This window comes from Saccostrea echinata, unplaced genomic scaffold, assembly GCF_033153115.1.
Source record: "Saccostrea echinata isolate AGI-Se365-2 ecotype Australia unplaced genomic scaffold, CSIRO_AGI_Sech_v1 ptg000057l, whole genome shotgun sequence".
Classification (NCBI taxonomy): Eukaryota; Metazoa; Mollusca; class Bivalvia; order Ostreida; family Ostreidae; genus Saccostrea; species Saccostrea echinata.
Genome location: NW_026889806.1, coordinates 5,526,972 through 5,593,582, shown reverse-complemented (window position 1 = coordinate 5,593,582; position 66,611 = coordinate 5,526,972). Strand labels below are relative to the sequence as shown.

The 66,611-nt window shown below is 33.7% G+C and overlaps 1 protein-coding gene across 5 annotated transcripts; it reads left to right on the top strand.

The window, feature by feature from the left end:
- Nucleotides 1-6,252: 6,252 nt before the first annotated feature.
- On the top strand, nucleotides 6,253-37,467 carry LOC133174296 (CD109 antigen-like). Of its 5 annotated transcripts, none has more exons than XM_061309386.1 (37): nucleotides 6,253-6,313; nucleotides 10,221-10,287; nucleotides 10,504-10,661; nucleotides 11,203-11,240; nucleotides 11,703-11,859; nucleotides 12,029-12,099; nucleotides 12,214-12,339; nucleotides 12,644-12,683; nucleotides 12,823-12,907; nucleotides 13,097-13,229; nucleotides 13,372-13,596; nucleotides 13,765-14,085; nucleotides 14,186-14,290; nucleotides 16,524-16,586; nucleotides 17,018-17,209; nucleotides 17,358-17,507; nucleotides 17,654-17,776; nucleotides 18,034-18,088; nucleotides 28,979-29,135; nucleotides 30,723-30,840; nucleotides 31,168-31,281; nucleotides 31,422-31,532; nucleotides 32,180-32,308; nucleotides 32,431-32,569; nucleotides 32,798-32,974; nucleotides 33,087-33,168; nucleotides 33,264-33,420; nucleotides 33,695-33,772; nucleotides 34,034-34,208; nucleotides 34,301-34,509; nucleotides 35,244-35,405; nucleotides 35,631-35,693; nucleotides 35,792-35,901; nucleotides 36,000-36,153; nucleotides 36,258-36,360; nucleotides 36,900-36,991; nucleotides 37,201-37,467. In XM_061309386.1, the coding sequence occupies exons 2-37, from the start codon at nucleotides 10,223-10,225 to the stop codon at nucleotides 37,204-37,206; spliced, it is 4,443 nt and encodes a 1,480-aa protein (XP_061165370.1). In that variant the 5' UTR covers nucleotides 6,253-6,313; nucleotides 10,221-10,222; the 3' UTR covers nucleotides 37,207-37,467. The 5 variants fall into 5 exon arrangements, with proteins under 5 accessions (XP_061165370.1, XP_061165368.1, XP_061165369.1 ...); XM_061309384.1 differs by lacking the exon at nucleotides 28,979-29,135 and adding an exon at nucleotides 28,035-28,227; XM_061309385.1 differs by lacking the exon at nucleotides 28,979-29,135 and adding an exon at nucleotides 30,134-30,314 and having other exon boundaries at nucleotides 6,254-6,313.
- The last annotated feature ends 29,144 nt before the right edge of the window (nucleotides 37,468-66,611 follow it).

The window sequence follows — 66,611 nt, the reverse complement described above, 5'->3', positions numbered from 1 at the left end:
TCCTATCAGCAAAAAAAAAAAAAAAAAAAAAAAAAAAAAACATATTGTGCATAATATAACATTTTGAATAGAGTTAACAATCCCTGTAACGTTGGCGTCTCTTGGTCTTTGAATAACAATTTGCAAACAAATACAAGGTATTTTTGTCTCATTTTTATTTATATCTATTCATAAATCTACCCGAACCTAAAACTATAATTATAGTATATTTTGTATTGAATCTTAATTATTCTTGTATATTTTATATCAATGGACTAGTCAATTGAACAGTGATGTACTGTAGTTGTACAGTGACTAATTATCATAGCTGAATATCAAGGGGAATAACTTCTCTCAAAGTGGAGAACAAATTCCCCTTGAAGATCAATAGAGCCTCGTCCAGTGGTCAAGAATTGTATGAATCAGGTGAAAACAACTTTGCTCATTACAAATTAAACTCTACCTCCTAGATGCCCAGAGTCCCACCTAACAACAGAACCCCTGACCCAGTGGTCACGAATTTCACAATTTTGGTAGATGGCTTAATGCTTGTTATGATCATGCCAACAGCTGTCCAGAAGTAAAGAAGATTTTTGAAGATTGCATTAATTTTGATGGTTTAGGCCCTATCACTCAAGTCCCAGGGGAACAAATACCATGAAATTCATAATTTGTTTCCTCTTTAGCATAGATACTATGTACCTGAATTGGTTGAATTAGGTTCAGCAGTTCGGGAGAAGAAAATGAAAATGTTCAAATGATAACGCACGACGGACAACGCAAGACGACGGACTTAAATATTTAGCAATAGTTTATCTAAAAATCTATATAGGCAATGTACGACGATTGTTAAAACAAAACATAGTTAAAGAAAATATCCATTTAACAGCCATACTATCGTATACTGAACATATATAAATTAGCGCACTCAAAATTTAGTACAATCGTACTCTTCAACTGATTAGCGCAAACGACATGTAACAGTTTTATTCATGTATTTGCGTGTACATGAATTAGTGGACAAGAAGCTTCACAAAAGGCGCTACAGTTAAAATAAGGACTTTAACAGTATATTCAGACATGTATTGATTAAAAGTATTTTCATACTTAGTACTCGACAAAAGCATCACTGATTGTGTAACTTCAGAAATGTCTTCTTTACGATGGACATCTACCCTACTTTGAAGTAAAGACTAAATTTACTGGTTCAAAAACACAGAACTTAATTTACTCCAAGGTTTTTTTCCCCAGTAGAATTAGACGGGAGGTAAAAGAATGCTCAGCATTTCCAAAATAAAACCCCCTTCTCGTTTACAACATAGGAAAACATGAACGTTAATTATTATGCTGTTTGATTGAACAAGCCTTCCATCTTCGAAACCATTTATCTTGCGTGTACTTTTGTCAGGTTCTTCACACAACATACAAACATTCCACACCAAATCCTGTAATTAATTTTAAATCGTGATTTATACAACAATTCACTACAAATGCACGCATACATGTATTTTATGACTGTTTTAGGAAAAATAAAAGAATGAGTCGTGAGTCTATATGATATATACATCGAATTTTTTTTTTATCTTGAGACCTCAACAGGGGAAAGTTATCAATGTGACAGCAAATCGGATTTTCTTTTGTGAGAACAATATTGTTATTTCTCACATAATTATAAAAACTATCTATTCTGAATACCACATAGAAACAATTGGTTGGGGGTGGGGCTTAATAAAGCTTAATATTAAGCTTGAAGCTTAATAATAAATAGAATCCTGTGTGCATGTTAAGAATAATAATGCAAAAAAGATCAAATTTTATAGAAACATGAAAACTGTAGCCAACTTTAAAATAATGTTTATTTGTCCTCTCCCGACCCCTGGATGAAAAATTTGGGTCGGTAGGTAGGTGAGAAAATTTTTTTCACAGAAAATGTTCAAATCAATGCTGAATTTTCAAGGTATTATTTTCTGGAATGCATAACAAAATAATTGTTTCCTGGAGGTTAAAAGGTTTTGAGTCGGGCCATTTTACAACCAGTCGGTCGGGAGAGGGCAACCAAACAAATTTTTAAAGATGGCCTAAAATAATTATTAATTACCATAGATATATAAACATATAATAATAGTATAAAACATAGAAATTTTAACTGTATAAATACACAGCATAGAGACGAATAGACAGTTACAATTACCATAATTTTAGTTCAAAATGAAAAAGATATCCCGTGTTGGTTTCCTACAAGGGATCCCCCCTTTGAGATTCTGTATTTGGCACAGCTGTAAACTGCGAATCGAGAAAATATAGGTTTGGGACACTCGCTACTATTGGGTTTTCTCAGTAGCATATGTCAATTAAACATTCCGACATGGAAGTACATGTATTTTTTATTAAGAGGTATTAACATTAATGTTTGTAATGTTTTTAATCCATTAGAAATGCTTGTTAGTTGAACACATATGAAGAGCAAACCAATAACTACTTTAGTTACACGTGCCTTATGTATGTTAACTCTTCCCAATAAAATACCGTGGTTGTATTTATGTAGGAGGGGGCAACATACTGTTACAAGTATCCGTTCTTCGAAATGGCGACCAGTTCCATTGAAACATACTATCCTTTCTGACATATTTTATTTCATCAAATAAATTCTGCAATATGACTACTTAAAGTAGTCATATTGCAGAATTTATTTGATAAAATAAATAAAATATGTCTGAAAGGATAATACGATTTGAAAATTTTAGATCTCATTTTTTTTCAGTAACTGTCCAACCAAACAACAAAATCTTATTCTTTTCATCTGGTCAAACTGGTTTTTCAAAACAAAAAAAAATGGAACAATTTAATCGGTTGGACAAATTTTTAACTGTACATGTATCCAAAGAAACAAAAATGGTTTTTTAAATGGATTTTTTCTCCAATTGTATTTTAGACCACATGTACATAATGTTGATGTGTAAGTGTCTCTACAAGATTCTGGTGTTTAAATATCAAGAATAGCTGCCGTTGCCATGGAACTAAAAATGGGTCATTTATTTCTAAAAGTTTGAAATTTTGCAAATCTTTAAGAGAGTATATGCTCTCTGCTTTTAAATTCTATATTACTCCGCAGGCTTCGAGGGGACAGATTATCTTTCGGCCAGAAGAAGGTGTTTCTTGTATTATTTTGCTTTTGGTTTTGTTTTGTTTTGTTTTTTCCATCGAAGAACTATTCGATTGAAATGTTCACAAAATGGTATGTGGAACCTACAATAAAATAAATGAAGAATTTGTAAAAATGATCGATTCATAGATAAAGCACATTAAAATATCAATCACTAAAGGTGGCCTGTTATACATTTTAGAATTCGTGAGCAAACAGGTACCGCTGCTCCGACAGATGTGTTCAGACATCGATTCTTACGATTTTTGAGGAACTACTTTTACAATTTCCTATGAGTTTAAGTTTTGGGTTGAGACTCAATGACTTGAACCATATATTTTAAGATTTCATACTAAATTCGACTATTCATGAGTAGAAAATACTCATATTTCCATTAAAAAATCAGTTGACTTTCATATACACTTTCAGCCGAGATATTGTCGATATGAATTAAGCATTGATAAAAGAGGGGAAATCCTACTCTGAGAAAGAAAGAGGGGAAATCTGGCTCTAGTGTGAGATTTCGCCTCGGGGGAAAATCTTACTCTATAGTACAGATTTCGAGGGGAAAGCTGGCTATGAGGGAAATCCTACTGTACAACACCGGTGGTAATTGCTACTTTTGACATGTGTTTTCAAAGAATGGTATAGTACTAGTGACATACTGTAAAATCAGTTATTTTCGCTGGGTCAAATTGTCGTCTTTGAGGAAATAATATTAGTTCCTATTTGAAGACATGAACATTACACTGTGGTTTAAAATATTAAAACGTTTTGTGAATGAATTCACGGATCATGCACTTCATACCACAGAAACAACGGAAATAACATCCACCCAACGTCACCCCCCCCCCCCCCCCCCCCCGAAAATTAAGAATTTCTTAACTTGGTTGTTACTGGTTAATTTGCTTCATAAAAACCGATTTTTATTCTGTAATTTCAAACAAAAAAAATAGCTTATAGCAGGTGTCCGAAACCAGTATTTTCTCGATTCGCTCTTTACCAGCGGGATAAGTAGAGTGTTGTTGGACTTTTATCATTTAAAATAATTGTTGCACAAAAATAATGTATAACCCCCAACCAACCCAAACCCCCAAGTTAAAAAGCAAAATGAATATTGGTCATATTAGTAGCCTTTTGAGTCATTTTACTTCATCCAATATTCATTAATGATAATAATCGGCTACAACACCACTTTTAAAAATCCAGACAAGTTGAAGCCTACATTCTCTATAATTCTGTACACGTATAATAATAGATTCATTCAAAATCTGTGCAGTACGTTGTTTTCTATAGATCTTTCATTCTTTTTCTAAAGCATAAGATTTTAATTTTTTGTTCCTATTTATTCATTTAACCATTCAATTTTATTTATCTTTTTTTTTTTAATTTTTAATTTTTATTTGATTTTATTTTGTATTTTACTTAGATTTTTTTTTATTTTTTATATTAAATTCATTTTTCTTATTTATTTATTTATTTATTTATTTTGCTATAAGGATTTATAGCTGTGAGGGCCTATTGCCCCCCTCTCTTTCCCCTCTCTCTTTCTTCTATGGTGATCCTTGGCTCGCTATATTTTGTCAATAAACACTTTCAATTAATGCTTTTTCAGAATGAGTAGGATATTTACGCTAAACCCTTCTAAAGTCATCAATATTTAAGATTTTGTTCAAATTTTTCTGATTATCATTCTTTTTATATAATGATTTGGCATCATTTTTTCTACTTTTTCATTCCATTAAATTCTAGGATGGCAAACGTAACGTAACTTATTACCAAATTGACAGATTTTATCCACGATCTTTGCCTGCAAGTTCTAATCTCGGAATCTCTTATTCTTATAGTATTTCTTAGAAAAACACTTAAATTGTGATTTTTTTTTTTCACGTGAAATGTAGTATATTTTAACGGTAATAAATCAAAAACGAAGTTTGACAAGAACCTCGTATTTGAAACTTGATTTGAAAAATATCAAAACATAGACATATACATGTAATATATCTTTAATTTGAAATTATCAAAAAAAAAAAAAAACATTCAATTTCAATCGAATTTAAAGATAATTCGAGAATAGCCGTGAAAACAAAAATTTAAGAAAGAGATATTTTACGCACAAGTTATAGGGAGTGTCATTTATTTAAAAAAAAAAAAAAAAGGGAAACAAATTGGAAGCTTATGGGCGATTTATACCAACCAAGGTCAAACATTCTATGCTGCTACAGAGGCTGTTTACAAACAGATTATGTGGGACACGTGCAAGGGGATTTCCCGTAGATCTTGTACAGAATAAAAAACGGAGAAAATCCAGCTGAAGTTCTGGAATTGTTAACAAAACATGATAAGAATGACAAACAAACATGTAGCTGGGTTTTGCAAATATATATACATGGGGTTTTTTCCTCCATATTATAATTTAAAAAAAGAAATTTTTATTGGTCAATTAACTAATGCCTTTTAATTCTACATCTATATCATAATTTGTTACTTTTATTTTCATCTTCACATAAACATGCGAAAATGATGTTCAAGTGTCCGAAAGAAAAACAAATAACTATATTTCCCAAAACTCATTCTTGACCTATTGACTTAATATAAATAACTTCTCCTTTTTTATATTCCTTCAGCTATATTTTCTATTGCAACAGATTTTTAGATATCAATATCTGACTTCGACAGCATATATTAAGGTTTGGAACTTATCGTGGATTCCACACTGTGAAATTTATGTGGATGAATGTGTGAAGATTTTTTTTACACGTGTATTGGTTGCGATTTTCATAATCCGTGATAACATTAACGAGATCATCTGCACACCTCTAGAAATTCTGCGTTTTGTTTACAACCTCCATGTAAACAGTGTGCAGCTTAAAATGACGTAGCGTGGAAAATCAGCCAATGAAGGGCCTGATTACAACTCATGGGAAGACCCTTCTGGAAGAGCGTGACGACGTGACGTATGATGAAGAGCTTTGACTATTAATCAACAAAATCAGCCAGGTGTGTCGAGATAAACCTGACCCATTGCTAACGGTATATATACTTGTTTTCTGTTTTAAGTGAGACAGAAATTTTATCATTGCAATATAGCACAAATATGCAATAGTAAAGGATACATACGAGTTGAATTTAGAATCATTGTTTGAAATTGTTTTATGTTATAGTATAGTGGATATCGTCTCATATAGGTAGGTAAGTGCTTAGAAATTATTTTATCGATTTGAATTTCTGCTGCATGTATGACCAGAATTCATGAACTTATAATTCATATTTGCACAATATTTGCATTTTACTTTTTAGATAAGAAAAAAATTGTAGAGAATGTTAATGACAAATTCAAATAGAGATTGCATTTCATTACTCAATATGGACGGAAAAGGGAAAAAATGGAATAATACATGCATTTAATATAAAAAAAATAAATCAAAGTGATAATCGCTATTATTGCAAAAAATATTATACTAACCGTAATTTTGTTTAAATGTTTTAAGAAGTCAACTTGAACGTTTTGCAAAAGATTACTTGTTAATTATTCGCTAATCCCTTGACTGTTTAGTGTAACACGATGATAAAAGAGATGGACGGTGTCCCGTCTCTATAAAACACTTGTTAGTGGACAATCAAGGACAGGGTTTTCTAGGTGGGTCATTATGTTTGAGAGGGATGTGCAGACGGGTGACATCTTGTACAGGAGTAAATAATCACACACGCCCGCGGTAATTAGCAGACCTAATTCATCAAGTGAAGATTTACAAGCAAACATGATGTATGAACCCATTAAAAATAAGAATGTCGAAAGATTACGAAACAATGAACATATTTGTACACAATAGCAAAATATAGCGTCATAGAATGTGAGTCGTTAGTTTTAAGTACGATAGCAACATTCTAGCTGGTGTCTCGATTTCAATTGAACATCTTGATAGTAATTCTAAATCTTAACGACACGTTTCAAAGAGTGTATAATGTTAACATTTAATTCATAAGTTGTGCGTAATCGATTTTCTGACATACAAAAAATGGACTCAAGAAAAAGCTTGTAATAAAGCAATAATTTAAATGCTTATGTAACACCTTTGTTTTATCACAACTTAGCTGAAATCTTCAAAATCTTTATCTGAAATAATTAATTATATTATTATCAATATCATTTATTATAAAATAATATATTTTAACCCCTCTGTCGAGATTTATTAATCTGTTTTATATAAAGCTTGATGATATTTGGAAGAAAAATATAGGAATCCGAGATGGAAACGTTAAAACCTAAACTGGACGAGCGTCTCCGAGAATGCACTAAATACTAAATGCCAATAAAATGGCGTATTATGCTCACAGTATAAACTTTCTGTCTAGACTTTATATCTGTAGTTTCTTCTTTTAATAATTTAGGATATCACTAGTATTTTGTTTAGTTTTTCTCTCATCAAAAAAATAACAAGTGCATGATTCCCTTCATACTTAGGCCATAATTTTCACTTTATGTTCTTCAATTGTTAGCCACCCAAACATTTAACTTGCATAGGTATACAAAATTAATATAAGGTTCGACATAGCTCCTAGCTTTTATACATATTTACATAGGAAAAGAAAATGTTATAATATTGATGAAAACTTTCATTGTTTCAGAGAGAATCTATCATGAATGTATTTATTTTTCTTCAAAAGTAGAATGCGTACAAATATTTAGCAAAACAAAATCATCATTTAAAAAATCATATTGCAGAGCTAAAGTAAAACATATTCTATATGTATCCAAAGTCTTCCATTGTATTAGTGACATTCGTAGCAACACAACCTCAACCCATCCCAATACTTTGGTAGAATTTTAATGCTAAGTCACACCGGGATTTGTACTTTGCACACCTGACAAACATAAGTATGAGTTGGCATGACTAATTAATTATCATTACTGTATTTTACCTATGTCTGAATAACTTATTTTTAATATTTTACACATGATAAAAGGCGTCAGAAATGTTCTGTTATTTTGTCACCTTTTCCTTTGTTCTTAATAACCTTAAGTCCTACCAAACAAACTCTCCAATGCTTACAAATACATTCATAAAGTTCAAAATCTAATTTGCATAATTTTATTCTGCGGCTTACACAAATTAATTGTTCAACAGCATGTAAACTTCGATAAAATATTTTCTTTCTAAAACATGTTCATAGAATTTACTTGTTTATATCGATAAAACGCTCTTTCATAAATAACTGTAATCAGCATTCGTATTTATATTTCCTCGGTTTTCAACTGTATAAAATTAAAAGGAAAATGCTGTCAATGTTTAATAATTGAAGGGATTTGATAGGTATGATTAGATTTATCACCGTTATCACTGATACAGTGACCCCCCCCCCCCCCCACGACTTTATACGAATCCAGTTCTATGCTAAAACAAGAATGCCAAGGTTTTTAATTGAACTATTCATAAACAAAAAATTCATTACACTTTTGAAATATTTTGTGAAAAATAACTAATTGATGAGGTAAACCTGAAATAATTTTTTTTAAATAATTAACACAGATACACATGTTACGATTTAGTATATTTTGTAAGAGATTACTCAGATATGATAATTTCTACACTCACGATTACAACACCGTCATTTCCATCATTTATGCAAATTTTCTAACTCTTTCACCAGCAGATTCGTAAAATTGAAAAAAAAGTAATACGTTTATCATGTTTTGAAGAAACAAACTTAACGAACAAATAAGCACTCTAAGTGCGATAGAATATGACATTCGTTAATTTATAATGGAGTTTTCTATGGGGTTTTCTATCTAAAGCATTTTATAATTTGGCCAATAAGTGACGTATTCCATTTGTTTAAATAATTCAGTAATATATCAATGAAATAATGTTTGTTTTTTTTAAACCAAACGTTAAAAAGGAGTGCGAACATTGAGCCCTTAAGATGATAAAAAAAAAATGTGAAAACACTTCGGATACATTAACATATTCGCCCATTCTTGACACAACAGTTAATTCTGAATAGAGCGCTATGTACAGGTTTGGCCGTCAAACGAATAGATATATATTCATTAATTCTACACCTTTCACTATATCATTTCACCCAAAAGGCGTCTACGGCCTAAACTTTTGACCTCTGTTAATTAATTAATGTTTGGTTGTGCTATTAAGAAACAGCTTGTACGTAAAATTCTTTAACACAGAAATAGTGCTGTGTAAAAATGTAGAAAACGTATCTCGTTCTGCGATAATATGCTCAAAGATTCATTGTGTTGTTTATTAGCGCAAAAATGATTTAAAAATATATGACAATGTATTTTAGTACACGTATATGCAAAAATATATCGAACCATAATTAGTGCAAATTGTATACAAATGAGGATTAATGAACATTTCTACAAAATGTTTGGAATGGAATATGAAGATTACGAACAGTAATATCATGCTGAAAAGTCTATTTAAAACAATATGCAAATTATGAGCAGAGAAAACACGGACCTCTAAAAATATCAGAGGTGGGATCAGGTGCCATGGAGGAGTAAGCATCCCCAGTCAACCGGAAACACTCGCCAGGTGCTCTTCAAAAATAATGGCCTAACATTTTGTATGAAATACGTACATGCAAGTCAACATTCGACCTAACAACAAAATTGTATTTGCAAATATGATCAATTGTATCGACCAAAGAAATTGCGAAACTTAGACTTTAAATGATTGTAGATACTCTTTTATAATCAACTTGTTTGTCAGTAGCCTGCCTTGTTTAGAAATTATTCGTATGGAGAGCGTTGCATTGCGTGCTGAAACTACTGTGAGACATAAGCTCCATATTTAAATGATAATGGTATATTGCTACATAATTACGGAAAGTTGACGATAAAAAAAAGTTAATCATGAGGTTTAGTTGTCAGTTTGTCAACAATATCTTTGGTAAAATATCAAAATATGAAGTTGTTTTAGACTCTCTGGTGTCTTTTATTTCGATTTCATTGGGATATAAGGAAATGAACAGTTTTTCAAATGTGTACAAAATCTAAGTTCTGTTTGTCTAGTTGTCATATTCTGTGCCCTTATGTCCAATAACTCTGCTTTATTGTCATTTGTTTTATTTTTTACAGATATGGAAGGAAGACAAGTTTTCCTGTTCATCCTATTGTCTGTGATATCATGTTCTCTTGCCAAGAAGTAAGAACCGCCATATTTTCATCTAATAAAGATTTTTACATTACTTGAATTTTAAATCTACCAATTGAAGAAAAACTCTACATTTTTTCGGGTTGAATACATTTTATTATATCAAATTCGATGAAAAACAGATTAAAACACATTTTTAACTTAAGTGGTTTATCCTCTCTATGTATCCCATTCAGATGCTCTGTCTAAAAATATCGTATCTTTCAGCTCCTACATTGTTATGTTCCCAAAAACCATTCGTCCTAACCTGGAAACAAATGTGAAAGTCCAGCTTCTGAATGCATCCCGTGCCCCGGGGACGACGGTAGTGGTCAGTCTGCTGGACAGTAATAATAGTACTGTCGTCTCCGAAATGAGGACCACAGGTAACTATCAGAATAAGCACGCTTTACGTTAATTCGGAAATACTTGATTTACTACCAGTTGTTTGAATTCGATAAATTTACATCCATTTCAGTGTTACAAATATTTAACTTGTATAGAAAGCATTTTCATTGTATCAGGTTTATGGATAATATTGACTTCTTAAATTTTCTTAAAAACCTTACATCGTTTTCTCTTCAGAATTCTGTTTATTGTTATAAATACCTGTACATTTAAAATTCATTGAGGAATCAAGATAAACCAAAGAATTCTTCGACGAAACATAGAGCAAACTAAATATATATTTTTCCTGTTTATTACAAAACATATAAGAAACATAGAGCAAACTACATACATGTTGTACATGTTTATTGCAAAATATATCAGAAATATAGAGCAAACAAAATATGCTTTGCATGTTTATGATAAAAACATATCAGAAACATAGAGCAAACTAAATCCATGTTTTACAGGTTTATTACATAAACATATCAGAATTTGTAACATTTATCATAAATGACTCCTTTCTCTTTTTTCTTTTAGATCCTGCAAATCCAACAATGCTTACAATTCCTTTAATGGTAAGTTTAGTTTTTCTCTGCATGATATAGAATACATTACCAGCTGTACATTTCAGAAAAATCAAGAATTCATACATAAAACATAAATATCATAAAGTTATTGAAAATGAAACATATTAAAGATCATTGTTGTTTATTTTCAAAAGCTTTATACATTGAACATATATATATATATATATATATATATATATATATATATATATATATATATATATATATATATATATATTTAGCTTGGTAACCTTTTATAAAATATTCTTTGCTGACAGTTGGTTTAGGTTTTTCGATGAAATAACTAGATGTTGATCCTCCCTTTTTTTTATTTCTCTAAAATTATATGCCAAATTTCTTATATTGCTCCAGACTAAAACAATATTTTCCCGTTTAAGAAACATTTAACGTAACGTTAAATAAGTCAATTGAAATTTTAATTTCTCAAATGTGATTTTTCATAATGAACAGATGCCCTCCACTTTAAGCCCTGGGGAAGAGTACGCCATAAGTATTCAAGGAGAGGGAGGCGTTAACTTCAGTAATTACACAAAAGTAGAATTCAATCCTAAATACTCCTCCGTAATGATCCAAACTGACAAAGCCATCTACAAACCTGGACAAACAAGTGAGCATTTCATTATTCCCAAAGTTCTTCTCACAACAGAACCAATTATGAAAGCTATTTCATATCTGTTTTTGTGTTTTATCGAATTGTATGCACGTTGAAAATCACATCTATGATAAAACTTGAGCTCTCCTTATGTGTTTACTTTCTGTCTCGTTTCGTTTTTCAGTACATTTCCGTGTCTTCGGAATATACCCAGACTTATCCATTGTAAATCAGAACATCGATGTTGAAATATATGTAGGTAGCTTGTTCTGACCTTTATGCCTTTATTACATTAGTGTTTAAATCGAAATTTTGAATAAGAGAAAAGAACATTATGGATCTATGGAATCATTTTTCTTATTTTTCAAGGACCCTCTTGGAAATAAAATCGCCCAGTGGAAGAATAAAGTTCCTGATAATGGTGTGTTTACAGACAGTTTAGTCATGTCGGACCATCCCGTACTCGGAGAATGGAAGATAAAGGCTGTACAAGGGGTAAGGGTGATTTCCAAGTTTATCCATTTTTCCTTTGTTTTATTTTTTGGCTTCTTCTTCTATTTAATGTTATTTTATCTTAAATAACTTTTTTAACTTTAACTGTACAATTAATTTAAAACAAATACAAAATAGAACTTTAAGTTAAAGAAAATTGCTACAAAATAAGGATGTATTATTAATAAATCTGTAAACGGTATAGAATTATTTATGAATAATTCATTTGTTGCATTTTTACCTTTAAACTTTAGGCCTTCTTATTTGTATGATAGAAATATTTTGACATTATTTTCTTTCACTTCAGAATGAAGCCCATACGAAGACAGTGACTGTAGATGAATATGGTAAAGTATTTTTCTGACCATTGCTATACATGCTTTGTCAAGTTTAGTTTTCAATGTTATGTCATCCAAGGTTATTGATCAAGAACCCTTATATGCCGATTTTATAACAGTCAATTACATTGAATGATTTCAATTTTAGTATTGCCAAAGTTTGATGTAACCCTGGACCTTCCTCCATTCGGACTTAGCAACAGAAACTTAACTGGCATTAAAGTCATATCCAAGTAAGTGTACTTAGCGGAGCGGGACAGGGTAACCTAGGACATTGTATATTCAATACAGATTTTGAACAATTTTATTTCAACAAGATCTAGGTTTAAATAATAGTAAATAATTTCCTAAGCATCATAATATATTAAAGTTTATTTCATCATAACAGGAAAGGGGTGATATTTTTCGTTTTTACATTACAGATACACATTTGGTAAGCCAGTGAAAGGAATAGTTGACATACGAATCCGACCTCCTTACCTCAGCACCAGTCCGTGGTCTATCGAAAACAGGAAGAAACAGGGTCTTGTGAACGAGATTTCTCATACTGCACCGGTAAATTTATATCCATAACAAAACTCTTACATATACTCTTACGTAAAGCATGATAATGTAATTAAAAAATCAAAACCATTTCGTAAATCCTTTATACATCCTGTAAGTTATATTTCGATGTCTATATTTTTCATTTCTACAGATAAATGGTGAATATAAGTTTGACGTAGAGAATTCAAAGCTTAAGAGTCTTGATAAATGGCTGGACTACAGTGAGTTGTTATTTGAAGTGAATGTAACAGAGGCTATAACTGGGCTTAGACAGAACGCTTCCGGCACTGTCAGATTCTATCCGTTTGAAAACAAAGTGGAATTCCTCGAATCTCTACCAAAGACGTTCAAACCTGGTCTTCAATACACAGTCTTGGTAGGTTAATTAAAAACATGAATGAATAGAAACGCAGATCATATCTGTATATATGTATGAAACTTCTATTCTACACTTGGCTTCCAATAACTAAGTTTAATGTGCTCAAGTTGTTCATGTCATCATACTGATGTGTTTTATGATGTATTTCGTTCCATTCTTGAATAGGGAAGAGTAACACGTCAGGACGATTCACCAATTTCCCTCCCAACGGCCTCTAGGGTCAAACTGACCGTGACCCACACCCTCCCTCTCCCTTCGACCACGACCTCCACCACCACAACTACAGAAATGCCACCATTAGAACCAGGAATGAGGCCCGGCCGCTTACCAGTAGACGAACCAATGATCTCCCCCATCAGAGGACGTTTCTGGCAACCAGTGTCCAAAGACGAAAGGCTGGAACCTGTCTTCCTTGATGTTGATGCCGATGGAGTGTTTAAATATGAAATGACAATACCAGAGAATGTCAAACGTGCATCGGTGGAGGTAAGTGAATGGTGTCTGAGTAAACATAAAAATCTCATCCGTTTTTAGATTAAAGTTGATACAAATTTATTAACCTAATTTTTCCGTTTACTACTTGTAGGCAGTATATGAAAAGGGCTCTTCTTACCTCAGTCTCAATCCAAGTAAATCACCCAGTAATAGCTTCATGCAGGTGTCACTACTTAATCCAGATGTCAAACCAAAGGTAAATCTCTCTCTCTCTCTCTCTCTCTCTCTCTCTCTACTTTTTAGCTCACCTGAGCTGAAAGCTCAAGTGAGCTTTTCTGATCACCCGTTGTCCGTCCGTCTGTCCGTCCGTCTGTAAACTTGACACATTTTCAACTTCTTCTCAAGAACCACTGGGCCAATTTTAACCAAACTTGGTACAAAGTATCCTTGGGTTAAGGGGAGTGTAAATTGTTAAAATAAAGGGCCAAGTCCTCTTACAAGGGGAGATAATAAAGAAAAGACAAAAATAGGGTGGGGTCATTAAAAAATCTTCTTCTCAAGAACCACTGGGCCAGAAAAGCTGAAACTTATGTGGAAGCATCCTGGGATAGTGTAGATTCTTAATATTTGTAAAAATCATGACCCCCGGGGGTAGGGCGGGGCTACAATAGGGAATCCAAGTTTTACATTGAAATATATAGGAAAAATCTTTAAAAAAATTCTTCTCAAGAACCACTGGGCCAGAAATACTGAAACTTATATGGAAGCATCCTGGGCTAGTGTAGATTCTAAATTGTTCAAATCATGACCCCTGGGGGTAGGGCGGGGCCACAATAGGGAATCCAAGTTTTACATTGAAATATATTGGAAAAATCTTAAAAAATCTTCTTCTCAAGAACCACTGGGCCAGAAAAGCTGATACTTATATTGAAGCATCCTGGGGTTGTATAAAATCTAAATTTTTCAAATCATGACCCCTGGGGCTAGGGCGGGGCCACAATAGGGAATCCAAGTTTTACATTGAAATATATAGGAAAAATCTTAAAAAATCTTCTTCTCAAGAACAACTGGGCCAGAAATACTGAAACTTATGTGGAAGCATCCTGGGGAAGTGTAGATTCTAAATTGTTCAAATCATGACCCCCGGGGGTAGGGCGGGGCCACAATAGGGAATCCAAGTTTTACATTGAAATATATAGGAAAAATCTTTAAAAATCTTCTTCTCAGGAATCCTGGGTTAGTGTAGATTATAAACTGTTCAAATCATGACCCCCTGGGATAGGGCGGGGCCACAGTAGGGAATCCAAGTTTTACATTGAAATATATAAGAAAAATCTTTACAAATCTTCTTCTGAAGAACCACTGGACCAGAAAAGCTGATACTTATATGGAAGCATCCTGGGGTAGTGTAGATTATAATTTGTTTAAATCATGACCCCCGCGGGTAGGGCGGGGCCATAATAGGGAATCCAAGTTTTACATTGAAATACATAAGAAAAATCTTTAAAAATCTTCTTCTGAAGAACCACTGGACCAGAAAAGCTGAAACTTATATGGAAGCATCCTGGGGTAGTGTAGATTATAAATTGTTCAAATCTTGACCCCCAGGGGTAGGGCGGGACACAATAGGGAATCCAAGTTTTACATTGAAATATATTGGAAAAATCTTTAAAAATCTTCTTTTCAAGAACCACTGGACCAATAAAGCTGAGACATATTTGGAAGCATCCTGAGGCAGTGATTCTAAATTGTTCAAATCATGACCCCCGGGGGTAGGGCGGGGCCACAATAGGTATATTAAAAGGGGGAAAATCTGGTAAAGAACAGCATGGCCAAAGTTACTCAGGTGAGCGATGTGGCCCATGGACCTCTTGTTATTATCCACTGAAGTACATTTGATTCCATTTGAGGCATTCTGTTGATGTACGTTTTGCGCGCATATGACATGAAAAACTTTGCTATCAATGCAGGTACTGCGTTTTTTTTAAAATATCATATATTTAGTATACTAAGGAAAAATTTCAATACATTTTTGTGATATGTATGTAACATGGTGTACAAAGCAACATATACAGGCTTTTTTCAATTTCAATCGAAAGCAGCACTCGTATATGTATTTCTTTTGTAGAAAGATAATTCGTCAATGAATGTTTCGGGCAAAATCGTATTTGTTTCCTCTTGGAAATGTTACTGAATTTTAATTTAGGTGTGCTTCTTATATGAAAAGGTTGAGAAGGAGTGAATGTATAACTGGATTTTCCATTTTGTGATCATTTATTTTATAATTATGAGGGTGTCAACCAAATTTTCAGACAAAAGGTGGCACATGGTGCAACTCAGATATTTGTTCTTTTGGGTTTATGTACAACTTGAAAATATTGTTGATAAAAAGAAGTGCAGTCTCTATCTAAAGGTCTCGATCTGTACTCTGATGAACCAGGCAAAATTTACGAAATATTTCATAATGAACATTTCTTTTCGTTTTTCAGACTGGATCTGTTTCAAGGTTTGAAATCAAGACTACTGAGCGTACTCCCAAAGTTTACTATCAGGTGGGATTTTTATCGTTTTTCTTTTTTTCCTTTGAATTGTGAGCCATTTCAAATATCACATATTCGAAAAAAAAAATAAACACTGCTTTAATTGAATAGTACCATGAAATTACTTATTTTTTGCGGGGTTAACATTTGTTGTCTTTCTGGGATGAAGAGACCAAGGAAATGTAGAAATTTCATAATGTATTTTGATGCTTCTCCTAAGTAAATCTAATCTCTTTGAACCAGTTATTTTACTCCAAACCTTCAAACTGATATTATTGACCTGAAGAAAATAAATAAATTAGAGAAAAACTGTCAATCTTATCACAGTAAAGCTTTAAAAAATAATTTTAAAAAACGCTTTTTAAAATTTTTCTCTGTAGCTTGCTGAAGATGAATCTGTTGAAGTTTAAGAAAAGTATTTTGATGAAATCTTGCACTTTCAGGTCGTTTCAAAAGGACAGGTGGTAGATTCAGGTGAAATTGATATGCAATCCTCAGGGGTTAAAATATTTACCTTACCAATAACGACAGAAATGGCACCAAAAGCCCGGCTTATCGTCCATTATGTCAGGAAGGACGGGGAAATTGTCACAGACGCCCTCACATTCAATATCGATGGAATCTTCAAAAACAAGGTAGATTGTGCTTTACTATATTCGCATAATGTTTCATTGGTTATCAGTAAGAATCTGCTGTAATTAAACATTTAAAAACTAGAATGTGTGCATGTCTGTGATCCAAAATAAAAACATTTAAATAATGATGTCCTTTTTCTCGAAATAGGTAGACATAGACTTTGACGTTCAGGAGACGCGCCCTGGAAAGGAAGTTGTGGTATCCGTCAAAGCGGATCCAGATTCCACGGTTCATTTGTTGGCGGTGGATAAGAGTGTTCTGATTTTACGAAGTGACAACGACATCAAAGAAAGCAGGGTAAATTATGGAATAAGAAGTCGTCAAAATGCATTTCTGAGCCATTCCTGAAAAGCAATATGTAACGCTGAACTATTTTTTATATAACGACGAAATAAACTTTGATATTAGAATTATCGATGAGTGATTAATTTATTTTGCTGCAGGTGAACGACGAATTAAACAGCTATGATAACGCTTTCTCTGGTGGTAACTGGGGACCCTTTGCTAGAAGCTGGCATTGGTGGCCCAGACCTTCAGGAGGGGAGGATGCTGACGATGTGTTCCGAGTATGTCCTATTTTGTTTGTTTTTACTATTTAATAATCAATATCAGTCAGAAAACTATTGAGCATAACATTGCTTTAGAATGATTAATATATCATATTGTACGTTACAAATAATTTTAAAAAATAGACACAGAATACGGATATGTGGGTATCTAAAAGTGTTTGAAATTATTATCTTCATTTCAATGTAAAAACAAGTTGTTCTTACCTCCCTCCCTCCCTGAATATTTTTTAACTGTGGATGATATTTCCTTACAGAACAATGGAATGGTTGTTCTTACAGATGCCTTAGTGTATAACTACGAAGAACCATGTGAGTATTATACTAATCGTACACCTATTTTTAAAATTTATTCAATTTAAATAAACTTTTGTGATTTTGATCTTTAATATTCTATTTCCTTGCACATTTTATAAATTTTAAATTTGTAAGATAATGAGGATTTTGTCTTTTTCTACAATAATTACAATGATGCTGTTCCTCTTTGATTTTTATTTAAAAGTTTTGAATTCGTAACAGAAAATTTTAGGGAAAATTTTAATATAATTGTTTAAAGTTATCGAGTCACAGCATCATTCTATATGTTTGACATTCCGACATGGCATTTACTACTGGGACATTCTCGCAAAGGCTTTGGGTTTTGCATGTCTTGCTTTGAATTATAATTTACATATGATGCATATTCTTGGTGCCGTTTTTTTCCTTTTTTTATTTTTCAATTTTACATAATGTTTATACATTGCATTTTTCATAGTTTAAGCATGTTTCAAGCAGCAAAATAGTGGTTCAACTTGACCATTTTCGCATGTTCACAATTAACAAAGGCTTTGTTTTGGTCATTTATTTTTAATAATACACTTGTAATGGGAAATATTCAATGAATTGGGAAAATTACGGAGCATTCATGGTTTTTAAAAAATAACACAAGCATGGATGACCTAAACATAAAAATAAAAGATAAGTAAATAAATAAGTTCAGTGAAGAAAAAAAGAAAAGTGCATAACTAGAAATATTTAAGAGCAATTATTAGATGAAGAGTGGTCTACTTTCTCCGATGAAGAATCCCGTTGTATAGTCCCACGTATCCAAAGGCCATGTCGGTCGTCACGCAAATACATGATGACGTAATCTATTCAAGGGCTGCAACCCATGCCGATGTTACGTAGAATGGGTGGACCCGTAATGGCCATGGCTGCTCAGCCAGTCGCATTTGCAGCCATGGAAAACAGAGCGATGGCTTCTCCTGCTGCTGGAGCTGGACCCCCTTCTTCTTCGTCACCCCCACGCGTGAGAAAAGTTTTCCCAGAAACGTGGCTTTGGAGCAATTCAAGCACCGGGTAGGTGATAGCACTCCCTTGCATGTGTAGGTGGTCGTTTGGTGTAGATAATTTAGAAAACGGGCAAAATTAAATAGTGAAATAATAGTCTAAGTACACAAGTGAACGTTAAACTGAGGTATTTTTAAAACAAGTATTTGGTACATATGATATGCATTTCCTGGTAAAATGAGGAATAAATTGAAACTGAAGGAAAAGAAATTACTTGCAATGGTGTTTGACTCTATGTAGCTGTTATTCATGTTTGGGCATTGACAAGAACAAAACAAAAACCACTCTTTGCTTTAATTTAGCGACTAAAAATTTTTTTTTTAAAAAACTAAACTGCTTACTTTCTTTTAAGACAGAAATAATGAATTTTTTCCATGGATAACTGTTTAAATTATAGTAATTAAAGTATAGTATAGTAATAATTTTGAACATTGAATGAAAAAGAACTGTTCTTTTAACTAACAGTTTATCAGAGATCCCTGATTTACTTCTGATTAAGATGCTATAAGAAGACAGTTACAAACCTAGAATGCACTACATTCTTCTTTTCAATTGAAATGTGAAGATAAATATTGAACTTTCTCAAAAGTTCCTATAAAATATACAAAACATGAGAGCAGAGCCATCACAGACCTCTGAAAAACCGAGATGAGATCAGGTGCCATGGGGGAGTAAATATCTTCTGTCAATCTGCCACACCCGCAGTGTGCTCTTTGTCATGGCGGAAAATCCGTAGACAATTCAGTGTGAAAATAATGGCCTAGCAATTTGTATGTAAAAGGTCAGTCAACATTCGACCTAATGATAGAATGTGTTTGCAAGCAAGGCCATTGTATCGACCATAAAATTTGCGAAATATTGACTTGAAAGGAATTGTTGATGTCCTTGTATCATCAACTAATTTTTCAGTAGCTTGCCTCGTTTTAGACTTTCTTCGTACGTAGAACATGCTCTTGCATATCGAATCATTTGGGAGACATAAACTCTTTTTGCAGGTGATAATGGTATATTGCTACATAAGTAACGGATTTTGGCGATAGAAACGTTGAAATCACGTTTATCATGAAGCTAAGATATCAGTTTGCCATCACTTCTTTTACAAGTAAAGCATCCAAATATGAAACAGGTGTGTCAGACTCTGTAGTGTTTTATTTCGAGTTCAATGGGAAATATCGAATTAACGTAGGAACGGAAGTAATTGCTAACTGATAAAACATCGATATATATACACATAAATGTCGATTTGAAGACCACAGCAAGAGACTTCAAGAGACTATCGTCTGAATGTATTTGGTACAAGAACAAATTGTTCATTAATACAGCTGACCTATGTTTCATTCTGAGTCAAATCTTAGCTATAGGTGCAGGATTCTTCACTGAAGAATATCAGAATGAAAGAAGAATAAACACAAAAAATAAATTATCGTATATTATCTTTGGTGAAATACAATGCATTTCTAGCCACAAAATACTTTTTGGTGAATGTGAAAGAAGAAATTATTTAATTTGGCATAAAGGGTAAAAATCATATGTATATATTACATTATCATATTCACTTCCTTGAAAATATCCATTTATAATAATTTGACGGTTTTACTAGCGTTGATTATATTACAGAGTGTCTAGTGTTGAATGTGCTAAAATAAGTCATTTCTCAGATATTTACATTTTAAAAAGTTATTTTTAAAAGTTGTGTACAAATTATTTCTTTTCTTTTAAACTTGTGTTTAATAAAAAAAAATTCAATAAATAATGTTTTAATAATAGGCTACACATTGTTAAAAATGTGTCCCGCAGAAAATTATACTCCACCTACATTCAATAATAAACAAGCTTCGTGCCAGGTAGCATCTCCAGAAATGGTTTATGATTTATGACACTTTTTAACCGTAGATAAGAACACGGTTTAATGAATGCTTTAAAGTGGCTTTTTTTTTTAAAATATTGCACTCAACTCCACATGCAATACGTCTAATGGTATTTCATTCGCAATAGAATTTGTTTTTTTTTCTTCCGAAAAATCCTTGGCTGATGGATCTACGCACAGTTTAAATGTGATTGTTTATGCACCTATCTTAATCTTTCAGTAATACATCAGCAGAATCAGTAGGCTTTAAATATGTCGTTTACGTGCGTCTTGTAAGAATATAATTTTTAATAATAGGTCTGATATCCCAGCCGAATTCATGAGTCCATGGACATATCGACATACTAATTTTATAATTCAAAATATGAATTAACCTATCACGTATATATAAGGGCAGCAGAGGTGAGCATGTTTCACGCTTTAATGCACAGTCCCAAGTAAAGAATGGTTATGTCGGTCCGATTTTTATCATCGTGGAGTCGAGGAATAAAAAAGAATATTGTATTCAAGGGTTTCCACCGATGTTTAGTCGAAGAAGATATTTCGCTAACACTGTTGATGCTGATGAGGTATCGCTATCAGATATGTTGGCTGGGTCACCTTTAGAACAACCTAATGATTTATCCATTCCGCGAGTTAGGAAACTGTTTCCGGAGACCTGGTTATGGAGTAACTCGAGTGTAGGGTATGTCGACATGCATATAAATGCATATAATTAGATTTTGACTTACAAGGCACTTGTTATTAATTTTGGGTTTTGACTTATCAGTAGCCTGAACATATTTGTGTCCAGGTCCTGGAAAACATGACAAGATGTATCTTTATAATATTTTCGTTACAGGTACCGTCGTTTTTCATTGTCTGATTGAAGACAGTGAGGTGGTCAATAACAAGTGTTATTCATTCAGTTGCAGGAATCTGTCTCCTATTTCTGATTCGTCAACATATTGTCTTTCTTAATTGGGTGTTGATTTGTTTTTATCATCTTGGAGGGACTGCAATAAAACGTCTTAAATTTTTATATGATTTACTCTTCATATCGTCTCGTCTTTCTTCATCGCTCACAATAGAAACTAAATTCGTTTGAGCGATGTGTTATGTTTGTTATATTTCATTGTGTAACATAAATCTTTGAATTTTCTTTCTCTTTCTGTTTAAGGTCATGCTTTTTTCCTCTTGCAGATATGATATTGTCTATTTTATTTAAGTTTACGGCGCTGCAAATACATCCTTCTTAGCTTCTTTTAACAACAGTGTAAGAAAATATCTTAAATACATGAACATTAAAGATTTAACATTTAAGATTTAATTTATGAAATATGCAATTCATTGAATATTCAACTAGAAGATTGAAGAATTTTGGATATTCTCTGACTAATTTGGAACTAAAAAGTTGCTTTGTATAGGGCCATAATTACTTTTGTTACTGAGGAAAAAAACAAGGATGCATTTATAATTTTCCTTAATTAAATTGAAATATCCGACTGATTAAAATGATCCTACTTTCCTGCCTATTCCATTACAAAGGAATATCGATAAGTTTCCGTTTCAACTTACTGCTTATACAAGACTCCTCTGTTGCTGTTGGTAATGGTTTGTTATAGGATTGGATGGCATGCTTCTTTATCCAGGTGGATGTCGGTCCCTGTTTGCCACTTTCTTTTCAGCGAAGAATATTTAAAGATGTGTAATTACACTTGAAATGCTAATTTAGCGTGAAATTTTTTGATAGCCTTTTCCAATTAATATTTCATTTCAATATCGAGGAAGAAAAAGAGACAAATTGCAAGTAAAAACAGATCAGCCTTCTTACCTTTGGCAAATCGCTTCTTTCTTTTAAATTCTGGAATACATTTGCAGTGAATTGATATTGTTACTTTTATTAAATGGGTTTTTTATGATTCTTGGATGCCTCAGCAAATGGCATTAGGAGGCGGAAGGGCTCATATTTCTTTTGATTCTATGCCGCAACCACCACCGCCACCTAATCAACCAGACCAATCACGAGCTCCTCGTGTTAGATCAGTTTTTCCTGAGACTTGGTTATGGAATAACTCAACGTTAGGGTAGGTTAGGGTGATTATTCAAGATTCTAGTTAAGCTCTTTTAATTATTGTACCTGTTTATTTGCATTAAAAAGAAGCTTCTTCGTTGTATTTTTGGACCATTTTGGGGGATGCAGCACTTTTGTGATTGTCAGATTGAATGAAATGAGATGGTCTACATTGCTTTTATTTACATGTAATTCGTGTGCAGGAATCGGATTCCTTATTGTGACTCGTCATAAAAGTGTCTTTCTCTCTGTTTGGGGTCTGCTTGTTTTTTATCATCTAAAAGGGACTTGAAGAAAGCGTCATAATGTTTTTATACATGAATACATAATTTACTTATTTATATCGACTTACTGTTTTCCATCGCTAACGGTATCAAGTAAATTCGCTTGAGTAATTTTGTATTTCGTTTGAAATATAAGTAACATTGTGGAATCTTATTATAGGAATCCTTACGTTTTCTTTCTCTTTCTGCTCAAGATCATAGTATGTTTGGGTTATAATTTTCTGTATTTTAGATTTAAGTTTGAGATGCCACTATGAAAAGTTGATGATAACAAACAGTAATCGATCTAAAAAAAACTTTCAAACTATAGGTATATGTGAACAGGGGATAAACAGGAGGACCCCTCGAAATTCCAGGATCATGTGCCTAGGAGGATTAAGCATCACCGGTCGACCGGTTACATCCACTGGGGGCCGAATGTATTATAAAGTTTACGGAATAACCCATTGTCAAATTTAATATTTATACAATGGCTTAACAAAATGGTATGAAATATGTCAGTCAAAATAAATTTCAATAAGAGGAAATCAAATTAAGGTCATTATAAGAACCATTAAATTTTTCGAAATCCTGACTGTAATGAAACATGAGGATAACGAACAGTAACCAAGCTCAAAAGTCAATTGAAAAAAAAAACATATTGGGAGCAGAGCAAACGCGGATCTTTAAAAACATGAAGAATCAGATGCAATGGAGGAGTAAGGATTCCTTGTCGAACAGTCACATCCGCCGTGTGCTCCTAGTCAATATCGATTTAACGAAAAATCCGTAGACATCAGTGTGAAAAAAATGGCCTAACATTTTGCATGAAAAACGTCACTTTACACTTAGCGACTTAACGATAGATTGTATTGCTAACATGGTCATTGATTCGACCATAGAATTTGCGAAATGTTGACTTTGAACCTCGATGTTGATATCCATGAAACCTGATCCTTGATGCCACTTGATCATTAAAAACGAAGTTGTTGAAATCCCTGCTACATCAAGTAATTTGTCAGTAGCATGCAACTGATTGTACACAGAGCATGCTCTTACGTATTGAATAAGTTGGGAGACATAAACACCATATGCACCTAATACAGGTTATTGTTGGATAATTAACTACATAAATAAGGAATGTTGGCGATGGAAAAGCTAAAGTTATCTAGTTTGTCAAATAGTTTAGTTCTTAGTTGGCGGTTATCGTCAAGGTAGTACCACTCCCTTGCATGTGAAGGTTGATCATTATTGTAGATTAATTCTAGAAAACATGCGAAATGAAATCCTGACTATATTCATCCGAGTTCAGTTGAAAGTTAGGTTGAGATATCTGTATGTTTCTTTATCAAATATTTTGTACCTAAGGGATAGTTTTTCGTAAAATAAAGAATGCTAGTATTCTGATATTGAAGTTATGAAAGGAAAATAATCTTCATTGATTCTTAACTGTCATGCACTCAGGTAGTTTGTTATTCATGTACATGCAGAAAAGAAAAAGAGTATATTTTGCTTTAATTCATGGGTAAGCAACTCTACTTTTCATTTAATGTCGAATTAACGGGTTTCCTCCTTAGAAACTTTATTAAAACAAAGTAATTATCCTGAACATCTGAAAGAATTAACTATGCTTCAAACTAACAATTAAACAGCGAACACCACGTGCGATTGCTTCAGTTTGTTTTCACATGTACTTCGGTATATATGTGTCCTTAATGCAGTATTCATATACGCACAGAAATTTTAAAAAAAGTCTCCTACTACAGACTGGTTCAAGAATTCATGTATCTAATTTATATACTAATCATGACACTTGGTATTAAATAACCTAGATATCACGTCTGTACGCTTTACTGCACAGTCCCACGTATTGAATGGTTATGTCGGACCGACTTTCGTCAAAGTGAAACGTAGAATAAAAAATTGTATTCAAGGGCATCCACCGATGTATAGACGTACTTTCGCTAGGAGTTTCGCTTTTCGATCTACTCGGCCACGACAGCAGCTACAGCTGCAGGACGATATGTCGGCTGGGTCTTCTCGGGACCAATCCAATGATTCATCCAATCTGCGAGTTAGAAAACTGTTTCCCGAAACTTGGTTATGGAGTAGCTCAAGTGTAGGGTAGGTCTGAATACATGTCAAGATGTATCTTTATTGAATTTCCAGACTATGTTGTTAAGTACAGCCTTCTTATATTGTCAGATTGAAGGCAAATCTGAGGTCAACTTTCTTCGTTATTCATTCTGAGGGATGTCTTTGAATGTCTCATGTCTCTGAATTGTGGCTGTTTTCATAGTTTCCGCTTCTTCAGTTGTGGGTCTTATTTTATTTTTATCAGGAGGACAGGAATAAGAATATTTGTACCTAAATAATTGATTCTTTTTTATGTCGACTTTAGATAGTTCTGCATCGCTTACAAAATAAACTTACTTGAGTTAAGTGTTTTTAAAATCTGATTTTTATAACTTTACAGAAATTCACTTCTAGAAATCCTTATATTTTCTTTCTCTTTCGGTGTTAGTTGGCTTTTGTTTCTCCTGAAAATGATATCTCAACCAATATCATTGGTTGAGATGCTGCTGTATAAGAACCCGTTGCTCTATAAGAACCTGCTCCTGTACAAGAACCGCATCGTCGTAGTATTTGCAGATGATGCTGTTAGGTACAACATTCTTTTGTCAGATTATAGACAAGAAGTTGGTCGACAATCTTTGTTAGTCATTCGGTTCAATATATCCGTCTCCTCTTTATGACTTGTAATCATACTGTCTCCTCTGTTGTGTCTCTCTGCTTGTGTTCATTCTCGTAAAGGAGGGAATAAAGCGCTCGAATCTTTTATACTTGAAAATATACTGAAACGCAAAAGAAACGCAACATCCTATTTTAGAGGGGAAATTATATAGAGGATATAATTTTGTATCTAAAAAGTACGGATATCTTCGACTTTGTAAGTATCGAAAATTTAACTGTTGAATGATTTTCATGCCATAACCGGAAGTTAAGTTTGAGCCCGCTTAACAGAAATCAAAAATTGCATGTTTAACAAAACATTTGACAAAAATATGGGGTTTTAAGGGTTTATATCTGTTTATCATAAGTGATGCAGCAATATTCCGCAAAATAAATTCTTCTTTCGTTTCCGGAAAAGTTGCCAAGGCTTCCTGAAAAATGATTTAAGTACGCATTTCAAATGCTCTAGCTAGAAAAACTGAAAATAAAAATGATGGAGAATTGCAGATGCAAAAATGCACAACAACACGCTTCAACAGGCTCATACGTATCATTAGCATGAATGGTAGTCCGTGGACCGGAAGTCCAAGTGTTACTACACTGCGCTAGGTTAGAGAAAATTCGACTTCGTCATCTGAAAAACAGACATTTAAAAATGGCAAAGAATACTTTTTTCGCTCAGATCTCGAGATTGATGAACCTATTGCATCGTGGAAATCAAGCTGCAATTGTTGTGCATTGCAGTCTTCCACGCTATAATTGAATGGTTGAGAAGAGGGGTGTTTTAACAGCCATGTGTTACTTTCTAAAGTTAAAAGATAATCATTTAACATCGTTATCAAATCTCTGATGTTTTTAAATCGAGTCTCACTCAACTATAATCAGTTTTGAAAATCATTAGTTAAAAGGTTCAAATATTTATAGATTACTGCTTGTTGTGTTTCTTTTGCGTTTCAGTATATGATTTTCACTTATATATCGACTTGTTTTTCTGAATTACTAGAAGTATAAACTGATTTTCGTTTGCGGCAGTGGTCTGTATTGTCTTATTACATAAGCTGAAGAATCAAATTCTATGAATCCTTAAGTTTTCTTTCATTTTAAGCTTAAGTTTATTGTTTCTTTCTTTCTTTTTTATTTTTATTTTATTTTTTTTTTAGTTATTTTAAAGAAATTTGGTCTTTAAGGTTTTAGTTCACGACGTCTCACCCTTCTTATACTTCAGTTATCTCAACAACAATATATTAAATTATTTTTACAAAAGTGACCTACATGTAGTTAGGAAAATAACACAATATAGGTAAATAAGGATACCATTTCTTTAAAAAAATGATTTAAGATGTGAGTTTTAAGCTGTGTGCTCTGTTTTGAGATATATATATATATATATATATATATATATATATATATATATATATATATATATATATATATATATATATATATATATATATACGGACCCAAATGATAGGTTCTATTTGCTAACAAGGTCTACTTAACGACTTATTAGTTTAATATTTACTAGCTATTTATGTGATTATGATGGAAAGGATTTACTCCGCCATCCTTTGTGTTAGTTTATCCAAGCAAGATTTTTTTTTATAGATCTAAAACAACTTTATTATTGCTACGCATGTTGTGTCCCTGAGAAGATATTTTTATTAAATTACTTAACATGGCCACAAGTTTTAAAAGATATTTGTTATTTTCATAGGATTTAAAATAAATTTCAAAACGTTTTCAACTAAACTATTCTTTTAAGCTCTTTTGGTAATAGTATGCTATCGGACTACATGCTTTTTAACTTGATGGAGCTTGTCTGTCTTTATCTCTTTATTTTTTTATTATTTTTATTTATTTTTTTTTTTTTTGATGATATGCAATCATGTTTGGAATGTCAACGTAAACACTCTTTTCTACCGATTTTCCCATTTCTCGATTTAAATTTTGCTTTCAATTTTAATCATCGGGAAATAAAGCGAAATCGTAACAAATAAATGTCTTTCATTAAAGGGGACTTTACTAATGTTCGAATGCGTAACCAGATGGCATTTGGTGGATTTGGCGGAATGGTGTTTCGTAAAAATAAATCTTTTAAATCTGCCCTGGATTCACCGCCGCCACCTGGTCAACCAAACCAATCCTCAGCACCACGTGTTCGATCAGTTTTTCCTGAGACTTGGTTGTGGAGTAACTCAACCTTAGGGTAGGTTAGGGTAATTTTTCGATATTCACTAAGGATATTCTTAACTCATAAAGCCCTTTTGCTATAACATATATGAAAAAGATTTTCAAGTTAGAAGTCTGGGTGTGGAAATTTGAATAAACTGCGTTTGAATAATGTATTTTTCTAAACCTAAGAATTATTACTGCGCCATGATGGAAGTACATGTTGGATACTTTATTTCAAAACGGGAACAAACAGAAAAGCTATTTAGTCATTTACGTACACATATACACTGTACACAAATATAATCCAGATTACAAACTGCGGTTAATGGACACATTTTTGATACACGGAATTAGCCTAAAATAATAAAAAAAAAATGAACAAGAATTTTAAAATAATATCTAAAGAGTTTGCATATTCCTTCCGGAAACGTTTAATAATAGGACTACCAAAATATTGTATTATAAATACCTACGGAAAAAGCTACAGACATCTGGCTTAACAATTACAGATGTATGTATAAAGTATTTTGGTTTTTTTCTTTTCTATCTCACACTCTGCCCTAGAAAACAAGGTCAGAAATGTAAGACTGAATGATAAATTCGAAAAATGTCTCGTAAACCAAAGTTTACCGTGTAATTCATTATTTTCCTGATATGTACTAACCTTGTATGTGATTGCTTTGCAATGCAAGCTTTAATTCATATAAGGAATCCATGTTGGAATGTCAAATTCTTCGTAAAAATGAATTATCTAATAGTTAGTTTATAATTCATTGTCATGTAAGGGGTGGCATATTTCAAGGAGAACGTAGAGTTTGAAATGAGGGAAGCAGTAGACTTTGATAGTGCTGATAGCGGAGCGGAACCAGTGCCTAACAATAATAGATACCGAGTCCGCACATTCTTCCCAGAAACCTGGTTATGGAATACAACCAATACAGGGTAGGAAGATCTAGCGATACAATGTAAAGTGGATTAATTTACTCCACATGTCAGAATCAGATAAAAACACAGGAAGAAAGGATTGGTTTTATCACAAAATATTTTTTTGAAATTGGGAAGGCCAACATTTTTCAAATAGAATGACAAACCCTACACAGTAGAATTGTGTGTTATTTTCCATTAATTTCATTGGACATTTTGAAGTGGAAATGGTCTTTTTATTGACCTCTCTTTACAAAGCAGATATATGTTTCTGGACTTGAGAAGCTCCTTTCTCATAGACATTTCTTTTTTTTGCGGACTTAGTCTGTAAAATATTTTACAATTACTTTTGATAGAAATGTAATACGATTTTTTCGTAGGACAAAACTAGGCTATTCGAGCATTAACTTAAAAGTGCGTTGCAAGTGACTTAAAGTTGATTGTTTTTGTTTAAATTGATTATTCTTTATTTTTATGGATAAAATCGGCTTGTGTTTTAATCGTCATTTACTAGTAAATAGGATTTGTTTCTGTGCATTTTATCTGGAACAGTATACAAACAGATAGAATGGGTAATATAAGTAAGTAAATCAGTCACTCTACCGAAGACTGATAAGGCATATTTTTAATGGTAAAAGAAATACTCTGTAATCAAGCATCCCAAGGAAAAAAAACTTATCCTCTTCAGTATGCTGATGTCTGTTTAAACCCGGCATATTGTCCATTATTTCATTCGGAATTCAAAATAATAGAGATTTTATAGAAAACTGATTTTACATGGGCTCCAATCCTAATAGCGAAAAAAGTTTATCATACTTTATTATAAATTTTATATAACAATATGTTTTTGTAAAACAACCATTACTAATATTCTCTTACAAATGAATGAATGAGAAGTGATATCGTACATAAGCATGATTTGTTATGGAGTGCCTGGGTATCTGCATGAGTAGCGTGCATGAAAACTATACTCAGTAGCGTTATGTGGCTCCACAGTTAAACCAAGTATGTTGCAGGGGTACAACCATATTTCTATGATATGGTAATGGAAGACAATGCACCAATTGCCTTCATGGCTGCTCCTGTTGAAAATCAAAGAGTTAAAACAAGTAGTGCGGAAATGTCGTCATCAGAACCACAAATACGTGTTCGAAAGCTATTTCCAGAAACCTGGCTTTGGTTTAATAAAACCACAGGGTACGTAATAAATCGCCAGTGTCCTGATATAGACCCTTTAGACCAAGACCCCAACTTTTATGTTAAGTCTTGTAACTCTAGGGGTTGCAGTAAGCACTTGCTGGTTTATTTAATTGTTTTAAAGGCAGTTCTTTCCATTGTAACATTAAGCTCAACACCTAATAAATTTTAAGGATTTTTTTTATCAAATAAAAATATTGATGCGCTGTGTGTATTTTTGAGTGGGACAGACAAAATTTAGGTTCTAATATTTTAGGGGAAAAGTTCAGTCTTTTTCTTTTAATTTCTTTTTAAATAAATTGATAAGAAGTTTAGACGCTAGAGATATTGTCAGAGATTTTTATAACTTCTCGAACACCCGCTATATTTCTCTATCCTAAAGCTGAGAATTATGTTTTTATTTTACAGCGCGGACGGTATCACGTCACTCAGTGTTCCTGTACCGGATACTATTACTACTTGGGTCGCTACAGCTTTTGCTGTCAACCCTAACTCTGGATTGGGTCTAACTCCGAGTCCAGCTAATGTAAGTAATAACACTAGTTTTTTTTTTTTAGCTTTAAGTATAGAACAATACATTGGTTTCAAATATTCTTTGTGTAGACATCAAAAGAGCGTGATTTATACATTTATAATGCCTATACTTTCCTGAAATCCTAATATCTGCATAATCCCTGAATATTTTTGGTTTCAAGAAAAAACTATTTCAATAGCATTTTTATAATATTAAGGAGATTAAGTATGTGCAGCCACATTGAAAAATATCATTGTAGTGAAGTATATGCAGGGACATTTAAAAACAAAATTTTATTTTCTTTTTTACTCATTTATTTATATATTTATCTTGTTGCAGCTTAAGGTATTCCAGCCATTCTTTGTGAGTTTGACCATGCCTTACTCTGTAACACGAGGGGAACTAGTGGTCCTCCAGGCCAATGTCTTCAATTACCTGGAACGTGATGTTAGGGTAGGCATGATCTTATACCATTATCCACTTTCGACAATTTTCAAAAAATATTCTTTATTATATTTTAGCTTTCGTTTTATTACAATTCATTTTTATATTATAGCTATGAGTTAATCAACATTGTTAACTTTCCTTTTAAGGTTCTCGTCATCATTGATAAAAATGAAAGCTTCAAGAACCTGGTGACCTATATACAGGACAATCAGGTCAAGAAAGGCAGATTCTCAGCCAGAGTGGGCCGTACTTTCAACGTGAGTCTTATTACTTATCAACACTACCAAAATTTATCCATATACGCAATCACAACACGGTTTACAATCACAAGTATCGATCAATTCAAATAACTGACAGATAAGTTGATGTTACTTGGATTTCAACAACTTCGGAATTTCTTATTTTCTATGGTCGTTATGATGACCTTTTTTGCAAATATAACCTATCACTGGGTCGTATTTTGACTGATGTGTTTCAAATAAATAGTTAGGCATTTCCTTTTATATTAAATTTGACTACGGAATGTTCCATCTACCAGATCAATACATAGTGCTCACGGCGGGTGTGACCGGACAAAAATGGATGCTTACTCCAGCTAAGCACCTGATCCCGCTTTTTGAATTTCCGGGGGTCCGTGTTTAATGCCCTGTTCGCAGATTCCTATTGTTTGTAGATGTTTTTGAGATCGATCACTGTTCATTATCTTCACTTTTTTCATATATATATATATATTCAGAATAGAATTTTTGAGACACCCAGCTGGGATGTCTTTACAATGTTTTTTAATAATCTTTTAGAATTCCTTAAAAAACCTCTGATATCACTGCATCTTATCACAGAGATGACATACAAAGGCGCTTTCTGATTGTAGACATTTTGTTAATAGAAACTACATATGTTTTAGATGACAGCTGGTGAGATCTACCCTGTGTATTTCCCTATCATTCCCACAGAGACTGGGGATCTTAAGATCAATATCACCGTCATTTCTACAGGTCCTAGTGATGCTGTCATCAGATATCTTAAAGTGGAGGTCAGCTTTTCACTTTTACCTCATTATCTACATATGTTCTTCTCTTACAAAACTTAGAGAAAGTTACCAAAGTTTCTATTCTTCTTTTTAATATGAGTTGATATGACAATTGTGTCATTTAGCCCGAGGGAGTGGAGAAAGAGTTTAATAACCCTGTGTTGATCAATACTGGTAATACTGGGACGTTTACAGAAGATGCTGCGATATCATTTCCACCCAACACTGTGGCTGGTTCACGGCGTGTCAGAGCCTCAGTTATTGGTAGGGTTCTATATATGAATATTTGCTCTCAAACAATGCATTTCATTAATAAACCGTAAGATATTTGACTTTATTAGCTAAATATTTTTCTTTCTGCCTTTTACTATTTTCAATTTTCACAAATTGAAACCTTTCCTTTGAGGAAAAATTACCTTTTCTAGACGTATAATAAGGAAAACCGTTTTTATCGTTGCATATCTTTCTACATCCAACTTTCATTCCGTTCAGGTGATGTGATGGGTCCATCAATCAGTGGACTAGACTCCCTGTTGAAGATGCCGTATGGATGTGGAGAACAAAACATGCTGAACTTTGCTCCAAATATCTTTGTGCAGAAATACCTTACAATCACTAATAATCTAACTCCAGACCTAGAAAAGAAAGCTAAAGAATACATGATTAAGGGTACGATTATAAAATGTCGTCTGTTTTACAAATCAATGTTGAATATTCATCAGTATTCAAGATATTTTCAAGCGTTTAAAGATTACACATTTTGTTGATTTCCGTTTCTCAGGTTACCAGCGGGAAATGACGTACTCCCATGAAGACGGTTCATACAGTGCTTTTGGTAAAAGTGACAAGTCAGGCACAACCTGGTAAGATACTACAAACAAGATATTTTTCTTGAAGAATTAGTTTTACAAATATATATACATATGTACAGGATTAATTTTTAGCAATGATGTTCCAGGTTGACTGCTTTTGTTGTGAAGTCGTTCTCTCAGGCTTCTGATTTCATCACCATTGACGAGAATGTCGTAAAGAAAGCCGTGACTTGGCTTGTATCTCAACAGAACGAAAATGGAACATTCAGAGAACCAGGCAGAGTTTTACACAAGGAAATGCAGGTACATTAATGAATTAAAACATCTAAAAGCAATCCTATGGCAGATAAATTCTTTTCAGTTTTAAAAGATCAGCGAATATCAAATAAAGACAGAGTAAGAACGTTAGACTTCTTTTGTCTATGCTATTTCTATTCAATAAAGAAACACCAGACCAAATCCTTGGCATGATTCCTTAAATAATGATTCATATTTATTTCATAATTTAAATTATTTACCTCTGATTGTAACGTGCCATTTGATTGGATAAAACAAATACTTTTTATTTCATATCCAGGGAGGTTCAGCTGGAGGGGAAAGAGCCCTCACGGCTTTTACTCTGATCGCTCTCAAGGAAGCTGAGGTCGTTCCAGGAGTAAGTTAACTAATCCTTTTTTATAATATATATAAATATATATATATATATATATATATATATATATATATATATATATATATATATATATATATATATATATATATATATATATATATATATATATATATATATATATTTCTTTTTTCTAACTTTTACAATATTTTTGATATCCTTCACAAGATTGTTACAATCATTTTTAAATAATACATGCAAGGTATTATGAACTATCATTTACGTTGATTCCTTTTCTGTGTGTAGGTGTCTGAGCTGACAGGAAGGGCAATACAGAAAGCCAGGACGTACTTGGAAGGTGATATAGATCTTTTAGAAGATATCTACGAATTAGCCCTCGTTGGATATGCCCTCCAGATCACTAACAGCCCCCGAGTCAATGAAGTTATCAACAAACTCAATGCTAAGGCTACCATGAAAGGTATGCAATTGTTATGTCCTTCACCTCACATTTTCAACAAAAGAGTTTCTACAAATAAATATTAGAAGTTTCTTTCACTAATATTACATTAGATGGACTTAAATATTGGTCAAAACCAGAGACCGGCATTCAATGGAAGGGATGGTCTCCTCCTAAAGACCAGGCAAAGGCTGTTGACATAGAAACCACAGCATATGCTCTTTTGGGTCTAGCTATAAATAAAGATTTAGAAGGAGGGTTACCTGTTCTCAAATGGATCACCTCCCAGCGAAACCCTGAAGGAGGATTTGCTTCAACGCAGGTTGGTTTTTCTATTGCTTTACTTGCAAAGTAGTCAACATTGTTGACTATTTTAGGATGTGGAACTTGAAGGCATTTTTGAACATATATACAAAACTATTTATCTTTTAATGAAATGTGAAGGTAAATAAAAATGATCAAGCTTAAAAGTCCATTTAAGCAATTTAAATTGTGGACAGAGCCAATATGGTCCTCTGAAAACAGAAGGGGGAAGGGATCAGGTGACATGGAGAAGTAAGCATCCCCTATGGCTGGTCACACCCACCATGTGCCCCTTGTTAAGATCTAGTAAACAAAAAAAAACCCTTCAAATTCAGTGAGAAAATAATGTCTTAACAATTTGAATAAAAGACGTCAGTCAACATTTGACCATGGTATTTGCTAATAAAATCACTGTATCACCCATATAATTTTCGAAATGTTGACTTTAAATGAGATTTTTGACATCCTTGTTTTATCAATTTATTAAATTAATTAAATGGTCTTATAAAGGGTTGAAAAGTCAAATGTTTTGATGCTATTGATTTTGTTATAATTTTGTGTTTTTCAAGTTTTCTAAAGGTTTCTTGGAGTTTTTAAATATCCACATTTGATAACCACAACTTTTGAATGTGTTGTTTTACAGAACCCGTTAGGTATCTTTGTTTGCATGGATTTTTGTTAAGTTTAGGAATACAGTAAAAGTAAAATCAGGTGAACAAAATTACTTTTTCTGGATGATACTTCGTTTTGTAGGACACTATTATTGCTCTCCAAGGATTGGCAGAATTTGCTACTATGGTTTATAGTCCAAATTTCAACATGCGTGTGACGCTGACCAGCAAAACTCCAGGTGTACCATTCAATCAGAAATTCACAATTACCCAGAACAATGCACTTGTTCTCCAAACAGCAGACGTATGTAGTCGCATATATTCAAAACTATTCTCAACATAAAAATTTTAATATGAAAGTGTAATCGCAATAATATTTTTTTATTGGTATTGTTATGCAAGATAAGCTTAATTTTTATTCGTTTATATTATTTTATTTTTAATTTTCAACATAATTAATTCTGTAACAGAAGTATCATTAATAACATTCTCGTTGTAATTGATATATTAGATAATGTTGTTTTCTCAGATTCCTGTGGACGTTAAAAGGCTTGAAGTCAAAGGTGAAGGATCGGGTATAGCCCTTGCAGAGGTAGAGAAAATATTTCAACAGTAGAAACATTAACACTGAAATAAACTGTAATATGTACTGGGTTCCTATTTGTGATTTAATGATTAATAATTTTGCAGATCTCTACTTATTTCAATACTGATGAAGAAATAGAAGTGTCTTCCTTTGATGTCAATGTGACGCTTACTGATGAAACAACTAAAGGGTTCACGGTGAAAGTTTGTGGAAGGTATCATTCGTTTTAGCTTTAGATAAAGAAGGACTTAAGTACCCCCTTAGTCAACAAAACTATTGTCTATCTAATATTTGCATTATTTTTTTTTCAAGATGGTTGAAAGAAGGTAATTCTGGAATGTCTATGATGGATATCGGAATACCCTCTGGAATGACCCCTGATTTGGATACACTCGATACATCTAAGGCTCCCATGTATAAACGTAATGAGATGGGATATAGGAAATTATCCTTATATTTTGATGAGGTATGTGTCTGGCATTTCTTGTCAAATTTCACCAAAAATGCTGTTGATTTAAATTTTGTAAAAATAAATTTGAAGAATTAAATACACATTTTATTACAATCTAGTTTGACCAACAAGCCCAGTGTGCCTCTGTATATATGGCCAACACAGATAAAGTAGCAGAGAAGCAGCCCTCTGTCATTAGACTCTATGATTATTATGAACCCAGTAAGTAGTGTTCTTAACATGTAGTTGATAAATTTCTTCTTTCATTATATAGCTAATGAATTTTCTCTAAAATATGCAGTTTATAAAAATATTTCTGAATATTTCAATTCTGGTTGTAACGCGATATTTGATTGGATAAAAAAATTACTTTATATTGTATAAATTGGGTTGCCTACGTCACAATGACGCGTCAAAAACGTATCGATTCGCCTGACGTTGCATTCAAATTTTGTACAAATTGAAGTCACATTTTAAGGGCAATCATCTTTCTTTTTACACCAAATGAATTAAAATTAAATTATAAGGGATGAATTTAATAGCTACCCATTTTATATGGTATAACTGGGTTGGAACTGTTTACGCTTATTTATTACCCGCTTAGCGGTTTATAAAGCGTAAACTGCCCCAATCTAGTTTATACCGTATAAAATGGGTAGCTATTATATTCATTCCTTAAATAGTACAAAATGTAACTTATCATAAATAACTAGTGCCTAGTTTGATATATTTCATTATTTTTGGACCTCTTTTTTTAATAGAAAACCAAGCTACCACATTCTACACATCTAGAATTTTGGCGGATTCAGGAGTTTGTGATGTGTGTGGAACAGAATGCTTCTGTACTGCTAAGGTAAATTATATTAACTGACTACAGTCTTATAGCTAGCAAAATATAATGACGTGAAAAGATAAGGACATTTTTGGTTTTTCCATTATAAAAAAGAGAAACTTTTTATAGCCTTATTCCATCTCTTTCAATTTGACAATATGTTAAAAGTAATTTTAATCTGATCATTTTTGATTAAAAACCCTTTAAATTTAAATTGTTTTTATTTTCAGCCTTAACAGTAAGGAATATGGCTTCATTCCTGTTGAAATATTGGTGCTATCACGAACACACTAAAAGAGACATCTCCATGATATAAACTATCTTTCTGCTTATTCAGTGAGGGAATTTTAATCTAACTATGACTGAGGGATAATAATATGTTCTCTTCTCTACAAACTATTGAATAGTTACCCTGTATTATTCTTTATGTTGTCTGTTACATAAGGCCCTATGTATGATGTTTATTGATTCAAACCATGAATAAAAATATTTTTGTAGTGTTGTGTTGTTGATTACTGGTATCTCTTTATTACTACGTTTTCAACGGAATCATTAAGTGTTGAAAATATTATTAAATTTTATATTGTAGCGTAAATGTTGAATTTTGCTTAAAGGGGCCTGGACACAGTTACATTGTTCACTATTTTAAATGTCTATTTTATTCGGTACTTCAGCTTAATGATTTGAACTTATATGAATATTCTAAGAATTCAATAACAACGATATTCTTCATAAAATCACGTCAAATACCTGTGTTTGTAAACAGGGCACGAGCTCTGTAATGGATATATGCCGAATACTGTTCTATATGTAAAATTATCAGACTGTTTGAGGCCCGTTAGGGCCGAAAACAGTCTGATAATTTTACATATAGAATTGTATGAGGCATATATCTTACTTAAAACATTGTTATTTAAATGTCCAAAAGTTACCTGGAGGAGTCCGATAATTACACAATAGGAGTTCAGGCATCAATAGTTTTCTACCTGAAACCATCTAATAAGTAGACAAAAGAAAAGAGAAAGTTTTTTTTCTTTAGACAGTAAAATCAGTGAGTGAACTCTTTTGTTTCATTCATTCAGTGGCAGTCGTTTGGCTTAGCAGAAACTATATATGGACAGTGGTCAGGTGATGAAGGATTTTTTATGATTCGGAATATTTTTTTTATTAAGTGCGTTTGACACTGATACAGATACAGTGTTGGAGGATATCTTCAAAATGCATTTAAAGTAAAAATGCGGATTTTTGTCTAAAATTTTGATTGGATGATATAATGAAAATCTTAGGTTTTAAAAGTGCGGTCATTGGCGAACAAACCTCGTTAAATGAAGAGATTCGCAGACTGGCTCTTTATCAGAAATGGATTTAAATTGGCTTATTCACAGTGCTGTATCGAAAACGCTTTGCAAAACACCGAATGGAAAGTGTTACTTTTGAGGAAGGTTAAAACTCCAGTTTCTTCTTGGATTTGGTATTTTTAACAACTTAATTTCCTAGCGTTCGCTTTCCCTGATTTTTTTTCCCTAACTTTTTTTTTCTTTGGTTTCTGGACATATTAAACCTTGATTTCAATCGAGTTGTTGTTTTTTAACTACTGTCCGATTTTGTTATCACTGCCGTCCGATAATATATTATTGGACTGCTAATTATTATTATCGGACGGCTACAGGTAAATTTTTAGACTGCAAGAACAAAGGCATGACTTCACAGCAATGTTTTAAGTTATTGTTAATGTTTACGTTTTACCGGGTGTGTTCAAGTTGTTTAGTCTGAACAAATCACTGAGCTCAGACTGACAATACTGGTGAGTTGGTTTTTCCTTTTCGCATTTCTACTCTGAACTTCCTAGATTATAGTTTTGATATTTCTCATACACAATAAAATTTCTACTACTACTTTTCTCAGGAGTTATGGATAAAGATTACTCTGTGAAAGTATAAGGATATATGTCAATCAAACGGAACCCCAAATTCGTAGTTTTAATAATTTCCAGAAAAAAGAAGTTTTTAAACACGCGTTTAATATATTTCGGGGTGAATTGCTCTAGCAACACATAAGTCATGATAATATTTAGAAAATTTTAGAAAATGAAAAATATGGGAGTCCCTAATAGCTATTCATAAAAACATTTTCAAATACAAATAGTAGTGTTTCTGAAAATGTAAACCAACATCTTGCACATTCCATTCTAACAATTCGTTATAGTTTAATTATTATCACCCAATGCGTTTATTACTTAAACATCAAAGTATTCACAAAAGGCGTTAAGGCTTAAACAATGACATTTTATATCAAACAAAGTCTCTTTTTCTTTTTTTTTTTTTTTTTTTTTTTTTTTTTTTTTTTTTTGAATAAATTGACATTGACTGAAGATTGATATCTTGTATTTTGAAAATAAAAATGGGGAGTCTAATCAAGGTGTTTCATTTTTTTTTTTTCTTTTGGTTAACATAAAAGGTAAAGTACCTATATTCAGGATTTATTCCAGTTTTAGTCCATCTTCGATTTCATTTTAAGCAGTACGTTTTCAAATTATTCAGTTATAAAAATGGAAGGACTTGGAGTTTTATTTTGGATTTTTCGACTTTGACTTCATCTTGCCTTGTCAAAAAGTAAGTGAGTGGTAATTTTAATTAATTTTACCTTTTCAGCTCAACTGTAAAAAAAACTTTAGTCAGTTTTTCTAGTTTACAGTTTTCTCTCCTATTCTGTGACCTGCCACAATAATGTCAGCCAGCTTATAAAACTTCTAAAACCACCAAACCAGTTCTAATTAAACCTTCCAAAACGTGTCCATTGGTTAAGGGAAGATAATTGTGAATGAAAATAAAATTACTTTATAAATGGGTGAATTGAAACATAATGTCCATCAAATTGAAATTTTTTGAAAACATTCATTAAACATAGCATATTTTTTACTTATATTATCATACTGTACATGCATTCTAGTTAAAATTCCTGAAGTGCCAATAGAATAGACAATTGCATGAAAAGGTTTGAAAATTTGTAGTAGTAAAACTTCATTTAATGAAATATATGGAGATAACAAGCAGTATTCAAGCTCACAAGTCCATTAAACAATACAAAATAGGAGCAGAGCAAACACGGACCTCCAAAACATCAGAGGTGGGATCAGGTACCATGGAGGAGTGAGCATCCCCTGCCGACCGGTCACACCCGCCGTGTGCTCCTGGTCAGGATCGGGAAATAACGGAAAAATCCGTCGACAATTCAGTGTGTAAATAATGATCTATTAATTAGTAAAACATTAATTAGTAATTAGCAAACCTCGCTTAAAGCTGAACACAACTCGTTAAAGGCACTGTCCGCCATATTTCTTGTTCATTATTGCTATCCCCTACAACCCCTATATCAGCCGCAGACCTCTTAACAGTTCAAGGTATTTCGCTGTAGAGGTTCTGATGAATAAAGACGTACATCTTACATTGCCGTGTTACTCGGTCGTGATGAAATTATCAAATTTTACGCACTTTTTCCGAGCCAGGAGAAAAGTAACATCAAATATACAAGTCAATACATCATTTACAAACAGAAAATGCACATAAAACAAGGAATAAACGCACAAAATCTAAGACCACGAAAGAAATGCTACACGTCGGCCAGGAGTTTCAAGTGTGCAATCGGGTGTAACGAAATCTAAGGGTTTATATTCTGTACCTGTTTGACAGTGCCTTTTTATAAGTAATGTTCAGCTTTAAAATCTGCACATCATATTTATTGATTTATTAGCGTATCCAAGATCCGAATGTACTATTTAATATATATACCCTTATATGCAAACTAAACATTCTATGGTACAAGCAATTTAAAAAGTAGAAAGAAATTAGAAAGCTTTACAGCTAAGAATTAAAAACTTAATTCAACGACTAGGTTTTAAAAGATAGGTCTTCACCGGCATTAGTTTTGTGCATCCAGGTCCAAATCTTAGAATGTATCGCAAAATAATTTGATATACAGCAATCCAAATAGTTTTATACAGGCCTGTAGTGCTCAACGTGGGGAGGGGGAGAAAGCGACAAGAAATCCCGCGGGTCTGTTCTACATGTGTACCATCTGTCTTTCCAATGATAGAATCTTCCGTACAAATCCAAAACAGGTATGTCAAGTCCCAGTTGTTATGGGTTATAGAAATAGCCTGAATTTTTTTTAATTACAAAACTATTCGCCTATCGGGGATAGAATTGAACAGTTTTGCTTTTTAAAGTATTATCACTCAAATTAGGCAGATCATTGTAGAAAATGCACTGGTATCAAGATTTGTCCTTGGATACCTAAAAAAAATTGTACCGTGCAATAAAGTTCAAAAACCAATGGGAAACCTTGCCCGAGTTTAGTGAGTATATATAAAGACTGACTCATTTGTTATACCCCACAGCAAATTTGTGGTGACTGAGATGATAACAAAAGATCAGTCAGTGGACAATCTCACAGATTTTGACGAGAAGTAAGGAACTCATCAATCGAGACCAAAATCTCGGAATCATGCCATACCAATGGCAGTAGAATTGGTGCATTTTGGGGGACTGGGCGTCAAAGGAGCCAAGACGTTGGATTTGCCAGGGAAGTTTCAGATGAAAATGAGAAGGCAAAAGATCCAAAAGGCAATGTGCTGGGTGATTTTGATGAACTAAGAGACGTCCTGAGATCAGCGCTTAGAGAGAAAGAACCTAAGATGGATGCATTCACTGAAGCAAAATTAGGAGAAAAGAACTCTATAGTGACTCAATGGAAAAGTCCCCCACTGCCAAACTGTAGAAAACAGGGACAAGAGGAACTGTTTTACAAAGAAAAAGATGGCTGATGATCAAAGCAACACCTGAGTACAGTAGACTGAATTAAGCGATCATGTACAACTAAATGAAAGAATATATAACCAAGTCCAAGGTGCTGAAACAGCTACAAGTTCCCTCACACAGACCAGAGTCGAAATTCAGGCTGTTGTTTTGTAAGGGCAACCATGAATGAGGTACCATGTAATCTTTTGTTAGCACGGGAGCTAATTTGACAATTATTTTCCATAAAATATTTAAAAAGATTGCAAAACAAGGTAATAATGAACTTATTCCAATTACCCAGAGCATCATTCTTGCAGACGGCGCCTTGCTACAGGTAAAGGGAATATGTAATCTCCACATAAGTCTTGGTACCTGTGAATTTGACTTTGAGGTTATGGTCGCCGACTTCTGTACTTAAAGCATCCCAGGTTTAGATTTTTTAAAGCAGAGTAAATGTTTTGGTAGCTGTTTCATCAGCTAAGATGAACGTTGGAGAACATAACATGAACTGTTACTGAAAGGGCAGATATAGTTTTTTGTGGGCTTAAAGATGCATGTATCCATTCCCCAAAGAAACGATACGATGTGTCCAGCCCAGTTGTTGTAGCCCTCTAAAACAAAGAAAATACCTTTAATGAAAGTTACCCCGAGGACCAGGTTTCCTGTGCTCCACAGGTCTTTACCTACCTCCAGCGCAAGAAGAGTGGCGAGAACGCCTCATAACTTGTGTATGAAATATGTGGAGATACGAACAGTATTCAAGTTCAAAAGTCCATTTAACATTACAAAATAGGAGCAGAGCAAACACGGACCTCTAAGACATCAGAGGCGGGATCAGTTGCCATGGAGAAGTGAGCAAACCCTGCCGGCCGGTCACACCCACCGTGTGCTCCTTGTCATGATCGGGAAATAACACAATTCAGTGTATAAATAATGGCCTAACAATTAGTATGAAAAACGTCAGTCAGCATTTGACTTAATGATAGATTGTATTTGCTGACAAGGCCATTGTATCGACCATAGAACTTACGAAATGATGACTTTAAACGAGACAGCTGATATTCTTGTTTCATCAACTTGTTTGTCAATAACTTACTTCGTTTTAGAAATTGTTCATACGTAGAGCATGCTTTGGCGTATCGAATCAACTGAGAGATATAAACAACGTATGCAGGTGATAAGGGTATATAGCTGCAAAAGTAAGGGAAGTTGACGATTGAAAAGTTAAAGTCATCACATTTATCATAACGTCTTTTTCTAATAAAATATCCAAATATGAAACAGATGTGTCAGACTCTGTGGTATCTTTTATCTCAAGCTCATCGGGATATATCGTGTCGACATAAGAATGGAAATTACCATTGTTAATTGACAATACGTCGTAGATATATCTAAATGTCGAGTTGAATCAAGTCGAATGTCGAGTTGTGTATCTGAGGACCTAAAGAAAAGACATTATGAGTGCCGCCAAGGTGATAAGGCCTTTAAAAAATCATCGCGTATCGTTCAACATCAGGAGAGAGTGCAGACGACTGCAGACACAGCAAGCACATCTGAGACGGCGAACTACTGTGTAAATGCTGTAAAGGCAGAAACGGAGGATGATTTTTAACACAAGAGGACAATTATAATGGTTCCTGTAGTGGGTCATGTCTTCCAACTCTGAATCTGAGGGGATTTGGATATTAGAATCTTCCCAAGACCTCATTATCACTTTGATAGGTAGACTGGGCCAAATATATAAAAAGTAGACATTGGCAGCTGCCAGGTCATTATTACTGATTCGGTTGCAGAGTAGACGCTAAAAGAAAGCAAATGAATATACTAATAAAATAAAGCCATTTTTTTAAAAAGTATATCGTAGAGAAGAAAGGTGGGTGTATAAGCACTAGAAAAAGAGAACAGTCTAGGGGAATTATGGTGAAGTACCGAAGGGGGGGGGGGGGACAAATCCTGAATAAGGTAAATAAGGATGAAGGAATTTGGTGCTTTACAAAACAAATGCGCTGTTCAGGAACACACTGCAGTTTACATAAGTCAAAAACCACGGTCTACCATTCTTTTCATTATACATGGTTCCAATCAATAACTCAGAGTAAGAGGAAAAATAAAAAAATAAATATGTGATACCCTAGCCTCTCATGGAAAAACCCAGTAGGTGTACACATTACAATATGGTTATGAAAGTAATATTTTCAAAAAAAAAATAGAAAAAAAAATAGAGGGCATTTGTTTTATTTTAAAAGTTTTGTACATACGTTATTCAATCTAAAAATGTAAAAGGGGTATAGATAATAATTTTTTTTTATGCATTTATCATTGATTTCTTTCTATTGATCCTTGAGATCCTGAAAATCCAACAATGTGATCAATACCTTTGCAAGTTTATTTTTCCGCACATGTATACCCAATTGAACATTTTAATCACGGTTGTAAAATTACCACTAAAATGTAATTTCAAAGGAATTTTGTGTTTTATTGTATGTTCTTGCGAACATAACCTATTAGTCAACTGAAATACATATCTCCTATCTGACCTGTTTTTAAATAGACACCCTCTAAATTGACCTCTGGGGAGGAGTACGCCATTAATGTTCAAGAAGAGGGGGAATTTATTTTAGTAACTACACAAAAGTTATTGATAGTTTTCTTTATTTCCTAGTACACTTTCGAAAATGTAATCGTGTAGTGGTAGAATAAAGTTCCTGATAACGGAGTGTTAACGGACAGCTTAGTCTTGCCAGATCATCCTGTTTTGCGAGAGTTGAAGATTTTCTACCATTTTAACTCTGCAGTTCAGAGACCAGAAAAGCTTATCCAACGTCTGTAAACAATATTAATTTTATAAAATCCTTGTACTCCTATAACTTGGTCCGAATTCAGGGAGACTAGTACACAAGAACAATGTAGATTACATAAGGATTCATTATTCTGTCTATTGGTATTGATGTTGAATAACATTATATTGTCACGGTAACTAAATTAAAAAAAAAATCAATTAAATCCTTTCAGAATTTAAATCCTCCTACAACTGTTGTCCGATTTCAATAAAAAATTGTACACAAGTAGATTACCATAAGATAAATATTTTTTCAGTATTTGATTTCGATGAGCATTGCTGGCGAAAAAATAGAAAATTCCGTGAAATTCTTTCAAAATGCTACATTGTCTATAATTATAACGATTTTCAACGGACATGATACACAAGTAAACGACACTAAAATACTTTTTCCTCTTTATCGGCATTTGATTTTAATCATCAGAGTTGCATTAATTATAAAGGATTTTTGACACACCTGTTTTATATTTGGATATTTTCCCAGAAAAAGACTTTAATGGTAACGTAACAACAAACCTTTATGATAAACGCGATGACTTTAACTTTCAATCGTCAACTTCCCTTATTTATGCAGCAACATACCTTTATCACCTGCATACGGAGTTTATATATCTCAGTTGATTCGATACGCAAGAGCATGTTCTACGTACGAACAATTTTTAAAAAGAAGTATGTTATTGACAAACAATTTGACGAAACAAAAATATCAGCAGTTTCGTTTAAAGTAAGTTCTATGGTCGATACAATGACCTTGTCACCAAATACATGTACAATCTATCATTAAGTCAAATGCTGACTGACGTTTTTCATACTATGTGTAAGGCCATTATTTACACACTGAATTGTCGACGGATTTTTCCGTTATTTCCCGATCATGACAAGGAGCACACGGCGGGTGTGACCGATAGGCTCACTCCTCCATGGCACCTGATCCCACCTCTAATTTTTTAGAGGTCCGTTTTTCTTCTGGTCCTGATTTGTATTGTTTAACGGACTTTTGAGCTTGAATACTGTTCGTTATCTCCATACATTTCATATACCACTTTATTAGATTTTAGAAGTGTTAAAATTCACAACGTCATAATGACGTTCTGTTGAAAGTACGATATTCATCCAGATACATATGCTATTTTGAAGACCCCTCACAGAGAAAAAGCAAGAGATATTGAAGAAAGAAAGTTGGTTTGAAAAACTATTTAGTCTGTAGATATGTAGATATGTCCAGAAGCAAAGTTGCCCTATTTTGAAACTAGGCCATTTTTGGTTCTTTTTTACTTTAGCTCTTTATTCTCATAACTGAAAAACAGTGTAGAGAAAATACTTATACTAATTACTAATAAACAAATAAACTTGCCTGAAGAAAGGATAAGGAGTTTATTTAAGTTTATTTAACTTAGATAGCCAACTCTCTCAATAATAATTCTGCTCCAGATATGTATTTTTAAATGGATTTCACTCTTTCTGGTTAAGATTACTTGCCTCGAATTCTAAAAACCACACAGACGCACAAAAAACAAACAAAATTGTTTATGCTTTATATGATCATTATGTTCTCAATATTCTCAAGGAGTTCAAAAAGTCAATTGGTAGATTTCATTTACAAAATTTTAACCTCCTGTGGATTTTCCCATTTTTGTTATGAAAGTTTCAGTGGCAAGGATTGGGTCTTTGCTGCTTTAAAGCAAAGATAAAACGGCCATTTCATCCACAAATTGCACAGTGATAAAAATAACACCAAAAGATCAAATTTACAAAAGTTTTAAGAGTGATTTTGGATGTGAAAAATATTAGAGAATCTCACCAGATAAATTTCAAAATATAATAATAAAATTTAGAACTTCAAACCCCATCTCCACATTGAGACTGGTAGATGGTCATATATTCCATTGCATAGGATGAAAGGCTGTGTACTTAATATGACAAAGTTAACATGCTATTAAAATCATCCATTTGAAATTCTTTGCTATAAAATTAATTTTTTTAATATTTCAGCAATTCAAACTTTGAATTTCTCAATATGCATATTTTGATTGCCGATGTTACGTGCCATTACTCTGACGTCACAGGTATTAATCCTGGTCAAGCGAAGTACTTATTGTGTTTACAAAAGGGCTCATTTGTTGCGTTTATTAAACCTGTTAGAAAATAAATGAGTGATAATTGGATAATTTACAACTAGTAAGGTATAAATTGAGATGTTTGGATGCATAAATGTGCACAAGAAAAGTTTTAGGAAGATTTTTTTACATGCCCTGGACTTAGTCTGACGGTGAAAGGGGGCTTTTTCGCCATTTAGAATAATCAATTATTCCTGATCGCGATTTTTTTCTGTACTATGGAATATTTTCAAAACGAAAAAAAAAATATCAACATTCATTTAAAAAGAGGCACAGAATCTAGTAGGAATGTTGGTAATGGCATACGGCGCCATTGAACTGTTGAAGAAATGTCATTTTTAGTACATGATATTCACTGTTGGAACAGATAGAAGATATATAGGATTTATTTATATATAATTTATTAAAAATAAAGAAGATAGAAAATTTAAAATTTCCATTTTTATAAATATTTAAGAAGTCAAACTTTATTAGTATTCGTCCTATTCAGTCGAAGTCCCGAGTTGTCAACGGCTTCGTCTTCACTGTCCTCTCCCCTTGTCGGTATATTTTCTGGTTATTTCTCTTTGGTAGACGTTCAAACATATGAAATTGACCGTCCATAGTCAAAGGAATATTTTCGATGTCAAAATGTCTTCCGACCATATTCTGTAGTCTATTCATTTAACGTTAAAATCTTTTCGATATAATTATTTTCTTACGATAAGCTTTCCGACTTCTAATTGACCATTGACACCTCTGACGTTTCAGTACCGTCGCCCGCGTGGCGCAGTGGTTAGAGCGTCTGCTCTAGAGTTGCGAAGTAAGGAGTTGATCCTTACGTCGCGGGTTCGAATCCCACTGTGGGACGTGGAGACCGGTCCTTCGGATGAGACCGTATAAACCGAGGTCCCGTGTCGCAGTAGGTGCTGGCACGAAAAGATCCCTCACTGCTCAATGGCCGTAAGTGCCGAGTATAGGACAAAATTTGCAGCTCTCCACCGGCAAGAGGTTGCGTCTCCATATGAGTGAAAAATTCTCGAGAGGGACGTTAAACAACATACAAACAAACAAACAAACGTTTCAGTACCACTTGAGGTGTGTTCCCGTTTTGCACATATTTGATAATTGGGTATAGAACATAATAGAACAATAGGTGTGAAATATGTTTTGATAGCAATTATAGTCTGATCCCCACCTGGGATTTACCTGGAATTATCTGTATTTTACTAGTGCATTAAAATATATATTTAAAAGGATACATTTGAAAATTTCAATTGTCCAACCCAAATGAAGATGAAGTTAATAATTTAGACAAATATCGTTATCGCAGCTCACCCTGTTATTTCATAAAGATAAAATGAATGAGTAAACGAATTCAATCCTAAATTAACTTGTCTATTTAGTACATGTATATAGTTTTTGCCCTGTCCGTCCATCTGTCTGTCTGTCTGTCTGTTTGTCCGCAAAAACTTTAACATTGCCCATAACTTTTGATTGGTTGGAGCTATGGCTTTCATATTTCACATGTGTATTCCTTGTGAGATGACATTTCTTTGGGTACCACCAGATTGGACCTTTGACCTTGACCTTGGAGTTTGACCCAGTTTTGCAAAATTTTATCCAACTTTAACCTTGGCCATAACTTTTGAACCGTTGGTGCTAAGCCTTTCATACTTCACATATGTAATCCTTGTGACAAGGCATTCCTTTGGATACCATCGACTTTGACCCTTTGACCTTGACCTTGGAGTTTGACCTACTTTTGAAAAACTTAAACCTTGGTCATAACTTTTGAACGATTGGTGCTTCAGTTTTCATATTTTACCTGTATATTTCTTGTGAGAAGGCCTTTCCTAAGGCACCATTAATTTTGACAATTTGACCATGACCTTGATGTTTGACTTACTTTTGAAAAACTTTAACTTTTTCTACATCTATTCAACGGTTGCTGCTAGGGCTTTCATATTTCACAGGTATATTCCTCGAGACAAGACCTTACTTTGGGTGCCAACATATTTGATTTGCATTTGAGAAAGTTTAACCTTTGCTATAAGTTGCCATTCGGGGGCATCAGTGTTTCACAAACACATCTTGTTCAAATGAGTGCCTATGGGTCTCTTGATCATTTTTTTTGTCTGATATTGATGATTCAAGAAGAAAAAGAAACAGAGCATACCAGGAAGTCATCGTAAGCGTTCTCTGCTAAGCTGCTGATCCACGACCTCTTACATGTACCCCCAAATCTTCGATACGAGGGCATAAAAATGAGTGTCCATCTCTAACCTCTATATGTCACAGTTTTAATTATGAAAAAGGTGAAGATAACGAACAGCGCTCAAAATAAAAAATAAACTTCAAGCATTACAAATCTGTGAACAGGGCACAATTAAAACTCCGAATATCAGAGGTGGGATCAGGTGCCTAGGAGGAGTAGGAATCCCCTGCTGACCAGTCACACCTGCTGTTTGATAAGGAATATTCCGTCGTCAATTCAGTATACAATGAAATATGAAGATAATGAACAGTTATAAGCTCAAAAGTCCATTTGTGACACGATTGCGGTGTTTTTCTTTGAAGTTTGCTGTTCTGTATTAGCAACACAGAACGGGAATACGGTAGGCGGAGCTACTTTCCGTTCTGTATTAGCCATGTATACTGTCTTGTATTAGCCAACTGTTCTGTATCTAAAATACAGCAAGGTCTAAAAATGAATCTGATTCAATTTATCAAAGCCCGTAGAAATAGTGAATGCTGATTTTTTTTCCTATTATAAATTTTGAAGAAATATTTCCTTAGGAATGTAAAATGTCAAAATTTTTCAATCACTTTTAAAAGATTATTCCTCACAGAATCTACACGTTATTTCGATCCAAACGAAAAGGAAAAGGAAATTATGGAAAACATCCTATGTTGGAGAAATTCCTGAAAGCCTGTTTGCTCTCCCTGCTTTTTGTGTCCCCTTCAAATAATAAAGCCAATGGGTACGCGGATGCAGCATACATTACGTGAAATTCTCCCCCTCCCCCCATTTTCCACTCTTCTCGTGCAAACTCAATCAAGTCAATTTTTCAGTTTTTTTTTTTTTTTTTTTTTTTTTTTTTATCTATTTTTTTTAAATTTCCTCTTAAATCCTTATCGCTGACGACTGCCTCACATCTCTTTCACTTCGTTTTTAGCTCTACTGGTCAGAGACCAGAAGAGCTTATGCGATAGTAAGGTGTCCGTCGTCCGTCCGTCTGTCTGTCTGTCTGTCCGTCCGTCTGTAAACAATTTTTCAAAATGCTACTTCTCCTACAGTTTTGGTCTGATTTCAGTATAACTTGGCACACAAGTAGACTACACTAAGATACATAATTCTGTGTATCGGTTTTTGATTTCAATGAACGGTGTTGCCATGGTTACTAAAAATAGAAATTTCTGTGAAAAACATTCAAAATGCTACTCCTCCTACAGTTTTGGTCTGATTTCAATATAACTTGGCACACAAGTAGACCACACTAAGATACATAATTCTGTTTATCGGTTTTTGATTTTGATGAACGGTGTTGCCATGGTTACTAAAAATAGAAATTTCTGTGAAAAACATTCAAAATGCTACTCCTCCTACAGTTTTGATCTGATTTCAATATAACTTGGCGCACAAGTAGACTATACTAAGATACATAATTCTGTTTATTGGTTTTTGATTTTGATGAACAGTGTTGCCATGGTTACTAAAAATAGAAATTTCTGTGAAATACTTTCAAAATGCTACTCCTCCTACAGTTTTGATCTGATTTCAATATAACTTGGCACACAAGTAGACTATACTAAGATGCGTAATTCTGTGTATCGGTTTTTGATTTCGATGAACATTGTTGCCATGGTTACTAAAAATAGAAATTTCCTTGAAATACCTTCAAAAAGCTACCCCTACAGTTTTGGTCTGATTTTAGTATAACTTAGCACACAATTAAACTACACTAAGATACATAATTCTTTGTACCAGTTTTGGATTTCAATGAACGGTATTGCCATGGTTACTAAAAATAGAAATTTTCTTGAAATACTTTCGAAACGCTACTCCTCCTACACTTTTGTCTGATTTCAGTATAATGTGGCATACAAGTAGACTACAGAGATACATAATTGGTGTTATTGTTTTTTGATTTTGTTGAATGATGTTGCCATGGTTACTTAAATCAAAATTTCTGTAAAATTGTTTTAAAAGGCTACTCCTCCTACAGTTTTAGTCTGATATAATAATAAATCTTGCCACAAAAGAGACTAAACCAAGGATCATTATTCTGTTTATTGCTGTTGCAAAGTTTCAAGTCAAAGTGCTACTTTTATCTTCCTTTATAAATACAACCAGTAGAGCTACAGTCTCGTCAGAGACTTCTGGTTTATGTCGCATTTCAATAAGAAAAATAAAAATCCGTAACATCAAAGTCCATCGAAAAACTGTCTGTATCGCCTGTATTTGTATCTAGTTGAACTGAGATTTTAAGACCCCTGAAATAAATTAGGATCAATCTCCATCTACAACAAGGTTAAATCGTCCACCTTATCAATTAAGACTGACTTCAAGTCTGTTTCGTCTACCCCGTTGTCAAAACTAATCTGACTAAATCTTACGTTGTCCGCGGAAATATATATACTGCGGATGTATACTCCCCGTCGAGGTCTCATCTACAGAGAGAACAAACGAACTCTGGCGGAAATTTGGATGCTTCACAGCTATAAAGTGGGCGGTGCTTTTTTTGATTGATCGTGTCACAAATCATTTAGAGAACTCGACAGGTTCTGTATCGTAGATACAATTTGGGGTTGGAGACTCGTGCTACGCACTCGTCCACCCCCAGATTTGTATCAACGATACAGTACCTGTCTCGTTCTCTAAATAATACTTAAACAAAACAAATTGGGAGCAGAGCAAACACAGACCTCTAGAAAACATAAGAGGTGAAATCAGGTTCCATGGAGGAGTAAGCATCCCCTGTCGACCGGTAAACCTCGCCGTGTGCTTCTTGTCATTTTCAAGCAAACGGAAAGGCCTAACAATTAGTATGAAATATTTCAGTCAACAAACGACCCAATGATAGGTTATATTTGCTAAAAGGTCATTATAACGATAATAGAATTCACTAAATGTTGACTTTAAATGATGAATTAATACAAAATTATAAGTATAAATCAACAAAAAATGGACCACATCTCTGAAATCTTGCTAACCTCTAGGGGGGGGGGGGGAGTTGAACAAATTTCAATATATGTCACATCAGCAGACCTTTTTAGCTCACCTGAGCCGAAGGCTCAAGTGAGCTTTTCTGATCATTCTTTGTCCGGCGTCTGCCTGTCTGTCCGTCTGTCTGTCTGTAAACTTTTAACATTTTCGACTTCTTCTCAAGAACCACTGAGTCAGTTTTAACCAAACTTGCCACAAAGTATTCTTTAGTGAAGGGGATTCAAGTTTGTTCAAATAAAGGGCAACGTCCTCTTTCAAGGGGAGATAATAAAGAATTAGTGAAAAATTAATAGCATCTTTTAAAAATCTTCTTCTCAAGAACCATAGGGCCAGGAAAGATGAAACTCATGTGGAAGCATCCTCAGGTAGTGTAAATTCAAGTTTGTTCAAATCATGATCCCCGGGGGTAGGGTGGGGCCACAATGGAGTATCAAAGTTTTACATAGAAAATATATAGGAAAAACCCTTAAAAATCTTCTTCTCAAGAACAGCAAAGCCATGTCAAGTCATTTTTATATGGAAGCATCCTCAGGCAGTGTAGATTCAAGTTTTATCAAATCATGACCCCCGGGGGTAGGGCGGGGCAACAATTGAGGATCAAAGTTTTACACAGAAATATATATAGGAAAATTCTTTAAAAATCTTCTAAGGAATAGCAAAGCCTTGATTGATCATATTTATGAGGAAGCATCCTTAGTCAGTGTAGATTCTATTTTGTTCAAATCATGACCCTCCGGGGGTAGGGTGGGGCCACAATGGAGGATCAAAATCTTAAATAGAAATATATAGGAAAATATCTACTTCTGAAGAACTGCAATCATGACCCCCGGGGGTAGGGCGGGGCCACAATGGAGGATCAAAGATTTACATAGAAATATATAGGAAAAATCTTCTTCTCAAGAACAGCAAAGCCATGTCAAGTCATTTTTATATGGAAGCATTCTCAGGCAGTGTAGATTCAAATTTTATCAAATCGTGACCCCCGGGGGTAGGGTGGGGCCACAATGGAGTATCAAAGTTTTACATAGAAAATATATATAGGACAAATCTTTAAAAATCTTCTAAGGAACAGCAAAGCCCTGATTGATCATATTTATGTGGAAGCATCCTCAGGTAGTGTAGATTCTATTTTGTTCAAATCATGACCCCCAGGGGTAGGGTGGGGCCATAATGGAGGATCAAAATCTTAAATAGAAATATATAGGAAATATCTACTTCTGAAGAACTGCAAAGCCATGATTAGTCATTTTGATATGGAAGCATCCTCAGGTAGTGTAGATTCAAGTTTGTTAAAATGATGACTCCTGGGATAGGGAGGAGCCACAATGGGGGATCAAATTTTTACAAAGGATTATATAGGAAATTTTTTTTAAAATTTTCTCAAGTACAACAAAGCCATTTCTAATCTTTTCAATACTGAACTGATTTGTGCTTTTGCCTAGCCAATGTGCTCAGGTGAGCGATGTGGCCCATGGGCCTCTTGGTTTAATTTGGATAACCTCAATCTTCAATATATAATTGTTCCCTAAAATATGCATTCGTTAATACTCTAACGTTTTCGCTTTATGTATTTTTCCAAATCGGTCTCTATGATGCATAGTTCATTGATCGGAATAGCAGGTATACCTTTATAGTTAAACAAATGAAAGTTTATCAAGCATGTTCAGTTAAAAATAAACATTTTTTTTTAATTTACAGGTAATCAATTATTACGATTTACAACTTAAAGTGAAATCACTTATTTTTGAGAGGGTTTAATTTTCGTTTTTCGGCGAAAAGACAAACGAATTCATGTCCCCTACGAAATGTACAATTTCATATATATATCACAAGGCAACACTTTTTCAAACACGAAATCAAATCTCCACGAACCTAATATTTATCCTCGATTCACAAAAATTTGACTACACGAAAATATGTGATTTCAATATGAATTCCGAAAAGTCCCCCCCCCCCCCCCGCAGTATTATAAAATTGAAATCACAACACAGTCGCGCTTTATAGTCGATGCGAGGTGCTGTCTTCACTATTTGCTAGGTGCTCATTTCATTCTTTGCCTCTCAGGTGCCATCTTCAATAAGTGCTAGGTGCTATCTTCATTCGGTGTCTAACAAGCGCTATCTTCTTTAGGTGCCTGTCAGGTGCTATCGGTATCTTTATTTGGTGTGCCAGGCGCTTTAAAACGCTTTAGAAATAGATATCATGCGAAATTATAAACAATGAAGACAAAGTAACGAATTCATTATAAATCATAAACGAAGAGGGTTTGTTTTTAAGTAAAGACCAGAGAGAATGACTGTCCAAATCTTCGCTATACAAGTAATGTGCAATGTCATAGCGATCTATATATATATATATATATATATATATATATATATATATATATATATATATATATATATATATATATATATATATATATATATATATATATATATATATATATATATATATATATATATATATACATACATACATACATTAGATTAGAAATTTGAGTCTTATTCTGAATTTTAGAAGTTCAAACGTTTCTTAGTGTTTTGAGTCTGGGGGAATTAGGAACGATAACTCTTGCAAGTGGACTTTTTATACCAACTATTTTTTATTGGCATTTTCATTTTCTTAAATCAAAAATTGAGATAACGAATAGTAATCAAGGTCAAAGGTCCATAGTAAAAATACAAATCAGGATCAGAGCAAACACGGACCAGTAAAAACATCAGAGGTGGGATCAGGTGCCATGGAGGGGTTAAACATTCTTCATTCAATTTATCATATGTCAGTTGTTTTTCCAAATTATTCATGCACAGATTAAAAAAAAATCACATTTTTTTTTTGAGACAACTATTTTTTCTAATAAAAATAATATTGAATATTATGAAGTTTTGTCATTTTGTTTACATCTCTGAAGAAGAAATCTTTCACTTGAGAGAGAGATTTCTGCAATTCTGTTAATAGGAAACTTGAAATGAAACATTTGGCCGAAATCAGAAAAAAAGTTTAAAAAATAGTCACTATCTATGGTATCATAACCTCCCTTTGAATATTTGAAATCTACATAATAAGTGGTGCTGTAATGAAATCTAAAATAAATTTTGGGTGTAATGAGCCTCCATCATGTACATATAGTATAGAAACGGAAAAATGACCCTCAGAACCCCCCCCCCCCTCCCCCCGGAAAACGCGGATCCCTCATTAGGTGCTTTAAAATGTTTACTCATATAAAATAATACCTCCGATAAGGTGCAAGATGCTGTTGACTTCAATGTACTCCAAGAAAGGTTATGACAAAACACTCCTTGCATTAATATGCGTCGTTTGTAATTTGAAAAACTTCAAAAGATATACTTTTATCAGTGTACTGGAAATACCTATTTAAAAATCATAAAACTTATGAAAGATTATTGTGATGGTTCCAAGGCCAATTTTATCATTTCAACCAGTAATTTGTGCACTCAAAATAAGCACAGACGTTCGCTGTACAGAATATAAGCATACACGCCCATTTCCACAAAGAACATGAAATGACCGGCAGAGAAACTAAACATGCAAGTACTGCAAAACGCTAAAATATATTTTTCAAATAAGCTTTTTTTGGTCAAGCACCATATTCAATTTAAATCTAATCAGGCAAAGGTGCTTGTTTCAAACAATACTCTAATTATTCAATGAATATTAAATTATTGAATAGAGTGATGTATGAAACAAGAGCTAATACAAGGAAAAACAAAATATTTGCTAATCTGTTCTTTTCCAGTATTGTAAATTAGAATTTGTTTCTGAGCATAAACATCTAGGAGTATAGCTTTCACATGACGCTAGTTGGATAACACATATTGAAAGCTTACTAGCTGCCTAATACTTAAAAAATGTTGGCTCTTTTGGGAAAAAAATCAAATTCATGTTAAATTAAAAAAAAAATCTTTCCATTATAGGCACGTCACTTATAAGACGGCATCTTGAATATCACGCTGTGGTCTGGAAATGTTATCTCATTAGTGAATATATAAACTACAACTTAATGTTGCAAATGACAAGGTGAAGATAAGGAACAGAGATCGGTCTCATAAATTCTCTACAAACAATACAAATTTGTGAGCAGGGAATAAAACACGGTCCCCCGGAAAATCCAGAGATGGGATCGGTTGTCTAGGAGGAGTTAGCATCCCCTGTTGACGGTCACACCCGCCTTGAGTCGCCTATGTATTGATCAGGTAGACGGAACATTCCGTAGTCAAATTAAGAATAAAATCAAAGGCCTAACAATTAGTATGAAACACGTCAGCCAAAATACGACCAAATGTATTTGCTAACAAGGTCATTATAACGACCATAAAATTTACGAAATGCTGACTTTAAACGAGGTTGTTGAAATCCCTGTAACATCAACTCATTTGAAATCAATTAAAAATTGATCGTACTCAGAGCATGCTGTTGAGTATCGAATAAGCTGGGAGACGTAAATGCAGGTGATACCGGATGGTTACTAAATAAATAAGGAAAGTTGAGGATGGAAAAGCTGAAGTCATCTCATTTGTCATAGAATATAGTTGTTAGTTGGCCCCTTATCGTCTATAGCCAGTAAAACATCTAAATTTAAAACAAATGTGGCAAACTCTCTGGTGTCTTTTACTTCAAGTTCATTGGGATATATCAAGTCGACATATGTCTGGAAGTAACTATTTTAATTGATAAAACGTCATCAACATATCCGAATGTCGAGTCGAAAGTCACAGAAAGTGTTTTTTTTCTTCTCATGTAGAACTTTTTGAATGAATTCTGCTTCTTAGGAATATAGAAAAAGGTTGGCTCATAAAAGGAGCACAATTAGTGCCCATCGAAATTCCAACCGTTTGTTGGAAGACCTGGTCTCCGAGAACTACATGAATGCTGTCAATGAGGAACTCCAGCATTCTTTAACTATCATATTCAGAGTACTTGCGTGTAGAATCAGAGTGAAGTTTGTTGACCAATTACAATATACGAGAATTTCTATGCTCTGTTCCAAACAGATAGCAATAGGTCACCTGAGTAAAATTGGATGACCTATTGCTATCTGTTTTCGTCCGTCGACGAGCGTCGTGCGTTAACATTGAAACATTTTCATATTCTTCTCTGGAACCACGGAACCAATTTCAACCAATTATGGCAAATAGTATCTATGGGTGAAGGGGAGTAAAAATTGTGAAATTCATGACCCTGCTCCCCTTGGGCCTGAGGGATGGGACTAAACCATCAAAATTGATGCAATCTTCTTTATTCCTGGGCATCCAGCAGTCAAACTGTTGGAATGATTGTAATAAGCATTGAGCCCTCTACGAAAATGGTTAAATTCATGATCCCAGGTGAGAGGTGCTTGTGCTCTGTTAAATATGAAGTAAAAATGCATTAATTCTCTGAAAATTAGAGAATTCTCCACTACTCCTGGGTATTGAGCCGATGAAGTAAGTGCATTGTTATGATAAGGAAGGTGCTTCTTCCAAATTATGAATTTCATGGCCCTTGGGTCAGGGGTCTTTGTGTTAGGGCAGGGCTGTAATGATTATATAGTGAACATGCATTAATTCCTTGAAAATCTTCTCCTCTACTCCTTGGTAATAAGCAATGAAATATGGAGATAAAGAACAGTATTCAAGCTAAAAGTCCATTCAAACAATACAAATCGGGAGGAGAGCAAACACGCACCTCCAAAAATATCAGAAGCGGGATCAGGTGCCATGAAGGAATCCCTTGTCGACCGTCATACCCGCAGTGTGCTCCTTGTCATGATCGGGTAAACGAAATAATCCGTAGAAATTCCAGTGTTTAATAATGGCCTAACAATTAGTATGGAAAACGTCAGTCAGCATTTGGCATAATGTTAGATTGTAATTGCTAATAAGGTCATTGTATCGACCAATGAACTTGCGAAATGATGACTTTAAACGAGACTTTTGATATCCATGTTTCATGAACCTGTTGGTTAATAGCTTGCCTCGTTTAAAAAAAGTGATCATACGTAGAGCATGCTCTTGCGAATCGAATCAACTGGGAGACATAAACCTCAAATGCAGGTGATAAGGCTAGATTGCTACATAAGTAAGGGGAATTGACGATAGAAAAGTTGAAGTCATCACGTTTATCATACAGTTTTGTTGTTAGGTTACCATTAACATATTTTTCCAGTAAAATATCCAAATATGAAACAAATGTGTCAGACTCTGTGGTGTCTTTTATTTCAAGTTCACTGGAATATATCAAATCGACATATGAACAGAAGTAACTATTGTTAATTGATAATTCGTCGTCGATATATCTAAATGTCGAGTTAAAGGCCCCAGCAAGCGTTTTCTTTTTCCCATGTAGAAGTTTTTGAAGAAATTCTGCTCATATGAATACAAAAATTAATCTGCTTACAACGGGCACAACTGGCACCCATGGGTATTTCAAGAGATTTTTGGGAGACCTGATCTTCCAAAACTACATAGATATTGTCAATCAGAAACTCGAGCATCTTTTTAAAATCAACTTTAGGGTACTTTTGAGTACAATTAGAATGTTTTTAACAAAATAATTTTGCAGAGGACCAATGACAAGGTAAGTCCATTTTTATTGAAAAAGCAGCTGTCTGTGATGTCAAAAGGCCCAGACTTTAATTTATCGTGGGGAATAGTGTTGAAAAGTCGTACGTTCTGATGTTATTGGTTTTGATAAAATTTTGTGATTTCAAATTGTCTAAAAATTCCTTGGAGTTTTTCAGTATCTACATCTGATTTACACCACTTCTCAAATATACTGATGTACAGTACTCCTGAAGTTTCTCCTTCACTGCTGTGAATATTTTAGTGAGGAGTAAAGAAAGCGGTTTGGTAGAACATTTACTGGAACCCGGTATGTATCTTTGTTTGTAAGGATTTCTATGGAATTTTTTGGAATCCAGTATAGGCATGGTAATTCATATTCATGCTGCTTGTTTGGAATATTAAAAGTATTTAAAACTGACATATGGTTTTGAAGAATCCCCTCCTGAGAAAGGAGTATAAGTGTAATTACTACTTGCAGAATTAAATCTTAGTTCCTCTAGATCTAAAATACAATTCAAATAATGAGCCTTACAAACAAATACAATATTGTTACCTGCTTTGTCAGCTTTGACAAGTGCATACTGATCGTGTAATCTATCTAATTCTTGTTTCACTTCTGCATTGCGGAAGACAGAAGGATAGATGGTTTTCACATTGCCCTTCAATCGCTTAATGCGAGATTTCAACATCCATCTTATTCTTTTAGTCCATTGTGACAAAGTGTCAACGTATTCTTTTTCATATCTGGCCCACTGTCTGGCGCCATCTTTAACAGAATTTAAACCGTCACGGTAGCTCAGTCGGTAGAGCGCCCGCTCCGTGTTCGGTAGGTCGTGAGTTCGAATCTCGGCCGCGACTGACCTAAGTCGATGAAAAATAGGTTGCAACTGTTCCTTCGCCAAGCGCTCGGCACTTTGAAGTGAAAGTTGCGTGTCCTTCGGATGAGACCTTAAAAACCGAGGCCCCGTGTCACGGCAAGTGCTGGCACGAAAAAGATCTCTCACTGCTCAATGGCCCTGAGTGCAGAGTAAAGGTCAAAATTTGAAGCCCTTCACCGGTACATGGTGACGTCTCTTATATGAGTGAAAAATTCTCGAATGGGACGTAAAATAACATACAATCAATCAATCAATCAATCAACAGAATATATAATATTTATGAAATTATGACGCCAGTTGAAAGATTGATTTAATGTCCTCATTATTAACTATATTAACGTCACCAGTAATGACGTGTCCAACACGTTGGAGGATTAAGCTAATTGAATAGTTATGATGAGCAATGGTGCCTCTTCCAGAATTGTGAATTACATGGCCCTGGGTCAGGGGTTCTGGTGTTAGGGCAGGGCTGGTATGATTATATGGTAAAAATCCACTAATTCTTTGAAAATCTTCTTCTCAGCTTCTTGGTTTTAAGCTGATGAACTACGTTCATGGTTATGATGAGGATGGGTGCCTCTTCCAAATTTGGGAATTTCATGGCTCCTAGTTCCGGGGTTTTGGTATCCCCCCATTAAATATATAGCAAACTTGCATTCATTCTTTCAATATCTTCTCCTCTACCCCTGAGTATTAAGCAAAGAAAATAATGCAAAAATGTAAATTTATAAATATAAATAAAAGAACTTATGCCTTTTCTCTGCTCCTTGATATCTAGGAGGCAAACAGAGTACAAAATTGTAATAAGTGAAGCAAATGTGAGTTACTCCCCTTTGCTTAATTGTGTAAATCAAAAAAATCCTTGCATATAGTTTAATTGACAGGTTATTTTATTGAATGAGAATACAAGAAAGAATGTTTATATACAGGAACAGAATAAAAATGAATATTTGGTTTAAATGAGCAAATCTGCTCAAAGTCAGATTCTTGTCTTTAAAGCAGTATAAAATTTTTACATAAAGATTATTTATTGAGCAAATGGACAATTGCACAGAATCATAGTTTAGTTGTAATGAGACTGCATAAAGTTGTTTTTAGTGAACAAGTGATGACAGAGAGCCAGGGTGACTAGAGGACATGTTGTAGTTTGTGACAAGTGGCAAAAAGCCACGTTTTATAGCCAAGTGGTGAGTGCTGGAATCAAGTATAACCAAGTTTTTGTATAGCCAAGAAGCAAGTTTTGGTACCAACTGTTACCAAGTGGCAAGCAGCTAAGTTGTTTGTGTAGCCATGAGACATCACCTCGACTAAATATACAGGCATTAGAGATTTCTCTTTGTGTATTTAGTTGTAGCACTAGACAAGTGACAAAAACCTATCTGTATATACTGAATACCTAACACACTAGACAATTGTCCATTGTATTGGTATATTATGCATTCATTGTCATCCATGTAAGACTTAGGCATACCAAATACGATACCAAGAAGATCGCTCGTGTCTCGTACGTTACCATGGGTATTTTCACCAGATTTTGAAATTCTTGGGCTTCATATAGCTTCATCTATCAGTTCATTTTTTTTTATACTTCTATGGATATTTTACAGTGTTATATTATATAACTGAATTCAGCCAATAGGGTAAGCACTCCTATTCAGTACTCAATACTTCTTCGTATAACAAACAAATGATGTAAACTCCCGGGGGGTTGGTGCTCTCATTCCTTTTAACAACAGTAGCTTCCAAAGATTCACTTTACTTTGAAACCAGGTGGGAACCACTTATTTATAGAAGACAAGCAACAAGACCAAAGCATAAGATACATTATAACCTAAGACCCGATTATTTAATGGACATACTCCTTAATATGAACCGTAATAATTTAGCTATTCTGCAAGTAATTCTTAAATCTATGATATTCCAAAATGTAGATAACCAACTTATAAGTCAACATCATTAATGATTGGAAATTATTACCACTTGAAGTTAGGAATACAAATTAATATCAAACTACAAAGCTAAAATTAGTATTAAAAAATCAGCCCCACGCGAAATATGTCGCTTAGTTTTGATTAATACTGTTTTCTTAAGGGAATTAATTGAAAATCAGGACTGCTATAGACTTTGCAAAGCAGATAGCATAAAAATGTACTGTAACCAAGGAAGCAGCATACCAGTAGTTTAAAGTGCACTTATTTGATACACTTAAAGTTGAATATCATATATCGATTATATATGATGAAGAAATAAATACTGTTGCTATCGTTACCAAGAAGGCAAAATTTTCCGTTTTGTTAACTTCATAGCAATATTGTGAACCCTATGTGTTAGCTTCTTGTATCCAGTTACATACTGATTGGTAGCAAGACTTTAAAGTCGGGTTATTTATAAATATCAATTGAAAACGCGTTTGTAAGATTTAAGGACTTATGCCCATCCCATCTGTCATTTAAAAATTCAATAGAATATGTTTTACGTATAATTAACACCTGTGTTGAATAAATAAAAAATAAGAAATAGCGGAACTAATATCGGATAATACATGTATTTACATCCCCTAATATTATCTCCTTTATTTCTCATGAAAATCACAGTAGTTTTTCAATACTCGTACGCCACTAAGCAAGCCACCTGTGTAGATTTCTTGGGCAGCGGCTCTTTGATCAATGAACAACGGAAAATTAAAATGCAAATGAATAATTGTAAAAAAAAAAAAAAAAAAAAAAAAAAAAAAAAAAAAAAAAAACACTCTGCCTGTCCCTCTGGTGGGCGAAATATTTGAAAGGCAAATATAGATTTTTCGGCAGTGCACGTCCCTTTTTTCCGTAATCACGTGTCTGAAGTAACCTGAATTGCATACAGCCAAGGATTTTTGTGCGAAGTGTGTTTGAAATAGCCAGGTAGTGCTTGACAAAATGAAAATGTAAAAATAGACTCAAGACAAATAGACAGCAAACAACATAAGCTTCATCATATAAGCTCACTTGAGCCTCTGTCTCAAGTGAGCTAATGAAATGAGTAGAATATCATTACATTACACAATAAACAGTTCAATAAAAAAAATATCCAACATTTCCTTTGAATCGAAAGTGATTATTACTGAAGATATTATGCATCTAACGGATAAAACCTGGTGGATAAAACCTCTGTTTTCATTTCAAATATTTTTAAAAAGTTATCTTTTCGGAACCCAAAGAATTGTCTATAACTCGTGAATGATTTCTGGTTACAGTACAATGATATGGTTGTTCTTACTGACGCCTTATTATTTGGTACCGAAGAGACAGTTCGTGAGTACATTACACCTTTTGTATCATTTTTTATGATTCAATCATCTTAAATTAATTCTTATAATTTTGATATCTAGTATGTTATGATTTTGCAGAATTGCCCTTTCTGGTATTGTAATCATATTGAGTCTGTTCCTCTCATAAAATTAGAGCAGAAATTTGAAAGGAATTTTGACCGAAGTTGTTAAAGTTATGAAGTAATGGTACCATTCTGTTTGACATTCTAACATTGCATAGTACTTGAATAATTTCTATATTTTGCTTTGAACCATAAAAATCACTTACAGAATAATCCTAATTTACACTTAATTGCATATTGTAAATGTCATTTTCTTTTTTTTTTTTAAATTTCTAATCTTGATTATTTTTGCATTCTAACCATTACAAAACGCTTTGATTGGTCAATTATTTTGAGGAAAATATGAGGCCATCTTTACAGAAATGTTTGATTGCCCTCTCCGGACCGACCTGCTAAAAATGACCCGAGTCAAAACCTTTTTAACCTCCAGGAAGCAAAAAAAAAATTATGCATTTCGGAAAAAAGATTTTGAAAATTCAGAATTGATGTTGAAATTTTCTGGGAAAAAAATTTCTCATATCGACCCAATTTTTTCATCCTGAGTCGAAAGAGGACAAACAAACATTAATTTAAAGTTGGTCTGAACGATTCATAATTTTTTTAAAATAACACATTGATGTATAATCTGAACTAACGATTGAAATGCGTTTATAGAAAGTAGATAAATGAGGGGAGAGAAGCTCTAGCTCATGAATAAAAAATCATTCAAGAGAACCTATCAATTTTCTTTGTTTTCATATTTAAAGGCCAATTTGTTTGTCATATTGTGGTAATACATTATAATGTAATCTATTCAAGGGAACACAAACCACGCTGTGAACCCTTTTAGGCTATGGGACCTCACCAAATCACATTTGCAGAAAAGGAAAAATCACACAGAGCTGGATTCTTCTCTTGCTGGAGATACATCCCCTTCTTTGTCTCCTCCACTCAAGAAAAAGGTTTTACCAAAAACAACATGGCGTTGGGGCATTTCAAGCACTGGGTAGGTAGTACCACTCCAATGCATTCGTAGCCATGTCATTCAGTGCAGATAATTCAAAAAAAAAAATTCAGAAAATATCAAATAATAAAATAAAAATCTGATCATGTCAGGTAATATGTCAGTTGTATGAGTGTTAAGTCAAGATATGTTTCTAAACCTATATACGTTTGTCTTCTTTGATAAAATAAGAAAATCAATGTATATTGATATTTGTAATAATTTTCGAATGTTAGGCACTCATGTAAATGTTTTTTTTTATGTATATGCAATAACAAGAACAGAAAAACTATATATTATTTTAACTGTGAACAAAAAATTAGACTTGGTATTTTTGGATATGGCCGAATTTATGATATTTCTCCTGATCACTTAATTGAAATATGGAGATAAATCTTTTTAAAAATTAATAAATCATGCTGAAGATTAACAAATAAACAAGACACCATAAGTAAAGAAAAGTTAATATTGATGCAAAACAACAAATCGACCTTAACAATTTTTATAATTTTAAAGTATTTCTACAAGGGTCCAAGGAAAATACTCATGGATCATTAATATGATTTTTTTTCCGAAGTAGAAAAGTAAACATTTTCATTTTTAAAATATTTATAAATCATCTTCACATATTGCACGATCAACAGAAATGGCACAATTAATTTTACTGCATTTGTTTATCAAAATTAATTAATTTATGGATATGAAGATCACCTAGAGATAAGAAATAGGAATGTATTATCATCAAACATAAAAGACAAATGTAATATCCTTAAACCAAAATTCTTATTATACAGTGGATATCTTTGTCACGTGATGATGCAACGATTTCTGCAGATTAAGTTGTGATGCGGTGATGACATCACAATAAATGTGAAGTGTTAATAAAAAAATATATCTCGGTGTCATTCGTAGCTCATTCAAAACAAAGTTTAACAAAGTTCTATCATTTTTAGCTCACCTGAGCCGAAGGCTCAAGTGAGCTTTTCTGATCACATTTTGTCTGTAGTCCGTCGGTCCGTCTGTCTGTCCGTCCGTCTGTAAACTTTTCACATTTTCAACTTCTTCTCAAGAACCACTGGGCCAATTTCAACCAAACTTGCCACAAAGTATCCTTGGGTAAAGGGGATTCAAATTTGTTCAAATGAAGGTCCACGCCCTCTTTCAAGGGGAGATAATAAAGAATAAGTGAAAAATTAATAGCATCCTTTAAAAATCTTCTTCTCAAGAACCACAAAGCCAGGGAAATTGAAACTCATGTGGAAGCATCCTCAGGTAGTGTAGATTCAAGTTTGTTCAAATCATGACCCCAGGGGGTAGGGCGGGGCCACAATGGATGATCAAAGTTTTACATAGAAATATATAGGAAAAATCTTTAAAAATCTTCTCAAGAACAGCAAAGCCCTAAATGGTCATATTTATATGGAAGCATCCTCAGGTAGTGTAGATTCAAATTTGTTCAAATCATGACCCCCGGGGGTAGGGCGGGGCCACAATGGAGGATCAAAGTTTTACATAGAAATATATAGGGAAAATCTTTAAAAATCTTCTTCTCAGGAACAGCAAAGCCCTGATTGATCATATTTATGTGGAAGTATCTTCAGGTAGTGTAGATTTAAATTTGTTCAACTCATGATCCCCGGGGGTAGGGCGGGGCCACAATGGAGGATCAATGCCTGAAATAGAAATATATAGGAAGGTATCTTCTGATGAAGAACTGCAAAGCCATAATTAGTCATTTTGATATGGAAGCATCCTCAGGTAGTGTAGATTCAAGTTTGTTAAAATTATGACCCCGGGGATAGGGATGAGCCACAATGGGGGATCAAAAATTTTTTACATAGGAACATATTGGAAAATATCTTCTTCTCAAGAAATGAAAATCATCTTTAGTCATTTTGATATGGAAGCATCCTCAGGTAGTGTAAATTCAATTTTTTTTTCAAATGATAACCCCCGGGGGTAGGGTGGGGCCCAATGGGGATCGAAAGTTTTACATAAGAACACATAGAAAAAATATTTCTTCTCAAGAACAGAAAAGCTATGTTAAGTCATATTGATATGGAAGCATCCTCCGGTAGTGTAGATTCAAGTTTGTTCAAATGATGACCTCTGGGATAGGGAGGAGCCACAATGGGGGATCAAAATTTTACAGAGGAATATATGGGAAAATTTTTTTTTTAAAATCTTCTCAAGTACAACAAAGCCATTTGTTATATTGACATGGAAGCATCATCAGGTAGTTTAAAATTCACCCCCCCCCCAACCCCCGGTAATCTTTTCAATACTGAACTGATTTTTGTCTAGCCAAGGTGCTCAGGTGAGCGATGTGGCCCATGGGCCTCTTGTTTATTCTTATTTATCTTTCATAAATTTCCGGAAATTCGAAACTATTTGGTTTCATATCTTTAACACTCCAATGTTGGGGAGTACTTCTAAAAATAGGGTTATTGAACTTATATTGGTGAAGAAGATCGGCTCGAGTTGGCTGTGCAAAAGCACGAGCTTGCGAATGCATTTGTACAGCCAACGGAGCCAATATTCACCAATAAAAGTTCAATTACTCCTTTATTATATACCTAAAACATATCCCATTGATTTTTATTAATTATTTCAATTAAATAAGTCAAATTCATAAGAATTTTCCAGCATCGTTTTTAAAATTAACGTCTGTCCTGTTAGTGTTTAATATCACATCATTCCAGTGACCCTACCAAGCGTTATGGTTTGCTTTTAGAGGTTTTATTGAGGCTTATACGTTCTAAATTATTAAATAATAATTTCAATTTTGTGTGAAAATAAACACTTCTTACCTAGCTGCCAATACCTATCATAAATTTGCCTTTGAGAGGTTGACCAGAAGACATTCTATTTTACAACGGGGCGTTCGA

Excerpts from the sequence above, each read along its gene's own strand:
- LOC133174296 (XM_061309382.1), top strand. The coding sequence starts at position 10,223 with ATGGAAGGAAGACAAGTTTTCCTGTTCATCCTATTGTCTGTGATATCA. Across the intron at positions 10,662-11,202 it reads CTCCGAAATGAGGACCACAG|ATCCTGCAAATCCAACAATG; the intron begins GTAACTATCAGA and ends TTTTTCTTTTAG. Across the intron at positions 32,570-32,797 it reads TGTCAGAGCCTCAGTTATTG|GTGATGTGATGGGTCCATCA; the intron begins GTAGGGTTCTAT and ends CATTCCGTTCAG.